Here is a 71,547-nt window from a genome sequence, read left to right as displayed (position 1 = left end):
AGACTGAGAAGGCTACTCAGTTGCAAACTCAATTTTCTTTTGGGAAAGTAAGGATGATTCAGAGGGTGGAACCAAGAGCCCAGACACTGGAGCCAAAAACCACAGGGAACAAGAATGACTCTCAAGCAATCGGGCAAAGCTCTAATCCAACAAGCATTTCAGAACTGGCTCTGTTGTGTACCTCCCGCTTTCCCTCTTTTTGAGGTTATCCTTTGCCTTTCCCACTATGGTATGTAAGATGTGTGTAGGGGAGAGATAACTTGCCCCTTTAGTTTACAGATCTGCTATATAGGGAAGGGGTGCGAGGGAGAGACCAATTAGGAGATAAATTCAGAAGCTCATAAGATAGCCCAGGCAAGAGATAGTGGTGGTTTTGAGTAGGCAACAGTGGAAAAAATGATAAGTGGTGAGATTCAGAATGCATTTTGAAATTAGAGCCAACAGGCTTTGTTGATATATTGGATTAGGACATGAGAAAAAAAGAAAAGTTGAACATGGCTTCATAATTTCTATTTGGAAGAACAGGGTGAATGAATGTCCCCCTTCAACCTCTTTTGTCTGCCTCTTTTCAGAGCAGAATTTTCCAGAATGGCCTACACTGTTGTCTCCATTTTCTCACCTCCCACTTGTCATCCCACTCCTAGCTAGGCTCTGCCTACTACCTCTGTAAAATTGCTATTGACAGTATCATCAATGACCACCGTGTTTCTAAATCCAATGGACACTTTCCCATCCTCTTTTTATTTGATCACTCTATTGCTTTTAGTACAGGTATCCACTGCCTTTCTGAAACATTTTCTTCTCTTGGCTTTCTTGAACCATGTATTTTTCTGATTTTCTGCTACCCCTCTGGTCGCCCCTTCTGATTCTCCTTTTCTGGCTTCTCTTCTAATTCATTATTAACGTAGATCAGTAGCTCTGAATGACCCTTTTCTGGTCTCACTCGATACTCCATCAATCCTAGGATTCCTAAACCAACACCTCCTGGCCAGACTTGTCTTCTGAGCTCCAGTTCTATATGTCTATTTGCATATTTGGGAAATCCCACAGGTACCTCGAACAGAACTTGTCAAAACAGAAGTCATCACTTTCCCCAACAAACTTACTCTTCCTCCAGGTCCCCAGTCTCTGTAAGGAAATACCATCTACCCAACCACTCAAGCCAGAAAGCTAATAGTCTTGGCTACTCACCTTCTCTTACATGTACCCCCACAGATAATCAATCAAGAGCTCCTGTAATTTCTACCTCTTCTATCACTCACTCTCAAATCTGTCCATTTCTTTTCATCTACTGCTGCCACTGTGGTCCAAGCCATTATCCCTTGCCTGGACTTTTGCATCAGCCCCATACCTCTATCCACTGGCCTCCTTGTATCCACTTTGGCCCTCCATGCTATGTTCTTGTTCAAACACAAATAGGACCGTGCACTCCCTTGGTTTAAAGTCTTTCAATGATCTCCTATATCCTTGGAATGCACTACAAATTACTTAATATAGTTCATAAGACTTTGCATGATCTGGACCTTGCTGTCTCTGCCACCTCAGTCTCACATCACTGCCCTTTTTTTCTGTGGCCAGTCACACCGATCTGATCTCAGTCTCTTGAACCTGCCAAGGTTTTCTCACCTTTGGGCCTTCACACTTTCCCTCTGCTTAAACAGCTCTTCTCCATTCTCTTTGTCTGGCTTTCACTCATCCTTCAAGTCTCAGATTAAATAACACTTCCTCAGGGCAGCTTACCCTAACACCCCAGATTAACTCAGCTCGCTCTGTTGTGTGTTTTCTTAACCTTCTGAACTTCTGCTGGGCAGCACTTTGCTTGTGATTCTTGTAATCATTGTAGAGTACCTGTTTCGTGTCCATTTTCCCCACCAGAGCATTAGCTCCATTATGACAGACCATGCTTATTTTACTCACCATTGTAGATGAGCATATAGTTAGATGCTCACTAAGTATTTCTGGGCTGGCTGACAATTGGGGAGGGCCCAAGTTGCACTGTCCTTTGGGCACAGGCTAGAATTGCCTAAGGCTATATCCCCTCCACCCTTTCCTCCCTTAAGGGCAGTTATAAGGGCCAGGGGAAATGGAAGTACTGCATGACTTCATGCACTGTCTAGTATAATATGAAAGAATATTCATCACAATTTTACTTATTAGAGTGAAAAATCGGAAAAAGCCAATAGCCCCTAAATATCCAACAATGTGGGAATGACTTCATATATTACACCAATGGTTTAAAATAATTGTCTAATAGATCTAATCCCTATTTTTCAAATAGAACCTGGAATAGGACCCCAATGTAAGGTGCACTAAAATGGGTCAGAGCTTCATCTCTTAGGCCTCCCTAGCTTTCCCTTTCTTTTCCCCTCTCTCACTTTTCATCCTTTCTCCCCCAGGTCTTGAAGACTTTCCAGTTCCTGGCTCTATTCGCTCTTCTAAAGCCAGGACATCATTTCTGTTTAGGTTTCCATGAGACACTCCCAAATGCTTTGTTCTGTTGTTGTTATGCTGGCTCAAGTTGGTTTTCTGTTACTTGTAGTTTTTAAAAAACAAAACCAAAAAACCTTAAATAATACTGTTACAGCTTGAGATTCATTTATGTAATGAAAAGAGAATTGGGTTTGGAGTCAGAAAACTGGCTTCAAATCTAGGTCCTGACTTCAGGCAAATTAATCATTTTCAACTCAGTTTTCTCATCTGCAAACGGGACTATACTTTTGCAAATATTAAAAACAAACAATACTAATATATTAAAAGGATTGGTATCGAGCAGGCTCTCAACAAATGTTAAATAAGTAAGATTAAAGTCTTATTAGAAGTCCCTCCTACCCCCTCCAACTGGAAGGAGTGCATACAGTGTGGCCAAAGTTAGCAAGGTTGCCATCTTGTGGAGATTTACTGACACACTGTCCAATGTCACTAAGCACATTTGAAGTAAAATGTTCAAGAATCTAGAGCTACTTAAAAGGATGGCAAACACACCAGAGAGACATTGGAATGAAGCTGATAATAAAAGACACGAGACAAGGGTAATTCACCGTCGGAAAGAGCAGGGAATGAAGAACCTAGGACTTAACTTTCAGGAACTGTCACATGCAGCAGAGAAGTCAGGGGAAGGGGCAGGAAGGAGTGACTGATGGAGGAGGACAAGTGCACAAGTATAGCCTGGTGTAACACTCAAGCCAGGGTTGACATACCTGTCTTCAATGTTAGCTAACCTGATCCTATCTTGTTTTTTCCAAGATCTCAGAAGGCATTAAGAAAAGCCAGCTGGGGCTTCCCTGGTGGCGCAGTGGTTAAGAATCCGCCTGCCAATGCAGGGGACACGGGTTCGAGCCCTGGTCCGGGAAGATCCCCCATGCCGCGGAGCAACTAAGCGCATGCGCCGCAACTACTGAGTCTGCGCTCTAGAGCCCGTGAGCCACAACTACTGAGCCCGCGTGCCACAACTACTGAAGCCCGCGCGCCTAGAGCCTGTGCTCCGCCATGAGAGAAGCCACCGTAATGAGAAGCCTGTGCACTGTAACCAAGAGTAGTGCCCGCTCGCCACAACTAGAGAAAGCCCACGCGCAGCAAAGAAGACCCAACGCAGACAAAAATAAATAAACAAAATTAAAAAAATAATAAAAAAAGAAAAGCCAGCTGACACCATAATCCTTATAATACCATTGCTCTGGGCCATTCAAATGCTACCTTTGTCTCTTAAATCAACGTTTCACCCCCCTGTTACACCTTATTACAAGATACCACTGGTAAGGATTTTAGTAATTATGAGGGTACTGCATGTCAAGGGTTATCACCACTGCACCAGGAATGGGGTACTCATTAGGGTCTGATCTTGTTCCAGAATCCCAGGCTGAGAATCTGCTTTCTAGGGTCACTTCTACCACCAAAACATTTAGACTTGATTTAAAGCAGAGCCTGAACAAGGGCTTGCAAACAGGTACATAGTTTATTCTCAGAAGTGATCCTAAGGGACAAGAGTCAGAGATTGACTAGGAAGAATAAAACGGGCAAACCAGGAAAGCCAATCCGAGGAGGAGTGCTCCAGAAGGTCGCTGCTTTGGGCATGTAGGGCTCGATTTCCCTGAAGAGGCAGTGTAGAACGTGACTCTCATTTGTCCAACCACGGGAAGGAAGAGGCGAGTATTTATTCACCAGCTCCTGTTCTTTACTGGTCAAGGGTTTCCTGACTACTGGTAAACTCCCTTGCACTCTCTCAAGTTGGCACTTTCAGGCTGACACATGAGTCAAAGTGATTGTGCAAGTTCTCCCAGGCAACCCCTGAGATGAGTTCCATGAGATAAGCCTGAGGGCAGAAAGCGAGATATCTGGAGAAAGCAGATGAAGATTTGGACTGTCAGGTCACACCTGCACCCACCTGGTTGCCATAGCAATAGCTGGAGTAGAAGTTGCGCCCAGAGGCAAAAAAGTGCCCAATACATGGCCATAAGTAAGAGACAACATCTTGCCAGATTGAAGTTCTAGCCTACATACGATGCACTATTTGTTCTGAACCAGTAACCAATGTATGGTAGCGCTTCACTCATAGCCAAAATAGATGGATCCCAGAAGAAAAGGGTATATGTGGAGTGACACTTCTATTATACCTAAATGATTACGTTTAAATGTTTATCTTCATGTCTTTGTGAGTCTGACTATGGCTATTGACAAGTTTTATTACCCAAGGGAAGAATGCCTCTACCAGAGGACATGAAAATAGTTCCACTGGATTGGAAGCTAAGGCTGCCATTTGCCAATTTTGGGCAAATTTGTCATGCCAGTAGGTGAACAGACCAAAAAAAAAAAAAAAAGATTAATTCAGTGGTCTGCTAGAGCCAGCTCATACAGACTTATATAAGTTGATTGTGTATATGTATTAGTTTCCTATTGTTGCTATAACAAATGACCACAAATTTACTGGACTAAAACAAAACAAATTTGAGAGGACAGAGAGCAAGAAGAACTACAATTCTGCAGCCTGTGGAATGAAAACCATATTCACAGAAAGATAGACAAAATGAAAAGGCAGAGGACTATGCACCAGATGAAGGAACAAGTTAAAAACCCAGAAAAACAACTAAATGCAGTGGAGGTAGGCAACCTTCCAGAAAAAGAATTCAGAATAATGATAGTGAAGATGATCCAGAACCTCGGAAAAAGAATGGAGGTAAAGATCAAGAAGATGCAAGAAATGTTTAACAAAGACCTAGAAGAATTAAAGAACAAACACCCAGGAGAATTAAAGAGCAAATAAACAGAGATGAACAATACAATAACTGAAATGAAAAATACACTAGAAGGAATCAACAGCAGAATAACTGAGGCAGAAGAACGGATAAGTGACCCGGAAGACAGAATGGTGGAATTCACTGCTGCGGAACAGAATAAAGAAAAAAGAATGAAAAGAAATGAAAACACCCCAAGAGACCTCTGGGACAACATTAAATGCACCAACATTCTCATTATAGGGGTCCCAGAAGGAGAAGTGAGAGAGAAAGGACCCGAGAAAATATTTGAAGCGATTATAGTTGAAAACTTCCTGAACATAGGAAAGGAAATAGCCACCCAAGTCCAGAAAGTGCAGAGAGTCCCAGGCAGGATAAACCCAAGGAGAAACATACTGAGACACATGGTAATCAAGTTGACAGAAATTAAAGACCAAGAAAAATTATTGAAAGCAACCAGGGAAAAATGACAAATAACATACAAGGGAACTCCCATAAGGTTAACAGCTGATTTCTCAGCAGCAACTCTGCAAGCCAGAAGGGAGTGGCACAATATATTTAAAGTGATGAAAGGGAAGAACCTCCAACCAAGATTACTCTACCCGGCAAGGATCTCATCCACATTTGACGGAGAAATCAAAAGCTTTACAGACAAACAAAAGCTAAGAGAATTCAGCACCACCGAACCAGCTCTACAACAAATGCTAAAGGAACTTCTCTAAGTGTGAAACACAAGAGAAGAAAAGGACCTACAAAAACAAACCCATAACAATTAAGAAAATGGTACTAGGAACATACATATCGATAATTACCTTAAACATGAATGGATTAAATGCTCCAACCAAAAGACACAGGCTCGCTGAATGGATACAAAAACAAGACCCATATATATGCTGTCTACAAGAGACCCACTTCAGACCTAGGGACACATACAGACTGAAAGTGAGGGGATGGAAAAAGATATTCCATGCAAATGGAAATCAAAAGTAAGCTAGAGTAGCAATATTCGTATCAGATAAAATACACTTTAAAATAAAGAATGTTACAAGAGACAAGGAAGGACACTACATAATGATCAAGGGATCAATCCAAGAAGAAGATATAACAATTATAAATATATATGGATCCAGCATAGGAGCACCTCAATACATAAGGCAACTGCTAACAGCTATAAAAGAGGAAATCGACAGTAACACAATAATAGTGGGGGACTTCAACACCCCACTTACACCGATGGACAGATCATCCAGACAGAAAATTAATAAAGAAACACGAGCTTTAAATGACACAATAGACCAGATAGATTTAATTGATAGTCATAGGACATTCCAGCCCAAAACAGCAGATTACACTTTCTTCTCAAGTGCACATGGAACATTCTCCAGGATAGATCACATCTTGGGTCACAAATCAAGCCGTGGTAAATTTAAGAAAATTGAAATCATGTCAAGCATCTTTTCCAACCACAATGCTATGACATTAGAAATCAATTACAGGGGGAAAAAACGTAAAAAACACAAACACATGGAGGCTAAACAATACGTTACTAAATAACCAAGAGATCACTGAAGAAATCAAAGAGGAAATCAAAAAATACCTAGAGACAAATTGCAACGAAAACACAACTATCCAAAGCCTATGGGATGCAGCAAAAGCATTTTCATGAGGGAAGTTTATAGCAATACAAGCCTACCTCAAGAAACAAGAAAAATGTCAAATAAACAATCTAACCTTATACCTAAAGGAACTAGAGAAAGAATAACAAACAAAACCCAAAGTTAGTAGAAGTAAAGAAATCATAAAAATCTGAGCAGAAATAAATGAAATAGAAACAAAGAAAACAACAGCAAAGATCAATAAAACTAAAAGTTGGTTCTTTGAGAACATAAACAAAATTGATAAACCTTTAGCCAGACTCATCAAGAAAGAAAGGTAGAGGACTCAAATCAGTAAAATTAGAAATAAAAAAGGAGAAGTTACAATGGAAACCGCAGAAATACAAAGCATCATAAGAGACTACTACAAGCAACGCTATGCCAATAAAATGGACAACCTGGAAGAAATGGACGAATTCTTTGAAAGGTTTAACCTTCAAAGACTGAACCAGGAAGAGATAGAAAATATGAACAGACCAATCACAAGCGCTGAAATTGAAACTATGATTAAAAATCTTCCAACAAACAAAAGTCCAGGACCAGATGGCTTCACAGGTGAATTCTATCAAACATTTAGAGAAGAGCTAACACCCATCCTTCTCAAACTCTTCCAAAAAATTGCAGAGGAAGGAACACCCCCAAACTCATTCTATGAGGCCACCATCACCCTGATACCAAAACCAGACAAAGATACTACAAAAAAAGGAAATTACAGACCAATATCACTGACGAATATAGATGCAAAAATCCTCAACAAAATACTAGCAAACAGAATCCAACAACACATTAAAAGGATCATACACCATGATCAAGTGGGATTTATCCCAGAGATGCAAGGACTCTTCAATATATGCAAATCAATCAATGTGAAACACCATATTAACAAACTGAAGAATAAAAACCATATGATCATCTCAATAGATTCAAAAAAAGCTTTTGACAAAATTCAACACCCATTTATGATAAAACTCTCCAGAAATTGGGCATAGAGGGAACCTACCTCAACATAATAAAGGTCATATACAGCAAACCCACAGCAAACATCATTCTCCATGGTGAAAAACTGAAAGCATTTCCTCTAAGATCAGGAACAAGACAAGGATGTCCACTCTCGCCACTATTATTCAACATAGTTTTGGAAGTCTTAGCCACAGCAATCAGAGAAGTAAAAGGAATACAAATTGGAAAAGAAGAAGTAAAACTGTCACTGTTTGCAGATGACATGATACTATATAGAGAGAATCCTAAAGATGCCACCAGGAAACTACTAGAGATAATCAATGAATTTGGTAAAGTTGCAGGATACAGAATTAATGCACAGAAATCTCTTGCATTCCTATATACTAACAATGAAAGATCAGAGAAATTAAGGAAACAATCCCTTTAACCATCGCAACAAAAAGAATAAAATACCTAGGAATAAACCTACCTAAAGAGGTAAAAGACCTGTACTCAGAAAACTATAAGACACTGATGAAAGAAATCAAAGATGACACAAACAGATGGAGAGATATACCATGTTCTTGGATTGGAAGAATCAATATTGTGAAAATGACTATACTACCCAAAGCAATCTACAGATTCAATGCAATCTCTATCAAATTACCAGTGACATTTTTTTTTTACAGAACTAGAACAAAAAATCTTAAAATTTGTATGGAGACACAAAAGACGCCGAATAGCCAAAGCAGTCTTGAGGGAAAAAAACGGAGCTGGAGGAATCAGGCTCCCTGACTTCAGACTATACTAGAAAGCTACAGTAATCAAGACAATATGGTACTGGCACAAAACCAGAAATATAGATCAATGGAACAGGACAGAAAGCCCAGAGATAAACCCACGCACCTATGGTCAACTAATCTATGACAAAGGAGGCAAGGATATACAATGGAGAAAAGACAGTCTCTTCAGTAAGCGGTGCTGGGAAAACTGGACAGCTGCATTTAAAAGAATGAAATTAGAACACTTCCTAACACCATACACAAAAATAAACTCAAAATGGATTAGAGACCTAAATGTAAGACTGGACACGATAAAACTCTTAGAGGAAAACACAGGAAGAACACTCTTTGACATAAATCACAGCAAGATTTTTTTTTGATCCACCTCCTAGAGTAATGGAAATAAAAACAAAAGTAAATAAATGGGACCTAATGAAACTTAAAAGCTTTTGCAAAGCAAAGGAAACTACAAACAAGATGAAAAGACAACCCTCAGAATGGGAGAAAATATTTGCAAAGGAATCAACACACAAAGAATTAATCTTCAAAATATATAAACAGCTCATGCATCTGAATATTAAAAAAACAAACAACCCAATCAAAAAATGGGCAGAAGACCTAAACAGACATTTCTCCAAAGAAGAGGTAGAGATGGCCAAGAAGCACATGAAAAGCTGTTCAACATCACTAATTACTAGAGAAATGCAAATCAAAACTACAGTGAAGGGCTTCCCTGGTGGCTCAGTGGTTAAGAATCTGTCTGCCAGGGCTTCCTTGGTGGCACAGTGGTTAAGAATCTGCCTGCCATTGCAGGGGACACGGGTTCAAGCTCTGGCCCGGGAATAATCCCACGTGCTGCGGAGCAACTAAGCCTGTGCGCCATAACTACTGAGCCTGTGCTCTAGAGCTCATGTGCCACAACTACTGAGACTGTGTGCCACAACTACTGAAGCCCACGTGCCTAGAGCCCATGCTCCACAACAAGAGAAGCCACTGCAATGAGAAGCCCATGCACCTCAACAAAGAGTAACCCCTGCTCGCCACAACCAGAGAAAAGTCGCACACAATAACAAAGACCCAACACAGCCAAAAATAAAAATTAATTAATTAATTAATTAAAAAAATTAACTACAATGAGGTATTGCCTCACGCCAGTTAGAATGGGCATCATCAGAAAATCTACAAACAAGAAATACTGGAGAGGGTGTGGAGAAAAGGGAACACTCTTGCACTGTTGGTGGGAATGTAAATTGATACAGCCACTATGGAGAACAGTATGGAGGTTCCTTAAAAAACTAAAAATAGAATTACCATATTACCCAGCAATTCCACTACTGGGCATATACCCAGATAAAACCATAATTCAAAAAGACACATGCACCCCAATGTTCATTGCAGCACTATTTACGATAGCCAGGTCATGGAAGCAACCTAAATGCCCATTGACAGACGAATGGATAAAGATGTGGTACATATATACAATGGAATATTACTCAGCCATAAAAAGGAATGAAACTGGGTCATTTGTAGAGATGTGGATGGATCTAGAGACTGTCATACAGAGTGAAATCAGTCAGAAAGAGAAAAACAAATATCATATATTAACGCATATACGTGGAACCTAGAAAAATGATACAGATGAACCGGTTTGCAGAGCAGAAATAGAGACCCAGATGTAGAGAGCAAACGTATGGACACCAAGGGGGGAAAGTGGTGGGTGGTGGTGGTGGTGGTATGAATTGGGAGATTGGGATTGACATATATACACTAATACATATAAAGCAGATAACTAATAAGATTCTGCTGTATAAAAAATAAAGTAAAATTCAAAAATTAAAAAAAAAACTCAAAAGAAACAAATTTATTATTTACATATCTGGAGATCAGAAATCCAAAATGCAGCTTACAGGGCTGAAATCAAGGTGTCAGCCCAGCTGTGTTCCTTCAAGAGGCTCTAGGAGAAAATCTGTTTCTTGCTTTTTCCAGCCCCTAGAGGCCACCTACATTCCTTGGTCATATCACTAGGACTTCTGCTTTCATTGTCACATCTCTTTTTCTGATTGATTATCCTGCTTCCTTCTTTCTCTTATAAGGTTCCATGTGATTGTATTTGGCCTACCTGGATAATCCAGGATAATCTCTCCATCTGAAGATCCTTAATTTAATCACATCTTCAAAATCCCTTCTGCCATGTAAGGTACCACATGCACAGGTTCCAAGGATTAGGACGTGGACATCTTTGGAGGGCCACTATTCCACATACCACAGTGCATTTTTCTTCAGTAATATAACATTGGTAGCTTAAAGTTGGCCATGGTGGGAGCATTTACAATACAGAAATCGGCAAATGCTACAAATCCGGTATTTTACCCACGGAGGGCATATGGTTAAAGTTTACCTGCACACCTCTGATTATGATGGTTGGTTAGGTGAATGAGCCATTATTAAGGCAAAAGAGAATTGTCACTATGCAATAGAGGGAGGTAGGATTATGATATAATCCAGAGGATACCTAGGGCACCTCCTAGTTCTGCCATGCTTAGTGCAACGGAAATATTATACAGGCAGGACCACCAAGGTCTTCAATCCCTCAAGAAAAAAGGTTTGGGTGACCTATAGAAAATCAGTTATAGCCCCAACTAAGTTATGTGATTCAGTTCTAGTTAATGAAGTATAAGTGGAAGTGATACATGCCACTTCTGGGTCAGGAACTTTAAGACAGTAGCATGCTTCCTTCATGCCCTCTTTCTTTTCCCATCACTATGGCCCTGATGAACCTAGGTGTTGGTTGAAGACAAAGAGAATATGGAATGGGTAGTGGATATGTGAAGTCACAACTATCAACTAAAGCCTTGTGATCAGTTACAGGAATGTTTCGTGTCATGTCAACTCAGCACCACAACGAGAAGCCTGGGCACTGCAACAAAGAGTAGCCCCCGCTTACCGCAACTAGACAAAGCCTGAGCGCAGCAATGAAGACCCAACGCAGTCAAAAAAAAAAACAAAAACAGTTAGTGATATAAAGGGAATTCCCTGGTCCAGTGGTTAGGACTAGGCGCTTTCATTGCCGAGGGCCTGGGTTCAATCTCTGGTTGGGGAACTAAGACCCCACAAGCTGAGTGGCCAAAAAAAAAAAAAAGTTAGAGATATAAAGAAGCAGATAAGGACTTCCCTGGTGGCACAGTGGTTACGAATCCACCTGCCAATGCAGGGGACACGGGTTCAAACCCTGGTCCGGGAAGATCCCACATGCTGCAGAGCAACTAAGCCCGTGTGCCACAACTACTGAGCCTGTGCTCTGGAGCCCACGAGCCACAACTACTGAGCCCATGTGCCACAACTACTGAAGCCCGCGCACCTACAGCCCATGCTCCACAACAAGAGAAGCCACTGCAATGAGAAGCCCGCGCACCGAAACAAAGAGTAGCCCCCACTCACTGCAATTAGAGAAAGTCTGTGTGCAGCAACGAAGACCCACACAGCCAAAAATAAATTAATTAATTAAAAAAAAGAAGTAGATATTTTTGGTGATAGGGCAGTAGTGGCAGTGCCTCTGGTGGCACCATCCAGTGTGTTGACCCTTCAGACCTTATTTTGCTTCCTGGTGGCCTTCACTAGGGACACAGACAATAGACTTTCTGTATTGAATAATAATTGTTACTACTCATTGCATATTTACTGTGAGCCAAATGTTTTATAAATTTTCTCTCCTAATTGTCATCTCAACCATTCAAGGTGGATTTTTAAAAAAATTATTTATTATTTATTTTTTGGCTGCATTGGGTCTTCGTTGCTGCGCGTGGGCTTTCTCTAGTTGTGGCGAGCAGGGGCTGCTCTTCATTGCAGTGCGTAGGCTGCTCATTGTGGTGGCTTCTCTTGCTGCGGAGCACGGGCTCTAGGTGCATGGGCTTCAGTAGTTGTGGCGCATGGGCTTGGTTGCTCTGCAGCATGTGGGATCTTCCCAGACCAGGGCTTGAACCCATGTCCCCTGCATTGGCAGGCGGATTCTTAACCACTGTGCCACCAGGGAAGTCCCTCAAGATGGATTTTAATATCTTTTTCTAAGGCTAACTGACTTGACCAAGATCATACATTAAGTGGAAGAGCTGGGGTTCAGGTTCAGGTCAGAGTGATGCCAAAGCCAGATCTTAACCACTACATTATTATATTGCCAATATCTCTTTTGCCTACTTGTAATTTTTGGACCTGAGACCTTAACTCAGGCTGGAGCCAGGGACTCTATCCTAGGAGGAGAAGAAAGATGGGCTCACATAGATCGTTGTCTGTCATCAGCCCCTTCTGGCAGGGGGATACAGGATCTGCCCAAATGCAGAGAGGCTCTGGGCCAGGCAGCACAGATGCAGGCGCTCCTCTGAGCCAGGCTGGGAAACACTCCAGATGAACCACCAGACTTCTGTGCCTGAAACTCTGAGCGATAAGGAAGAATCTTGGGTGGCACCCTCAGAGACAATGCGATTCTGCAGGTTTAGAATTTTGCTGAAATCCAGGCAAAATACATGAAGAGGGGGCATGTGTGAGAATCAATCAACTCTCTGCTGACAATTCTCGTTTGAAAAATGATTAACTGCACTCTTTTCTCCCTTTCTCTCCCCAAGGTCTGAGGCTGAAAACCCCAAAATCCAGTCTTCCGCCCATCTCCCATTCACCCATCTCCAAGTCTCAGAGCCACCCAGGCCCTTCCCACCCTTTTCACTTAGTCACAACTTTCCATAACCATCCATTGAGATAGATTTTTGTGCTAGAGAGGCAAGGACTCTAACTTCAAGGTACTTAGAGAGAAAGAAGATAAAAAATAATAGCACAAGGGCTTCCCTGGTGGTGCAGTTGTTGAGAGTCCGCCTGCCGATGCAGGGGACACAGGTTCGTGCCCCGGTCCGGGAAGATCCCACATGCTGCGGAGCGGCTAGGCACGTGAGCCATGGCCGCTGAGCCTGCGCGTCCGGAACCTGTGCTCCGCAACTGGAGAGGCCACAACAGTGAGAGGCCTGTGTACCGCAAAAAAAAAAATAATTGCACAAATAATTATTTAATTAAGATTGTGATATCTGCCAAGAAGGAAAAGTAATATTCAATGGGAGTGTATCCCTGGGGAGTTAGATCTAGTCTGAAGGTTCATATTCAAATCATCCCGTTTCCATCGGTCTTCCTCCTCCTCCCTAGCCCCTTTATAAGAATGCTATCTCCTGCATTGTCCCCTTTGCTGCATCCCCGATACCATAGCTTTGATTCAGACATCACTACATCTTTGCATCTGTTTTCTGACAGGTCTCCCTGCCTCTTTTTTTACTCACTCAAGCCCATGCTCTACACCACAGCTAGAATTGTATTTCTAAAATGCGATCTGACCAGCTCCCTCTCACTTTCACACTAGGGTTTCACCTCTCCTGCCTGGCACAGCTTGCTCAACCTCTTTTTTTTTCCAGCCTTATCTCCTATTCCTCTCCTACAGGAACCTCTCACCTCATCTAGACACAGATTCCCATCTCCACTACTGTTTACTCACATTTGCCCTGCAATGTTCCACCCATCCATCTCAGCCCAGGATATGACTGTTCTGAATTCAAGGGGCTCATGAACATGAGCCTGATGAGAGCCCACCATGGATGAGGCACTGAGTACTGACTGGGCACTGGGCAAGATCAGTGAGGAGGAAAAAACTGGAAGCCAGTAGTCAGCACATCTACTGATGACCTCCCCAGATGGTGATACTGGTTTCTACAATAGACTGTGGAAGGTCCACGAGGGCAGTGACACGGTCTGACTTGTCTACTGCTGTACTCCTATTTGTGCCTGGTACAAAGTAGCATCGTGCTTAGCACAGATGAACTCAGTACTTTTTTTTCCATGTATAAATAAATGAATAAATAAAAGTCATGGACTTCCCTGGTGGCGCAGTGGTTAAGAATCTGCCTGCCAATGCAGGGGACACGGGTTCAAGCCCTGGTCTGGGAAGATCCCACATGCCACGGAGCAACTAAGCCCATGCGCCACAACTACTGAGCCTGCACTCTAGAGCCCGTGAGCCACAACTACTGAGCCCGCGTGCTGCAACTGCTGAAGCCCGCGTGCCTAGAGCCCGTACTGCGCAAGAGAAGCCACCGCAATGAGAAGCCCGCGCATCGCAACAAAGAGTAGCACCTGCTTGCTGCAACTAGAGAAAGCCCGCGGGCAGCAATGAAGACCCAATACAGCCAAAAATAAAATAAATAAAATAAATTTATTTTAAAAAAAAGTCACAGATACTGTTCTTAAACTGCCTCCCATTGGAGTTACAAGTACCTGTGTTCAGACTTCTTAAAAGATTAGAAGTTCCTGAAGGGCAGGCATTGTGAACATTGCTTCTATTTCTCATTACAACCCCATGAATTACTATCCCCAATTTATGCATGGGGAAACTTTCTTCCTTATTTTCTTCCTTCTCCTTCCTCTTTCCCATTTTCTCTCCCCTTCCTCTAGGATGCATGTATGGTTTTGGTTATTTCCTGTCTCTAATCTGGAAAGAGATTTAGAAGGGCTAAGTGTAGAGCTGATTATGCTAAGGGCCAGGGAGGCTATTTGCCCTAGGTTACACACACATGAATCACTCAAATATAACCTTTCAATTTTATGTCTGAATCGAGTTGGTGTGCATGTGTGAGAGACAGTGTTTTTGTTAAATGTAAATATTTAAAAGGTACTGCAGTTTTTGTTCCATATTTTGTCATGTGGTCATTTTCTTGTAAATATTCTGGGAGTCATAAAATTGAGAAGAGGCCCACGTTCAGAGAAGTCAGGTAACCTGACCCAAGTCTGACCCCTGGTAAGCGCCTAAGCCATGACTGGAACCCAGGATGTCTCCCCACCAGGGGCATCGCTGCCTCCAAATTGCAGCAAATGATTCCAGTTCGGTCTATCATAGGGGTTAAGTTCTGGGATTTAGTTAGATAGATGTGTCCCCTTCAAAATTCCGACACTTTATGAACATGGCAAGTAATTCAGCGACCTCATTTTAGAACTGTAGGCCGTAATGGTACCTACCGCAGAGAGTTCGTTAGAATTAAAGTGAAAATGCGCTTGAAGCACTCAGCACAGGCCTGGCATGTACTCAGCGCGCAGTAAATGGTAGCTGTTATTGTAAGAATTGTATTTGTTGAATGAGTGACTCTGGCATATAACGCTTGCATTCAACTTGAAGCTTGCAGCCGTCACAGCCGTTCAACTGAAGGGGTGGGAACTTGCCACTTTTTTCTGTAAATAAAATCTTTGTAGGAGGATAATCACTGGTTGGAAAGTGTGAGCCTTGAGGGAACAAAGCTCTGATCCCCAGACCCAAGAAGCACCGAAGAGAAGTCTTCCCCGCGCGCCGCGGCCACCGTGCAGAACCTCCCCCGGTCTGAGTGGCAGGCAGCTGGCCACGCCCAGCCCGGGCAAGGTGCCTCATAAGCCGGGTTTTAGCCGAGTGGAGCTGGATACCTTCTAATTCCGCTCATCTTTTTCTTCCCCCCCCCCCCCCCGCTCATCTTATTCTCGGGGACAACACCCTGCGCGCGGAGAGGAAGGACTCCCACACCGCCAGACGGAGGCTTCCGCGCGGCCCCAGACCTGACCATCTATGGTCACAGAGCGCACCGAACAAACAGGAAGTGGGGCGAGCTTCCACCTTCCCAGCCCGGGGCAGAGCTAGCGGGGCGGCGACTGGCATGCCCAGAAACGCGGGGTTGGGCCCGAGCGCCCCCGCCGACCCCCCCGCCGACCCTTCCCCACACCCAGCCTCCGCAGGTCCTCCCGAAACACTGTCCAGAGCAGTAGCCTCCCCACGTCACAAACGGGGAAACTGAGGTTTGAACGCCCAGAGGGAGGCGGAGCTTAGCGTTGATCCCCCTCGAAGAGTAGACGGCCGCCCGTGACTCCCGCCCTCAGAGAATCCTCCGGCTTGACCCTATTAGGGACTGAAGGGTTGAACGCCTTCCCGACTACTGTGAAAAGGAACCGGCCTTTGCCAATGAGGCCAAACTGACAGGAGAATTAACCACTCATCTGTCCTCCTTCTCCGGGGGTGGAGCTTAGCCAGTAATTTCGGCCCTTCATTGGTCCGGGCGATTCCGGCAGCTGCGGTTGATAGAAGGGCGTGGCTAGCCTTAGGCACGCCCCCCGTCGCTCCCGCCTTGGGGGCGGGACTCTTTTCCCAGGCTAGTGGGGATTCTCTCTCCCCGGCGTGGCGAGTAGGGGGCGGAGTCAAGAGCGGAGCTGCCAGACTTCTTCCCCGGTCCCTCCTCTGGGCCGGCGTTTCGGCCGGCGGTTCATTTCCGGTGGGGGTGCCGCGCCCAGTGAGGGCACGGAAGTGGGTCGCGCGAAGATTGCTGGGCGGTTCTTGCCGGAAGTGGAGAGCGGCTGATCGCAGTCCCGAGGTGAGGCACATCTCTGAGGTGAGTGTGCGCGGCGGGGTAGGGACTATGGTCCCCTCCGCGGCCCACTGGCCCCTGGCGTTGTTAATGACCCTTCTGGCCTAGGTGCATGCGGTGAGCCCCCCTGAGGCGGCCGGCGCCGGGACCCTCAGGCCGACCCGGGATCCTGGGCGCGGTCTCTTGAGGTGGGGCCGCGGTGACCAACTGAGCCCGGCTCTCCTGGGGAGGCCCCTTCCGCTGGACTTCGCGGTTCTGGCCATCAGCTTCAGCGGAGGCCTGATTCCTAAGGTGCCCTGACTGAAGGGAACCTCCGAGACCTTAGAATCTTCTCTATCCCTGGTCTCGCCCCCATTGCTTGGATGGGTAAATTGATCCCCGGAGAGAGGAGGCTGGTCCAAGATCTTACAGCAAGCGACGGAAACAGTCGGAGTCTAGACCTCAGCTCCTTAGATTACCAGCCCCATATCCTTCCCCCGTTCATTTCCCAGGAACCTCTCTCTACCTTGGGGTGGTCTTCCAGTAGGTATCGTCTCGCGGGCAGTTGCAGGTTAAAGGCTACTCGCTGCGTGGAACTTTTTAAAAATGCAGCCTGTTTGGCACACCTGGGCAGTTTTTTTAAAAAGAGAGGATCGGGTTTTTGTGTTTGCAATCAGAGAGCCTCCCCTGTCTCCTAGTCTATAGCTCTGATCCTGAAAAGCCAAGTTAACTTTGTTGAAGGTGTTGCATACTTCTGGACGTGAAACCAGTTGGCTCAGTTTTGTTTGGGCTGGTCCCACTGCCAAGCATCGGTAGCCATAGGCGCTTTGTTTAACTTGTTTGAGCCTCATTTTTGTCATCTTTTAAGTGGAGATCTCTGCTCACCTCACAGGATTAAATTCAGTGTAACAAATTGTGTTTATTCTTTGTTAGGCACTCTGCCACATCCAGGGAAGGCAGAAACAAAACAAGGTAGACCCTGCCCTCACGGAGCTGACAGTGTTGGCAGGGAATTTAACAAATAATTATAAATGTGATGAGTGTTAGGAAAGAAGAACAAGGTGCTTTGGCAGTATGTAATGAGGGGCTCAGGAAAATCCATTCTGCAGAAGCAGGGTTTAAGATGAGTTTCGAAGCATGAAGAACTCAATGAAGAGAGCATGAGAAACTTAAGGCAGAAGTTAGCATCAGAACTGTCAGTTGAAGCTCTTTATAGGGTTCCCTGTTCAAGTGAAAACCGGGGCAGCCCAGCACATCAATCATTCACCAGCCATTTATTGAGCCCTTGATATGTGTGAGGCACATATTAAATGAGGCATCTAGCCCTGGTGACTAAGAATAAAGTAGTTCTTATGGAGTGGAGGAGGAGGCAGACAAGTAAATCAGGGGTGGCTTACAGTGTCATAGTGTGTGAGCACAGGGCTCTTGAGAGGAGGAATACCTGAGCCAGCTTTCCAGGCTTTAGGGAGGAAGTGGGAGGCTAAGTCCTGCAGGATTTGTTTAGCCGTATGGTGAATCTGGAAAAGGGATTTCCAGCCAAAGGGTCCAGTGCAAGGACATGGAATCTGGACATGTGAAAGACCATGACTGGAATTCCAGTAATGCTCAGAGAAGTGGAGGAAGTGGGTGGGGGTGGATCACATATGAAGGCCCTTGTAAACTATGCTAAGGAATTTGGAGCTTACCCTGAAAGCTGTGGGGAGGCTTTGCAGGCTCTTATGTAGGAAAATGATGTGGTCAGATTGATGTTTTAGTTCAGCCTGTCAAGGGGGAAGGAACATAATGAAGAAGTAGACCAGTGTTTGGAAGCTTGAACATGGCTTGAACCATGAAGACAATGAGAATGGGAAGGAGAGGAGGGATCGAATTTGAGCAATATTAAAAAGATGGAATCCGTAGAGTTGAAGGCTGATTGTTTATGGAAATGAAAAAATAGCAGTAGCCTAGGATGATTGTCTGGTTTTCTGGTTTAGGGAACTGGGTAGCACCATTCACCAATATAGGTACTGTGAGAGGAGGGTCAAGTTGGAGAGGTGACATGGAAAGGAAATGAATTTTGGACATATTTAGTTTGAGGTGTTTGCAGCACATCTAAGCAAAGATGTCTAATAAGGTATCTCAACTAGAAGAAAGAGCAAGAGAAAGGTGTGGAGGCAGGAGAGGGTTTATATTGTTCAGGGAAGTACTGGAGCCTGGGGTTTGTAGGAGGAGATAAGACCAGAAAAAAAGGTAGGTGCTGCCAGGTTGTGAAGGGCTTTTGATGCCTTGTATGAATGCATTTGGATTTATTCTGTGGTTGGCATTTTGCTAATTGTTTGACTTGCTGCTGTCCAGTATAAAGAAATTTCTGTTGGAATTTCCCCCCCTTTTTCTTCCCCAGAAATACTTCATCAATCAGATGGACATAATTTATGTTTCAGAGGAGTTTAAATAAAATGGTAACTGTGAAAGTACTTTGTCAAGTACAACCTGTCATGCAAACCAAAAGTGGTGGTATTGTTAAGATTCAGTGAGTGTATTTTTGCCTTGAGGAGGTTAGCTGTTTAGTTTGTAAAATGTTTTGTTTCCAACCTGAAGGATGAATTTTTTTTCACCCCTTTTCTTGCTTATATATACCTTTGTTTAGTTGCAGTTATTTTTTTAACTATGGACTGAGCCTTTAAAAAGTGACTTCCTCCTTTCAGTTTTCTGTGAAGTATGGTGAGTCAAAGATTCATTTTACTTAAACAAGCAAATGCAGTGTCATTGAAAGTTGAACCCTCTGGTTTGAAATTTAATCCTGAGATTTGAAATCTGAGGATCCTCAAGCTATATCTTAGCCAGTCCTAGTGATTATTCCTTTGACTTGTCCTCATCAGTTTCTTTCTTTACTTTCTACTAAACTGGCTTTCATATCTATACTTCAGCTTCTCTACCATAACCAGACTACTCTTTTTTTTTTTTTTGCGGTACGCGGGCCTCTCACTGTTGTGGCCTCTCCCGTTGTGGAGCACAGGCTCCGGACGCGCAGGCTCGGCGGCCATGGCCCACGGGCCCAGCCGCTCCGCGGCATGTGGGATCTTCCCGGACCGGGGCACGAACCCATGTCCCCTGCATCGGCAGGCACACTCTCAACCAGTGCGCCACCAGGGAAGCCCCAGACTACTCTTTTAAAAAGAACCATTTTCATCTTGTTAACCCTTCACTGGCTTCATTTTCCCAAAGAATCAAGTCTAAACTCTATTGCCCAATTTACAGAGTTCTCCACAGTCAGACCCTCATCTTAGTTTTCGTTGGGTGGTACAGAGTGACATTCTAATTTAGAAAGTCCTAAACTATTACATCAGCCATTTTATTTGTACCTCTTGCACTACCTTTTGCTCATTATTACATTAGAACAGGGTTTCTCAGCCTCAGCATAACTGACATTTTGGGCCAGGTGATTCTTCATTTCATGGGGTTGTCCTGTGCATTGTAGGATTTCAGCAGTATCCCTGGCCTCTACCCATTAGATGCCAGGGGCACTCCCTCAACTGTGACAACCAAAAATGTTTTCAGACACTGCCAAATGTCTCCTGGAGGACAAAATTGCCCCTGATTGAGAACAATGCATGAGAAAGTATCATAGCTCTGATTGTGCGGTGTCTTATCTCTCCAGCTCAGTTCTCTGAGGGCAGGCTCCATGGCCGTGGTTAGCCCAGTGTATGGCACATGATAAACGCTGGGTACCTTGCAAGGAATAAATCATGGGTTTCACTGAGGCATCAAGAACTATTGTTCATTCAAGGAATTTCTGGGTGGGCCTTGAAGAACTTGCCTTTTTGTGTTTTTTTCCCTCAGAGGATGTGATCTTAATAGAGAAAGGCCATTGTTTAGGCACTCACTAGAAATGAGGTTGGTGTTAGTTGACAGTGCAAGTCAGCAGATTTATATTTCCCCTATACTGGGGCTATATAAATTCCTGTTTTCTTTGCCTGCATTTAGACAGCTTGGTTTAGTGGATAGGGATTATCATTTATTTTACATTGGATGTAGTTTATGATGTTGTTACTCAAGATTTATTTTGACTGATAAAATTGTTATACAGTTGACCCTTGAACAACATGCATTTGAACTGCGCAGGTCCACTTGTACGGGCAGATATGGAGGGCTGGCTGTAAAGTTATTGGAGGATTTCCCACTGCACTGAGGGCCAGTGCCCGCCCGTATCCCCGTGTTGTTCAAGGGTCAACTGTAGTTTCATCAACCTTAAATTAATGCAGCTCTAGCATTCACCATGAAACTATTTGTTCTTGATATACCATCATGTAAACCTAATAAAAACCATCAACTCTAAAAATACTCCTCAGCTACAGTGCAGCTTTGTTTGCCTTGTATTACCAGACCTGTTGTATCAAATTTTTCTATTCTAGTGGAAAGTAGTTATAGTTGAAATGTTTAATGGAAGAAGTGAGCTTGCTTTTTTGTTTTGTTTTTTATTTTTTTTCCCTCCAGAGGTCATTAAAATTCCTACACGTAAGTTAATTATAGACTTGCAGTCACAGATCTTTTTGTATCTCTAGCTGTAGCTGAATCATGGTTAGGGACAAATGGCATCCTTGAATCTATCTTTATGCATGAGAATGGGAAATGCTGTTCTGTTTACAGCAACTACCAGTTGAAATCAACCAATGCAGTTTTTCCTTATACAATATAAAAGATGCCTGCTGAATGCTTTTATGGTGTTAGTCTTCGTAATATTCCTTGAATGTGAGAGAGAGGGGAGCCCTTGACCACACAAAGTTATCTATTTGCCCCAGAGCATTGAAACAGCTAGTTCTCAAGTCTGACTTCAGCTTGTACACTATTACTAGCTTTACTCACTCCTGGAATTTTAGATGGAGGACCATGTTTAATGGTCAGGAGACAAGTGCTGATATTGGGTAGAATTCTTTCCCTCTGCAGGAGACAGGCCTTTCTTTCTGTTTTAATCTAAACCTCAGGTGGCAGTGACTCAGGCACTAAATGTCATTGGTTTCATCAGAGAAACCAAATGCTTGGGGAAGAACAGTGGCTCCTGATTTGGGTTAGATTTAGATGGCATCTTACTGGGGCAAAGTGGTGTCTGTTCTTTGGTTTCTGGGTTAAATCAGCCAACTTGTAAGTATCCTATTAGCATGTGTAGGTTTTGCTCTGTAGCATGTTAGAGTCTAGTGATGAGAATTTCTATATTGTTAGGAGCAGAACTAACTAATGCCTTATAGTTTAGTGGTAGCTTAGGAGAGATATCCAAGTGGAGCTGTTTTGTTTTGTTGTCTTCTATTATAAAGAAATTATATTACTACGTTAAAAAAAATTTGGAAAATGGGGAAATTGTCTAAAACCCCATCACTCGAATGTGACAAATACTGTAAATTTTGTGTTCTTTTTCAGGTCTTTTTCCACAGTGCATTTAGCTCTTCCCCTGTAATTAGAAGTCTAAGCTAACACAGCATTGAACATCTTCATGCCTATCAGTTTTCCCGTTAGTATTATTTTCTTAGGATAACATCTAGGGAACAGAATTACAAAGCAAAGGCCAACAGAAGCATTTTGAAGCAGATCAGTTGGGCTACCATAGCATACAGGGTGACTTGTGTAGTTGCTTTCTTTTCGATTTTACTTAAGGGTATGACTTAGAGGAACAACTACCTGACAAAGTAGAAAACATTTTAAGCATAGCAACTTCTTATGAGTCGAAATTCATTCCACTGCCTTAATTGCCTGGTGAGAAGAGGCAAGAACTGCAGGAGTAACCTGGTTCCATTTACTTCTGAATGACAGGCAGAAGGAATTGGGTTGCTTGAATTGTTAGAATGATGAGAATATGAAGCAGCTTTGGCAGGAATCACTGACCATTTCTGATTTTGCTTGGTTTCAGACCACAAAAGAAATTGCTGGAGAATCAAGCTCCTGGTTTCTTTTCGCTCTGCATGATATTCCTCCAAAAGCCTATGCAGTCTCATGACTTTATGACGTTTCCTTGCTGATGACTTTGTAAACATTGATCTCTCGCCTTGATTCTTCCCCAAGCTCATTTCTAACTATTTACTGGACATTCCCACTTGGAAGCTTCATCTTCTGTTCAAACTGTGTATCCAAAACTGACCTCATCTTCTTGCCTTAGCTAGAACATGCCAGAAACCTGTTTTTTCCTATAGTGTCATCATTGTCTTACTCCCCTGGATTTGCAACTCTGGAGTCATCTTTGACTCCCTTCTCTGAATGCTACTGTAACTCAGTAGTCAGTACCACACAGTTAATACTTGTTCTGTGTTTAATGCTTAGTTGTTTTGTGTGACCTCCAAGGGCAGAACCAAGATCAGTGGGTGGAAGTTGCAGGGAGACTGGTTTTGCCTCCATATAAGGAAGAACTTTTAAATACTTTGAGCTATGTGAATGGAATGGGCTGCCTCCAGAAGTCTTGGGTTCTCCACACTGAAGGTGTTTGAATAGAGGCTACCTGACTAATTGCTGAGAATGTTGAAAGGTCTGTTCTGTCATCAGATGGTGCTTTCTAGACTCCCTCCTCATCCTGAGAGCCAGTGATTCAGTGGAAGGTAGCCTTGTTGCTCCTGCTAGACTCCCTCAGGGTAGAGAAACTATTTTACTGTTAATTCAGGTGCTGGTCACTTAGCGGCCTAAAAGTGATTATTATTTTCCTTTGCGATAGCAAAAATATTTTTTACAGTACCACTTTTTTTTTTTTTTTTTTTTTTTTGCGGTACGCGGACCTCTCACCGTTGCGGCCTCTCCCTCTGCGGAGCACAGGCTCCGGATGCGCAGGCTCAGCGGCCATGGCTCACGGGCCCAGCCGCTCCACGGCATGTGGGATCTTCCCGGACCAGGGCACGAACCCGCGTCCCCTGCATCGGCAGGCGGACTCTCAACCACTGCGCCACCAGGGAAGCCCTACAGTACCACTTTTTTGTTTTGCAGCTAGTTGAACAGCTTTCAACCTAACCTAGACCCTAATATCTTCCCTTTTTTTTCTCCAAAACCCATGCTATCAGACAGTACTTGTAAAAATTTTGCTTTCATCATATTATTCCTTCTCTCAAAACCCTTGAATGGCTTCACATTTATCACAACATCAAATTCAAATACTGCCCAGGTTTCAGTGCCCTCCATAACCTAGCCCAGCTTGCTTATTTCCCATGAGACTATGTGGGCTCACCTTCTCACACTTTCTGTACATAGCCTTCTTGTTCTCTCTTTGCTTTTGATTGCTGTGGAATGTCTTCCCTTTTTTCTTTTACTTTTTCTGTCAAAATGCCCCACTTCCCTCCTGAAACCTCCTGAGACTACCTTTAGTCCTCATTGATTTCTTCTCCAAGCATGTAGTCATTTATACTATATAATTCAGGACCATACAACATTCTGCAAAGAAAAAGCTCCACTGCATTAGCTGGTAACTTTAACTTTTCCCAATCCAAATGAAATTAGTTAATCTCTAACAGAACTTTAAAAAATATAGTCTTCAGTATTTAGTCCATTGGTATTTCATTTGCGTTGCCCTTCCCAATAAGAATGAAAGCTTCTAGAGGGCAGAGACCGCGGGTCTTCTGTTTCTTCAGTAGCTGTCACAGTGCTAAGGACTTTCATGTTATGAGTGTCTTCTGTGTGCCAGGTTGTTCTAGGTGCTGCAGATTTTGGGGGTGGGGGCAGCTGGGGGAGCAGGGGTGGGGAGAATGGATAAATTGCCATGTTTCTGGAGCCTGTATTCTATTACATGGTATGCAGCAATAACATTTTACATTTGAACTGCATTTTAAGGCTCCCAAAGTAACTACTCATCTATAAAACCAACTCCTTTGATCCTTACATCTCTGTGTGCTAGGTGAGGGTCCATTAAATGACTATCCTAAACTTACACAGTTAATACGTGGCAGAATTGGGACTTAAACCTTGGTCTCCTGAATCCAAGTTTTATTTAGACTTGGGTAATTAGGACTGCCTCTCCTTCTGAAGCTTTTATGATGAATGCTTAAATAGTTGGGAATCTGTACCTTCATTTACAGAGGCTTACATATAGTTCTTGGCTACTGTCAGTCAGAAATGGCAGGGAGCAAGATTAGGCAGAGCTATAGTTTTCTGCTCTGGCAATTCTGTATTCTTGGGAAAAACCTTATTTTAAATATTTGCTTTCCAAACATGTGTCGTCTACTGAATGTGAAAAAATATTGGCCTCCATAGAGGAAACTGAGAGCAGAGGAATTGAAAGCTGCTAATAATGTGCCTAAAGACACCATAAAGAGACCTTGAACCCACAGTGCTGTGCTTAGCAAACAGCTGGGGCTGCATGCTGTGATGAACCTGTTAGTCACTTAATTGCTTAAAAGAGCCTCAGAAAATTTGTGCTCAAGGCTAGGTTCTCTCCCACCGGTTGTTTGATACCTAGCAGGCTTTTTAACTTCTGTCAGTTTCTTCATTCTAAAGATGGGGATCAGTATCTTTATAATATATGTCACAGAATTATTTTAAGTCTCAAAAGAAGCAGCAGTTTGATGATATAAAGCACCTACAACTCTAAGGGAGTTCTGTTTTTAATTAATATTATATCATCTAATAAACAAGGTTATCTGCCTTATGGCACTTGGTTTGAAGATCTCTATATCAATTTAATTTCTGCCCAAGAAGGCAGCGTTTATTTGAAAGATGGGAATGTTTGCTAGAGCCTACAAACAGGCAAAAAAAAATGTGTTTTTTTTTTTAAAGAAAGGAACCCCCCCCTACACACACACTTCTCCCCAGATTTGACACAGAGAGGAGATAACCAGACTTGCGTTGAGGGGAGAGGGGGTAAAGGCACTTATGTATTTATTTTTCCCAAGGACCTTTATTAACCTATTGTATTTATAGTGCCTACCATGTTTATAGTACTGGAATTACAAAGGCAAGACATGGTCTCTTTTGTAGGGTGACTGATTGCCTGTTGACTATTAAATGATTTTAAACCAGTGTGTTAAAGTGTGGTAGAGATGAGTACACAATGATATGTGGGAGCACATATTGGAAATGCTTCTTGGGGAGGTCATACCTTGGCTGAGACTGAATGGACAGTAGGAATTCTGGAGAGGGGGCAGATTGAGAAGGGAAAACATACCAAACTGGAAAAGCTTCCTAGAGGAGGTGACACCTTAGCTGAATCTGAAAAAGGCAGTAGGAGTTATGAGAAAAGGAACAGGTTGGGAAGGGAAAGCAACCAAGCAGAGTGGATAGCACTGTAAAGGCTCAAAAGTGAGAGAAAGCATAACTTTTTCTGGAAAATGCAGGTAGTTCTGGGTTGCTGTAGAATGTTGAGGAAAGGTGTGGCAGGAGATAAAACTGGCAGAGTAGTAGGAAATAAAGCAGGGCCAGATTATGGAAACCTTTGCTTGGACTTTACTCTGAATCACTGTGATAATAATGAGAATGGATAAAGAGGGTTTGTAACTGGAATTAGAGGAGACTAGTGAAGAGGTTATTGCAGTAATCTAGGCAAAGTCATGATGACCAAATTTTTATCAATCAGGATGAAGACAGGGGCATCTATTTTTGATATGCAAGATAGAGCCTATGGATTTTGATGACTGATGAGATTAGTAAGGAGATCATTTAGTTAATGTTTATGGAATCCTAACCATTTTTCAGGACTGAGCGAGCCAGTCACTTCCACATGTATTTCCTCATTTATTCTCACTATAGCCCTTTGGATTTTATATTGTTGTTGTCCCTGTTTTACAAATAAGGAAGCTGAGGTTGAGAAAGTTTGGTAACACTGAGACACAGAGCCAGTGAGTACCACTATTCAAACTCCCAGTCTCTCTGACTTCTTTAAAGAACACTCTTTTTTTTTTTTTTTTTTTTGCGGTACGCGGGCCTCTCACTGTTGTGGCCTCTCCCGTTGCGGAGCACAGGCTCCGGACACGCAGGCCCAGCAGCTGTGGCTCACGGGCCCAGCCGCTCCGCGGCATGTGGGATTCCCCCAGTCCGGGGCACGAACCGTGTCCCCTGCATCGGCAGGCGGACTCTCAACCACTGCGCCACCAGGGAAGCCCCAAGAACAGCAATCTTAACCACTATACTGTACTGCTTAACAGTTTCCAGGTTACTATCTTGATTGCTGGTAGTGCTGGATTACTGAGACAGTGAGTCTGGGGGAGCAGTGCTAGGGAAAATGATGAGTTCTGTTTTGGACATTTCAGATGTCCTTTGGGACATCCAGGTAGAGATGTCTAGGTGGAATTCTGAATCCCAGAAGGATGGCCTGAGCTGGATACACTGCTCTGGGAGTTGTTAGTCTATAGGTGGTTGTGGTGGTATCACTCAGCAAGTGGACTGGATAGTAACGCGATAATGGTAGTTGACAGCTTTGGAGTGGACATGACCACCTAAAGAACGAATATGCATACATAAAGAATAAGACTTTTGGTCCTTCAATTCTAGACATTCTTTCCCATAACATCTCAAATTTCACTCCACCCCCACCAAAAACAAAAAACTAGGAACTGTTTTCCTATATTTGATTAGTGGTGGAATGAGATTAGCTATAATGATAGCTGTTTTGTCTTTTCTCATTCTGCTTAAGTTAAACAGCAGAACCATAGCTTGTTTAGCATTGAAAGCTTAAAGTACAAGTAAAAGATGGAAAAGAAGGAACCAAAATCCATGAAGCTGTATTATTAAGCTTTTCAGATTGGTAAGTATTCACGAACCCTGGCAGCCTTTAGAGATGCTTGTACTGTGTTATCATGTTCACACTGGCCGGAACTTATAGTATCCATTATGTCCGAAGGAACATGTTTTATAACAGAATGGGTGGTATTTATTAATGCAAGGTAGCTTGGGAGTTTATTGCAGTCACTGCCTTTTCCCCTGGGATTTACAGAGTGTGGTGGATTATATGTGTCTGTCCCTGGATAGTATCCAGAATGAACAGGGCAGCAGTTTGGATATTTGGGTGATTGTGCCATAACATAAGGGAGAGTATATTGGATACTTCTAGTCTGCTCCATAGTCTGTTCCATTTTGAGTAGAGTACAGATTTGGAGGCTTCTGGTACCTCTTCAGGCCGGCGAATGGAAAGGTTTATTTGGTTCGCATTCTTATTTTTTTCCTTGATTCTTTTTTAAACAACATTCTCTGGCAAATCACCGGGCTCTGAGAGATCAGAGCCTGTACACGGAAAAGAATGGACAGGGATGATATTGTCTTCCTTAGTTTATCTTTTGAGTTGCTTCTCTCTTCCACAGGGGAGACAATGTGTGTTAAATGAGATATTCTGTCATGTAGCTGTCTTTGAGGGAATTATAATTGCTATGGTCATTTTAGGTAGCTTCAAGGGAGTTGAGTTCATTCGGCTTCAGTTGCCTGAATAAATTAACGCTTTGAAATGGCATCTCTCCAAGTCAAGTCTTTGATTGTGATTACACTGACTGGTTTTTATGAGATCACCTATAATCTAAAGCACTTTATGTCGATGTATATTGATAACACTAACACTCATTTATGTATATTTGTGGGTAACTTTCAGAACCCTTGTCTCTGGAGTTCTGGGATACTATACTTCAGGTTCATTAACTTCTAAAATATTTATTGAACACCTTCTACCTGCCAGGTAGTGGTCTAGATGGTAGAGGATAAACTTGTTTAGGAAACAAACCAGAGAAAGTCCCTTCTCTTTTGGAGCTTACTTTCTTTAGGATATTAGACATTGAATGAGGCTAGTTCAGATAAGTTGGTACTTGTGAAAGATCTGTAACAAGCTCTCTGGGTGTGTCTGTTCTCCTTCCCTGCTGCATATCCAGATCCTACCCACCCTCATTTGAGGCCGGCTCAATTGGAAGCTTTGCCATAATAGCCTTATCTGATCCTTCCAGCTGATATATTCTTCCCCTCTCTGAAATCCTGTGTTATTCTCTCTGCAACTTATGTCACCTTAATTTTTTTTTTCTATTTGTTTTACAGTTGTTAGTGCACATGTAAAGTCTTCTCTATTAGACTGTAAGTTATTGGGGGCAGGATAAATACCCTATTCATCTTGGTTTTGGGCATTCCATATGTAGGCAGCAGGATGTTGTAGGAAAAAACACAAAACTTAGAGCCATAAGGCTTGAATTTGAGGACTGGCTTCCCTACCAGCTAACTGTGAGACTATAGGCAAGTCATTTAACTTCACTGAAATTGTTTCCTATCTCTGAGAATATAGTAATTATCTTTCCATTCTTAAATAGTTGTTGAGAGGCTTAAACTGAGATAATATATGAGACTGTACTTTGTAAATTCTAAATTCTTACACAAATATTTATTTGGTGATATAGTAAATATTCAGTAAGTATTTGAATGAGTAAGCATTTGCTTTCAGTTAACACTGTTTCCTGGGTAGTTCTTTTGCTTAATGAAGTCTCTATGATTTTGCAAATATGCTAGACTATCTTCCATCTTATTTTACTGTAAAATGATTCTGTTCCTCAGAATTGGCATCCTCTTCACTCCCAGGGTATTCTTTTTTTCTTTCCTCCCTAGGTTCTATGTAATATTAAAACAACAAATGACATTTGATCTGTTTCAGCAGGTGCTACATTATGGCTGACATGCAAAATCTGGTAGAAAGGTTGGAGAGAGCAGTGGGCCGCCTGGAGGCAGTCTCCCAGGCCTCTGACATGCACTGTGGGTATGCAGACAGTGCTGCAAAAGGTAAGCAGCATACAAGCCAGCAGAATACCTTGAGTGGTGAATACTTGGTGTCCTGGCTGGAAATTCTTCTGTCACAGTATATTCCTTCCTTTGGAGCTAACTCCCTAAAACGTTTAATCTAGAAAGTTCATTGCCTATAATTCGTTATTGCTGTGAACAGATAAGGGAGGAAGTGACTTGTGCAGGGAGGCCTGTGGTTAAGTTATTTTAACACGAGAACTTCCTGCTTGTGTGATATTTCCTGTTCTTTCTTTAGCAAAATGACTCCAGTATAAGTCAAATGACAAGTGATACTAAATTTCCTCTCTCCAGACAATTGGCAAATTGGCCATTTTGCACATGCCCAATTGAATCAGAATGTTAGAGCTAAAAGGAACCTTGAGGGGGATCATTTTGTTTATTTTCATTCTATTGGTAAAGAAAATTAAGCTCAGCAAGAAAAGGGGACTTAGCCAGGGTCGCACAAGAAGTTAATGGTGGTTCTGGAGCTAGAACACAGGCTCCTGACTCATGCTCCAGCCTTCTGTTTAGTGTGTTACCTTGCCTCTCTGCTTTCATATGGAAGTGCCTTTAACAAATCCTCTTTCTGATGTATGACCAGTTCTTCGTGGTGTGTCTGTCTTCAGCAGGAACGACTCCATATGTGCAAGCATTTGACTCACTCTTGGCCGGTCCTGTGGCAGAGTACCTCAAGATCAGTAAAGAGATTGGGGGAGATGTGCAGAAGCATGTAAGGAGGTTTGGCCCCTTTTTCCCTCTTTTAAGGACTGGTGGCTTTCTTCAGATCCTACTCATTCTTGGTTGAAGAGCCCCTTGAGAGGCTCCTGGCTCCTTCTCTTCTACCTGCACTGAGGAACTCAGTCCACGCACTGGAACATTTCCTCAGGTTTTTCCAGGCTCCCTGCTTTTATCACGTATTCCGCATGGGCTTCTTTTATACAGATAGTTTGCTTCGTGCATAAAATGTGGCTTGGTTCATCTTTGTAGTGAGAACATGCTACCAGTCTGATCCCAGTGTGTTATATAACCAAGCCTGGGGTGGCTTATTCAAAGGAGTCATCATCATGACTTAGCATTTATAAAACTAAGCATGGTACTTATGCTAAAGCTATGCTAATGTGAGTTATTTTCATACTTAGCCCACAGTACGAATGTGAAGTAGGCAATGACAGGTGCCTCTCCACCAACCTCCCTTCATGTGCTGCTACCCACGTTGTCACCCCCGCCCCTACTCTGTCTCTCTCTCTGAGACCCAGAATCCTCCTGCTAGTCTTCTAAGTGATCCTTTGTCAGCAAGAACCATGTTTAGGATCTTCCTGACCCGTCAGCAAAACTGGTTGCTTGATCTTTGGAAGAGCTATTTGGAGCCTCTTATATACCATCTGTTAGCAATGGTGTTAACTCTAGAGAGTGGGACTGGGACTTAGATAGGAGTGTGGGACTTGCATTTTTACTTTATACAGTAGGTCACATTTGAAAAGGTTTTAAAACGTATCACTTATATATATATTTTTTTACTTTTATATTTTAAAAATACAAATCCCGAAAAAATATATGACTTCAATTTGAATTTTTGTATTTGTAGTGCTTATAGCCTCATGTTTCTTAAACTCTTGGTCATGACCTTCAGTAAGAAATACATATTTGTGGGACTTCCCTGGTGGTCCAGTGGTTAAGACACTGCACTTCCACTGCAGGGGGCATGAGTTCGATACCTGGTTGGGGAACTAAGATCCCGCATGCCGCACAGCACAGCCAAAAAAAGAAAGAAAAAGAAAGAAAGAAATGCATATTTGTAGCTAAGATATAAGTTTCACGTTATGCTACTTGTGTTGCACTTTTTTTTTTTTGGAAATAATTTCCAGTTGATGTATTGCACTCATTGTTCTATTCTCCTTCACTTAATAAAGTGCAGGTTATGGGGTCACAAAGTTGATTTAATTACCTGTGATAGGTCATGGTCCAACATTTGAAAAATAGCTTTAACACAAAGGAGTAAATACCTTGAGAATTTGAGGCATAAATTTAGGTTTTTGCTTTAACTCTTACCTCTAGTTCTTGAGAACAGATTTGGGAGGGCGGGGGAGGTGATGAGAGGTAAGAGGGATTTTCACTGCACTGCATATCGCACTGCATGTTCAGTTGCTGACTTGACTTCATCGAAAGCTAGCCCCAATTATCTTCATTTCCAACTCTGGATTATATCCCTGATTAGTTCCAGCAGGAATAATGATATATTAGTCTGCCATCAGTCCCAAGAATCAGGAGTACTTGAAGAAATCAACATGAAGTGCCTGGGTTGCTACCAGAGTACATGCAAGTGGAGGTTTCAGGTTATTCTTACCAGGACCTCTCCAGTTGTAAAGTGTCATTGATAGCTGATTCTTCTCCTTTCCTCTCCTTTTCAGGCGGAGATGGTCCACACGGGTCTGAAGTTGGAGCGAGCGCTCTTGGTTACAGCCTCTCAATGCCAGCAGCCAGCAGGCGTAAGTTCATTACTAGTTGGTTTGATGCACAGGACAGGTTGAGAGCTTTCTGCTAAGCTATCACAACATGCTAAGATAGACCTACTAGGCTCGTTATGTTCACACCAAGTCCCAGAGGGAGAGTCAGATTTTAAGCGCCACTGTGGGAATGTGCCATTGAGTATATATTTATTGGGCTCTAATGGCTTTTTTTCTATCATTTTACTTAGGACTGTAGTTATCCCTGGGACTTTGCTGCTTCTCTCAATAGACATTCTTAGCCCAAATTCATCATATTGTCCCTTATGCCCTTTGGGACCTAGAGAGTGGTTCTCTTGCTCCACTATGGGTGGGCTTAGTAAGGCTGCTGGGGAGATCCTAAAACTCCTAAAGTACTGCTTCTCCCCTCACGCTTCAGTGGTTAGGCATCTCTCTTTAACTTTATTCCTACCTCAAGATTTTATGCTGCCACAAGTATGAAAATAAATTAGAGAAAATTTAGATTTTTCTCAGAGCCAAACATTTTAGTTTTGTTTCATTTCTTCTTTTTGCATTTGGCTTTCCTAGGCAGAAGGCTAATAAAATAAGTCTTCCTACTAATGCTGTATTAAAACCTGTGAACCCTTGGCATGCCTAAATAAAGTAAAAATAGCATAAGATAATGTTAAATATGTTAGACTCTAATTTTTAATCTGTCTTGAATAGTTAAAGCATTTTGTCTAAACCTTTTTTCCAAGCCCACACTTTCCACAACAAATCAGGCAGCTGAGACATTATTATCTTTCCCTTGCTTTAGATCGAGGATTGGCAGACTGTAGTCTGCAGGCCAAATCTGGCCTGACACCTATTTTAAATGAAGTTTTTTTTGGAACACAGCCATGTCCATTCTTTTAAGTATTGTCTGTTGCTGCTTTGTGCACTACAGCGGCAGAGTTGAAAAATAGCAACAGAGACCGTATGGCCTGCAAAGCCAGAAATGTTTACAGTCTGGCTCTTTACAGAAAGTTTGCCGACTCCTGCTTTAGACTGTTCTCATGCTAAGATCTGAGAAATGAGATGTTCAGGAAACCAGGCTTCGGATGAAGGATGAAAACACAGAAGCACAAGATTCATCCATTTTGCTAAGCTGTCTGCTCAAGTGCCAAGCCCTCTAATTGCATTTGATTCAACAGATCTCTTCTCAGCAGCTGCTCTATGGCTAGCAGCGTGTTGAGGGCTATACGGATTATAAAAGAGGGCTAAGACAAAGCCCTTGTCTTTGAAGAATCAATGACAAAGAAAAGCATGTTTACATGGGTCCGTTAATAAATTGTGCTGGTGTGTGATAAGGTGCCAGAATTGGTTATGCTGACGATAGATGCTGTAGGAGGCCGGTGTGGTTGGTGGAGTGCTGTCCCTCATGACGCAGAGGAGCACACGGATAGATGGAAAGAGAGGAGCCCAGAAATGAACTAGTGTCTGCTGTTAGTGGGACAGAAAAGAGGCAAGTGGCAGAAATGGTAGAATTTTGTGGTACAGCTGGAGTATGGGTCCTGATCATGAAGAACCACAAAATCCAGCCTGGGTAGTTAGAGCTGTCTAAGGAGAGTGAGATGATGAGCAGTATTGTAGCCGTGTGAATCTTTGCAAGATAAGTACAGAGTTTATTTGCATGCTTGGTTTAGTTCGTGAAGGATTCTTACCTTGAGGATCAGAGTTGAGCAACATAAAGGCTTCTATAAAAATACACTAACCTCAGTCTTTTCTTGCATCTTTTTCTAGAATAAGCTTTCCGATTTGTTGGCACCCATCTCCGAGCAGATCCAAGAAGTGATAACCTTTCGGGAGAAGAACAGAGGCAGCAAGTTGTTCAATCACCTGTCAGGTGTCAGCGAAAGTATCCAGGCCCTGGGCTGGGTGGCTATGGTGAGCGGCACAGCTTCCATGGGAGGGAAGTGACAGATTGAAAGAGGCAAGGTGATGTGGCTGGAGAGGCCCCAAGTCACTGACAGCTTCTCTTTTTCTAGGCTCCCAAGCCTGGTCCCTATGTGAAGGAAATGAATGATGCTGCCATGTTTTATACAAACCGAGTTCTCAAGGAGTACAAAGATGTGTAAGTCCAGCCTGTCTTCAAGGGGTAAAGCACAAACCCAGCTGGTTACCTGCTGGAGTAGTGCTTTGTGTTAAGTTAAGACTGCCTTTGGCTGCTGTGTTGGTTCTCTTATCTCAGGGCTGCTTTTTGGAAAGTTTGATAGATATTGGCTCATAGAAGCTGTATTTGCAAGCAGGAAGTGTTTCTGTTTCCTCTTCTGCTTTTTCTCCAGGGTTTGTAGAGGGCTTTTTTTTTTTTTTTTTTTTTCGGTTTGGGGGCCTCTCGCTGTTGTGGCCTCTCCCGTTGCGGAGCATAGGCTCCGGACGCGCAGGCCCAGCGGCCATGGCTCACGGGCCCAGCCACTCCGCAGCATGTGGGATCTTCCCGGACCGGGGCACGAACCCATGTCCCCTGCGTCGGCAGGCGGACTCTCAACCACTGCGCCACCAGGGAAGCCCTGTAGAGGACTTTTGAGTCTTCTCATCCTTACCCTTCCAGGTTTAGGAGGTAAAATGGTCTAATGCCCTTTTATTTGCCTGTGTGGTCAAGATTTTGTTCCTTTGTTGAAAACTTCTAACTGGCCCAGTTGCAAAAGATTCAGTAAGATTTACTAGAAAATTACCCTGACTATTCACGTGGTCAGGTAAAGTGAGATGAAGGCTGCCTGACCACTGCAGGTATTGCACAAGGGGAGTCATTGTACGTCCAACCACACGTGGCCACCAGTGTCTACTTCTCCATTGCTGGTTTTGAGCTGGAGTGACTGCAGGCAGCTATTACTTAGCTGCATAACTCTCCAAACCCTTCCTTTCTTCCGTACATCATCAGTTATCCAACATCTGTGAAGGAATAAGCCTTCATGTGGGTGAAAAATGTCCCAGAACACCAGGCCGCTCCTTGGTCCTTCCAGTAACCTGGGATTAAGCATCACAATGTTTTCATTATACTCCACCGTATACTCTGCAATTTACAGTTGAGGAAATTAGGCTTTAAGCTAAACAATCATAAACTCTTCCAGCTAATAATGTATAAGAAGAGAGGAGGACTTCCCTGGTGGCGCAGTGGTTAAGAATCCACCTGCCAATGCAGGGGACACAGGTTTGATCCCTGGTTGGGGAAGATCCCACATGCCGCAGAGCAGCTAAGCCCGTGCGCCACAACTACTGAGCCTGTGCTCTAGAGCCCGCGAGCCACAACTACTGAGCCCGCGTGCCACAACTACTGAAGCCCACGGGCCTAGAGCTGGCAGTCTGCAACAAGAGAAGCCACCGCAATGAGAAGCCCACGCACCGCAACGAAGAGTAGCCTCCCACTCGCCACTACTAGAGATAGCCCACGCACAGCAATGAAGACCCAAACGCAGCCAAAAAAATTTTTTTAACTTTTTTTTTAAATTAGAGAGAGAGAGGAGACTTGAACTATAGTGCAGTGCTGTTTCTGTAATTTAATACTGATTATTTCCTCCTAACAGAAGTTTTTATTTTTAATTTCTTAGGAGGAGGGCATACTTTTGACATAAGGCATTATGCTATAAGGCACTTGAGTTTCTTGGAGTCCTAGAGATCCACAGTGATGCACGGAATGTTTGCTTTTATCAGTTTTGTATATTAGGTTCTGCCTAAGGTCTACTTTGAAATAGTGGTTTTGCTACTTTTAAAAAATGTTTGAGGAATACTGCTGTAAGAGATAGAAAGATATAATCTGGAGTCCCTATCCATATGGACTTTGGTCTAATTAGGGTAAGAGAATAGGTTCAAAAAAAGAAGGAAAGCTCAGTTACGCCGTTGAGCAGAGCCTAAAAAACGCCACAGGCAAGAGGATGTGAGTTCACAGATAGGAGGGGACCTGGAATCACTATTGTAATGTACCCTGACTGCCTGTGATGAGTTCTTCTTTAATTCTCCCAGGGATAAGAAGCATGTGGACTGGGTCAAAGCTTACTTGAGTATATGGACAGAGCTGCAGGCTTACATTAAGGAGTTCCATGCCACTGGCCTGGCCTGGAGCAAAACGGTGAGTGCTCCTCCCCTCCCTTCATCGCTCCAGGAAACCTCCAGAATCTGCAGGTTTCTTAGACTTTAGCACTACCAAGGTCTAAGAAGGAATGTTAGTCTTCACAGTGGAGGGTAGAAAGAAAAAGGAGAGAAGGAAAGGGGAAAAAGAGTAAAGAAAGCAAGGGTCAGAGAAGGAATAGTCAGTTCTATTCAGCGTCAGTAAACATGGGTCAGGGACAATGATTGGGCTGGAAGGAGAGATAGATGAATGAGTTACACTGTGCCAACCCTCAAGAAGCTTAAAAATACAGATATGAAACCCCACTTCAAATCACCAAGCTAAGTGCTATAATAAAGGTACACGCTACAGAGTATGAAGAAGAGAAGAATGATTCTCACTGGGAGAGACTGTACTTTGAAGAGGTATACTCAGACTTTTCAGGTATAGGACAGAAGTGGGAGAAATGGGAATACTAGTAAACAGCAAAGCTTAAACAGAGTAAATGCAGAGTAAGTGTAGAGATTGGTCATCTGGCTTCAATAAGGAGAGAGAGTCACATATTTAGGAGGAAAGGCTGGAAAGGAAGGTAGTTGAGACTTTTAGACTTTATAATAGGTGATAAGTAACTATCAGAGGTATTTGAGCAAGAGAGTGATAATGATCCTATTTGTCCTTAAAAGAGTCTTAGTATATAGGTTAGGGGTAAGGGCTTATGCTCAGACTATGGAAGTGCTCATGGTGCTAGGGGCTGGTACAAAAAAGAATGAGATATAACCAAGGTAATAAACTGATTTAATGAGATTGAGGGGGTTGGAAGACTCAAAGAAGATTGAATGGTCAAGCTTGGATGATAATATCTCTCACTGAAATAGAGACATGGGTGTGATGGTGAAATCAGTCTTGGACTTTGTGAGTCTGAGGTACCAGTGACACACTAAGTATTTAGAACTATAGGTTCAGAGCTGGAATTAGGTAGAGGCCAATGGAAAAATGTGAAGGTTGAAAAACGGAGTTGAGTTGGATCCTTGGGAAAGGGTGAGAAGGAATAAAGCCAAGTTGGGTGTGGGTAGGGAGCATTAATCATTGCATCAAGGGCCACAGTGGGTACCCTATGTATCTTGGACACATGCAGGGCCCTATTGGGGATGGTACAGAGGGGAAGAGACGCTGACTGTGTTACCTGCACTTACTGTTCCAGGGGCCTGTGGCAAAAGAACTGAGTGGATTGCCATCGGGACCCTCTGCTGGATCGGGTCCTCCTCCCCCCCCACCAGGCCCACCTCCCCCTCCAGCCCCCACCAGTTCAGGCTCAGATGAGTCTGCTTCACGCTCAGCACTGTTTGCACAGATTAATCAGGGGGAGAGCATCACACATGGTAAGTGAATGCTTTGGCAAGAAGAGTTGGTGAATAAGTTGTTTTGGCAAGAACTTACCAACTAGAGACCTGACAGTCTGTAAACCAGAACCGTGGTTTGTATATGGGAGATTCATTTGGGGTGTCACATTCCTTCAGGTTGCCTAAAGGGATAGCAGAGCTGGCTCAAATGGAAATTGACAATGGCTCATTATAGTTGGGGGAATCTCTCTCCCCAGAGGAAAGTGATTTAATATTAAGGGGCATATACAGAGTACCTACCCTGTGGTGCCAAGACCTGGTGCTGGCCGTTTTCCCCAGAGCTTTTTCCCATTTACCATGCGGTCTCTTCAGGAGGTCATCTTGGAGGGGGTGGTTCACGTCCTCAGAGGGTGTATGTTAGTCATATGGAAAATTTGCGTAAGAATGACCTGATGTTGGTGTAGAGAAAGTAGACACCCTTATACACAGTAGGTGGAAGTCTAAATTATACAGCAGTCTCCTAGGAATCTACCTATAAAAACACTGGAAGAACAACTTTTATACATTGTTGTTCACAGTAGCTAAAAATGGTGTAACAACCTGTATATCCCACTGTAAGAGAAATGGTTAACTGTGGTATGTTCCTCTTGACGCAATACTATGCAGCCATTAAATCTTTTTCTGCAGTGAACCATGCAGTGTTTAGGAGTGGTGGAGCTGAAACGCCAGTATTGGTTATATAGATTGGGCCGTGTCCACAAGCAAGGCACGTGTCAGCCTGTTGAGGGTGATTATCGAATGTTTTTCCTTAAAAAAAAGATTTTTATTTATTTATTAAATATATTTATTTACTTATTTTTGGCTGTGTTGAGTCTTCGTCGCTGCACTCAGGCTTTCTCTAGTTGGGGCGAGTGGGGGCTACTCTTCGTTGCGGTGCACAGGCTTCTCATTGCGGTGGCTTCTCTTGTTGCGGAGCACGGGCTCTAGACGCGTGGGCTTCAGTAGTTGTGGCATGTGGGCTCAGTAGTTGTGGCTCACGGGCTCTAGAGTGCAGACTCAGTAGTTGTGGCTCATGGGCTTAGTTGCTTCGCGGCATGTGGGATCTTCCTGGACCAGGGCTCGAAACCATGTCCCCTGCATTGGCAGGCGGATTCTTAACCACTGCGCCACCAGGGAAGCCCCCAAAAAAGATATTGTTAGAAACTATAGGTTAACTTGAGAAAATTTTTATTGTGTTAATTGGTTAAACCAAATTTCTTAACAGTGTGCATGCTTATATCTAAATAAAAAACAACTGAATAGAAAAATTATTGGAAGGGGAGTTTCAAATGCTAACACTGATTGGAGGTCGTAGGTTAGCTGTGAGGGTTTTTTTCCTTTTACCAAATTTTCTTTATTATCACATACTACTTTTTCTTCCTCTGTTGCTTTAAAAGCTACGTACGTATTTTGTGAGTATATACTGATACTTAGTATGTCTTTCTAGATCTTTTTACATACCCATCCCATCCCCCCAAACACACACATTCCACTTTTTTTTTTTTTTTTAATGGAACTTTATAATTTAATCTTGGGGTAGAAGAAAAATTATAAAAGTGCTTCTCCAAAGCTGTGTGTGAGAGAACATCTCAAAGGCTCTGGTTTGGGGCTTTGAATTTTTTCTTAAGGATCAGTTTAACTTCTGATAGCAGAAGTTGGTTATTGCCTCAGCCCAAAGCCCTGGTATGAAGGACAGGAACAAGGCAGCTGTTGTTCTTACAGCCCTGAAACATGTATCTGATGACTTGAAGACTCACAAGAACCCTGCCTTGAAGGCTCAGAGTGCTCCAGTACGAAGTGGCCCCAAACCATTCTCTGCATCTAAACCAGGAGTCAGTCCTTCCCCCAAACCAGTCACAAAGAAGGAGCCAGCTCTACTTGAACTGGAGGGCAAGAAGTGGAGAGTGGTGAGTTAAAAATGCCAGGACTGGGGGAACAAGGAGTGGGGACAAAGCGATTAAACGGAGCACAGCCAAATGAGTACAGGGTTCTGGCTTAGATTGCAAGAATGAAAGTTTGGCATAGTCTGTGTTTTGGGGTGGCACGTGCTTAATGATGAGATTCCTAAAAGGGGTATCTCTTTAACAGGAAAATCAGGAGAATGTTTCCAACCTGGTGGTAGATGACACAGAGCTGAAACAGGTGGCTTACATATTCAAGTGTGTCAACTCAACATTGCAAATCAAGGGCAAAATTAACTCCATTACAGTAGGTGAGTTCTTGTTGTTGACCTAGGCAGGCTCTGTCCTAGAGCTTGAGAGGGCTGGAACCATACCTACCCTATTTCTAGAGATTCTTAAATTCTTAATTCTTAAATCGAGTACTTTCCTTTAAAGTTATACTGTTGACCCGCTCCCTTTCTTCTCCTAGATAACTGTAAGAAACTCGGTCTGGTGTTCGATGACGTGGTGGGCATTGTGGAGATAATCAATAGTAGGGATGTCAAAGTTCAGGTAACTTGATACTTGGCTCCTTCCTTTAGTCCCTGAGGAATTAATTGAAAGAGACACAGCCGACCCACAGATGTTGCTGTGGTGGGAATCTGACTCTACAGAGTCTGTAAGCTGAGCTGCTTTGGATGTGGCAGGAAGAGTTGGCCCTTATCATGAGCTCTTTCCAGTACCCATTCTCACCCGCCCCTAGTATCCAGTATCTTGTACACCTGTGAGTTTTTCATGTAATCCCGTGAAACAGTGAAAGCTTTTCCCACAGCTAACTTGTTCTGCTGGCTGCTGGGACTCAATGCTCTTGGTTTCCCCTGCAGGTAATGGGTAAAGTGCCAACCATTTCCATCAACAAAACAGATGGCTGCCACGTTTACCTGAGCAAGAATTCACTGGATTGTGAGATAGTCAGTGCCAAATCTTCTGAGATGAATGTCCTCATTCCTACAGAAGGCGATGACTTTGTAAGTTCCTTATCTCTTTAGTAGTATGGTCTGAAATCAGAAGGGACTGAAGACTTGCGTTGGAGAAGTCTTCCAGCGCAGCTGATGGACACTCTGCACCAAGTGGGTGCAGCCCAGCAGTGCACACCTCAGGCACAGACACATGAGGTAGTCCCACGAAGTAGACCCCCAAAGGAGGGTGGTTTCTGCCTTTCTTAGGCAGAGGAGATGCTCAGGGTAGTCAAAAAGGAATGGGATTGAATCACAGCACCCTATTGAGCTGGTGCCATGAAGCCATACACATTCCCATCTACGCCTCGTAGGTTTAACAGTCTGCAAGGTCACTGATCAGTGAACAGTAAGAAACAGGCTCAAACCTACATCTGTCTAGCTTTGGAGCCTTTGTTCTCGTTCCTACACTGCGCTGCTGCTTCACTGTCAGCGGTGGGGGAGGTGGTCTAGAAGATGTGGCGCTGCTAGTGCGCTGCCAGTTCCATGGCCTTGCTTTCTCAGGTGGATTCAGCTTCTCTCTCATTACATCCTACTTGCTCTCAGAGTTTAGTGCGAGCAAGCATTGGGAGAAAGTTAAGATTTAATTAACCCCAGGGTATTGCCTAGCTTGGGTTTAAACCTGTTGTTTCTTTATTTGCAGAATGAGTTCCCAGTCCCCGAGCAGTTCAAGACCATATGGAATGGGCGGAAGTTGGTCACCACAGTGACAGAAATTGCTGGATAAGCGAAGTGCCACTGGGTTCTTTGCCCTCTCCCTCACACCGTGGGATAAATCTGTATCAAGACGGTTCTTTTTTAGATTTCCTCTACCTTTCTGCTCTTAAACTGCTTCTCTGCTTTGAGAAGCACAGCTACCTGCCTTCACTGAAATATACCTCAGGCTGAGATTTGGGGTGGGATAGCAGGTCTTTGATCTTCTGCAGGAAGGTGCAGCTTTTCCGTATCAGCTCAACCATACAGCCAGTCCATTCTTCAGGAACTGCACATCAGGACAGGTGTGTTTTAGCTTTCAGCCTTTGGGGTTATTTGGGGAAGGATAAAGCAGTCCCCAGGAATTAACAGATCACAATGTTCACACAAGTTAATCTTTTTCTAACAATGAGCGTGAAGGTAGCAGAAGCTGGTGTGATCCTAGTTGGTTCTTCTAACTTAAACTAATTTTCACTATTGACAAGTGAGGCAAGGGTTTGTACGGGACCAAAGGCTGAAGCTTGGCCATCTAGCATTCCAAGCAAAATGATTTCCTGTAAGCATTCCTTTTCTTCTGCATTCCATCCTGCATCTGCCTGAACCTGAGATAGTAGGTTGTCCTGTGTTAGCTGCTGTGGTGGTGCCCTGCACCCAGGCCAGCTAAAGGAGTCTTGGACCCTTCCTCTCTCTCGGGCCCCTGCCCAGCACCTTCCTACAGAGATGACTTAAAAAGAGAGAAAAAAAAAGGAAAACCACACCATTCCCAGGAATCTGGCTTCCCTTCCTCCTTCCATGCTGGGTGCCCATCATCCGTCTTCATTGCTTCCTTGCCCTGTCATGCTCAACAGCTTTTGGCTTCTGTCAGGGCACCTGAACAGAGGACTAAAATCTCCATTGCAGGCTGGTTTTAGGTCTTGTGTAAAAATCTTGCACAGCATTGCTAATGTAAATTTCAGTTTTTCCTCTAGGACAAACACTTTACCAAAATATGCAACTTTTTTTGGTGGGAAGAGAGATTGTCCTGTGATTTCTACCCATTTCCTGAGGCCTGCGGAAATGAACCTTTATGTACTTAAAGTTATACAGAAAATAGAATAAAATTAATACCAAACTTGCTTAGTATTTATGTATGATATTTGCTGTACAGAGATGTAAGGACTTCGAAAAGAAAAATGACACCAAGGATAAGAAACTACTCTTTATTTTAAACAACTTCATAAAATTATTTTCACACGTCCCCACTTCTTGCCTTTCATCCTCTTAGTTGAAAAGTCTTGAGAGAGGTGAAAGAAAAATCACAGAGGGTAAACTTTGCAGCACTAACAAAGTGCTTCCCTCAAGTATAGCTACCCACTTCCGTAAACTGGCATTCCGCAGAACAATCTTCCAAAAAGTGTTGCTAGGTTTTCATGGGATAAGGGGTTGGGGGTTAAGATGTCCATGCTCAAATAGCGTGGGAAACGGTAGATTAAGGTTAGTTTTCTTTACTGTAACAGGAATTTTCAGAGTCCTTAATATTCTAAGGTGGGTTGATCTTCAAGAGGAGAAAAGGGATATGGAATACTCTCTAAGCTTTTTGAGCACTCTTTTTTTCACAGAACACATCAGAAGCAGTTTGAAGTGTGCGGTAATCTCAAATTTTTGAGATGGAAGTTAGAAAGCCTGATCTCTTCGCATTTTTCCTCCCATTCTTTGCTAATGCCAGCAATAAAGTGACTCTAGAATCCACACCACTAGTCATATTTAGAAAGGGCAGGTTCATCAAGGATGGAATGGAAAGAACTAACTACCTCCTCCTATTTTTCTTTAAACCTCCCCCACCCCATCTAAGTTAAGCAATATGTACACTTCCTCCCTTAAGCAATCCAATTGGGTGCTAGTTCCCTCCTTTTGTGACAGAGCAACAAATTCATCACTACCTGAGGAGACAAAAAAAAGTGCTACCAAGGGAAGATGGTGGACTGCCCGAATTTGTCTAATAATAGCTAAGATACCACAGAAAGCAACACAAAGAGGAGGACAGCCTCAAGAAATTATGTGGACACATCATCCAAGCAATACTTCTTCTCCAAACACTGGTCAAATCTCCACCAGCACAACTGAGAAAGCATTTATGTGAATACCTTAGGTCTGGGTACTGGCCTCTTGGCTTGAGATGTGGCTACATTTTCCTGAGGAAGGCATCTGCCTTAGACTCTATCTCATTGGTTTAGTTTGTTTAGTCTCTTCCGGGCCTGGGCACAGTTCTGCCACTGACCTGCAGCAAACTCCTGATTCCTAAAACACTGACCACATCAAAGGGTTGTAAAACAATCTCCGTGGTTATTAGCTAATTAAACTTGCATTCAACACCATATGCTGATAGGATGAGGCAAAGGATAAGATTCCTATCTTGGATCTTTCCAAGCAGGGCATGTTAGACGGTGACAAGAGAAGGATTAGTTTCTAGCTGGATCTGAGCTCAGGCTTGGGCATGGAGGGAACTGGTTTGGAAGTGTGAGGGGTTCCCTGAGCTCTGGTGCAAACTACAAGGGTTTCACTCAAGGAAGGGTATGATGTGGGCATAAAACCATGCTTCAGACAGTTGAAGATGGTCCCCTTCGAGAGCCAGGAACACCAGCTGTCCTGCATTGTCCATTGCCTTTAGCCCCAGGCGGTCCTGCGGAGAGAAAGGCCATAATTAATCAAGAGGCTTAATGAAAAGCTTCACAGTGAAATCGTAAAGAAAGTTAACTTGAGATATATTCTCAAAATGCAGTCTTTTTTCTTTTGAGTATTAAAATTTAGGTGCATTGTTGAAAATGCCAAAAAGGATACTTGCCTCCAGTTCTTTTCCTAAGCATTAAAAATGTATGTGCAATTGAGGTTATTCTTCTATACAGTTTTATATTCTGCTTTCTGAAAAGTTTCCCAAAGCTTCTGGAGGACCAACTATGAGTGGGCAGGCCATGGACAAAACTGCCTCAAAATGTCAAGTTAAGTGGGACTGAGCTAAAGACAAGAGAACATTAGCTAGATAACTTACAACAGATCCAACCCTTAGATAACAAAACTCAGACACTTTCATATCCTGTAGCTGAACATGTCATGACCCACAGCTGGGGTGCTGAAGAACAAGTATGGGTGGGAAGATGAGCAGTTATGATGGTGCCAGAATGTTGCTTCTGCTGTAGCTACCATCAGTTTGAGTTTCATGACAAGTTCTTAGTTGTAATATCCAAAACTCTTAACAGATCCTAGCTTCCTTTTACCTCACCCAAGATGGGGCACCAGATGCAGGAGAAAAGCCAAGAGATGACAATTGGTCTCTGAAATTACTTGGAGGAATCTGAATAGAAAGAAGGCAAGTGGTTCAGATGTAACACTTCTGCATTTTTGGGAGAGTATCTCCCAAGATAAAAGCCTTAAGAGTACGGAAGGCCTCAGAACTGGAGGTGGTGAAATGCTGCCACCTGTGCTTGAGAAACAGGACCTACTGCTGAACAAAATTCACAGCTCTGTTCCTCAGTCTCCTGCAGGAGGAGCTCCCCATGTCAGTGCCTGATTTAAAACAGGACTTGCGCATCTGTTGTTTTAAAGTAACAGCCCTCTATGTTTCTGTCACGCGTGGGGGCTTCTTGGATTTGTAGTGGACTACACCTCAGCAAAGGAAGCTGGTTCTAAACCTTGTTATCAGAAGGAAGGAGTCAGAGATGATGTGTCCCTTGTACATGCCTGAAAACATGACGTACAGGTCCTTCAACCTTCAGGATGTAGGCTTCGGTAAACCAATGCCTCGTAAGCTAGTGCAACAGTCAACAGCCTAACAAGCCTCGTCCACATCAGACACGAGTCAGACGCTTCTTGAGCACCTGCTGTGCTGGGGTGTACAAGACAAGGTCTGTCACCAAAGCACCTAGCAGCTTCCGGAAGCAGGAGCTGAAAAGGACTGCGCCTCTCTTCCCCAGTTACCTGTGTGTACAGGGTGCTCTCCTGTAAGGGAATGGTTTCCTTGGCTTGGCCACTTCTGTAAAATCCAAACCACTGCAGGAGAGAAGGAAGAAATGAGGTCAGATCAGACACATGGTGCATACTGCCAAACTGGTTTAAGACTGGCTAGTAGCTAAGACTACCAACAAACTGAACACCCTAACACTGCGGCAAGGAGGGAAAACAGCGTGTCTTGAGTCATCTCTTCTTAAGGGTGGGTCCTGAGGTATGAGTTAATCATTCCAAAGAGCTTTCCAACTCCCCAGAATTGCTGCTTCCTACAATTATTGAGCACCTACTCTGTGAAAATCCTTGTGCTGAAGTCTAAATATTCAAAGATGAATATGTATACAGTCCCTGTTTGCAAGAAGCTCTAGTCCAATGCACAGAAACAACTGTTCAGCATGGGGGTCAGCAAACTTCCATAAAGACCAAATACAAAATATTTTAGGCTTCAAGGGCCACGTGGCTGCAGCTACTAAATGCTGCCATTGTAATGCAAAAGCTGCCACGGGCAATATTTCTGGAATGAATACAGCTGCATTCTAATGAAACCTTATTTATAGACACGGACATTTGAATTTCATGTAATTTTCACATCATCAAATATTCTTTTGACTTTTTTCTACCATTTACAAATATAAAAACCATTTTTAGTTTGTGGGCCATACCAATGCATGTGGCAGGCTGGATCTGGCCCACAGGCGTAGTTTGCGAGTCCCTGGTGCTCTGACACAGTGTGATGAATGCTGATAGAACAGAGGCTGATGATTCTTTAAAAGAGGGAGCAAAGGCAATTCCCTGGCGGTGCAGTGGTTAGCACGCTGCGCTTCCACTGCAGGGGGCGTGGGTTCGATCCCTAGTCTGAGAACTAAGATCACGCGTGCTGTGCGGCGCGACCAAAAAAAAAAAAGCAGGTGGGCGGTAGCAAATTCTGCTTGGAAGAGGGGTGGCATCCTGGATGGAGGAAGTGACATTTGAGATTGGCTTTGACAGCTGAATAGAAGCTTGTCAGGCGGAGAAGCCCACAGAAGGGCGTTTTAGAGACTGAAAAGCATGAACAAAGGAACACAGACACACAAAAGAAAAAGCACATGCCAGGCCCGGGGCATTTCAAGTAATACAGTATGGCTTGATGAGAGAGGATATGAAGTGGTCATGCGGTTAAGATTAAGTTGGAAAGACAGGTCAAAGACAGGTCAAGGCACCTTGAATGTGAACCTCAGGAATTTATAGACTTTGGACTCGTAGTTCTGAACCTTTTTTGGATCACGGATCTCTGAAAATCTGATAAAAATTATAGACCCTTCCTCAGAGGGTGCAACTACAGTTGACCCTTGAACAACATGGGTTTGAACTGCTCCGGTCCACTTATACGTGGATTTTTTTCCAATACTGTGGATGCTGAGGGCCGACTATAAGTTATATGTAGATTTTTGCCTGTGCAAAGGGTCAGCGTCCCTAACCCCCACGTTTTTCAAGGGTCAACTAAGTTTGCACACAATTTGGGGCGGTTGGGGGGCTACAACCCTCAGTGTCCCATTTATAGACCTCAGAACCCCTGCTCTACACAAAGGTGGGTGAAAGGGACTGACAGTTTTTCCCAGCAGGCAGCTGTGGGCTTTTATTCGTTTGTTTGTTTCTTGTCTTTTTTTAGTTTCGCCGCACTCGGTCTTTGTTGCGGCGCGTGGGCTCTTCATTGCGGGCTTCTCTCTAGTTGCAGTGTGCAGGTTTCTCTAGTTGTGGCATGTGGGCTCCAGGGCACATGGGCTCAGTAGTTGCGGTGTGCAGGCTTCTCTCTAGTTGCGGTGCGCGGGTTTAGTTGCCCTGCGGAGTGTGGGATCTTAGTTCCCCGACCAGGGATCAAACCTGTGTCCCTTGCATCGGAAGGCGGATTCTTAACCACTGGACCACCAGGGAAGTCATGCAGCTGTGTTTTAATGCCATTTACTCTGATGGTCTCCTGGCATGTTGTAGCCTAAGCAGCATCTCACCTCAGAATCCACGGGGTCCACAATGGAATCGTTGAGGAATTTCACCATCACAAACTTCTTCAGGGCCATCAGGTTTTTCTTGTAGGACTCATTGACACCCTGGAGAAAAGGCGAACAGTAAGTACCTCAGGGACACCACCATCGGGTTATAGCTGGGGAATTAAAACCTTTCAGTGCTCTGGTCTCCCTGACCCTGGGCCACCATGTTTCTTCTCCATGGTATGGGCTGCTTTTCTAGCTTCCTTCCCAGAATATACCAGGTACAGCCTTTTCTTACCATCCTATCTGACTGACAATGCTCCCACCAACCATGGCATACTGGTGCCACCATGAATCCGTCACTGCACTCCAAAGGCCCCCATCACATAGGTTCAAGGCTTCTAGCCAAAGAAAGCCAAGGCAAAATAAGAAACTACAAACTCTGAGTGGTTCTGCTATACTATTCTATTCCCACCGACCCCCTTCAAATTCTGTTTTTGTTTGTTTTAAACCTCCGGATAAGCCCAATATAAATTGAGCCATCTAGTTTACCAGAATCTCCCAAAGCATGCTCATCTTTGGGACACACTCAGTCCCCTCTGCAGTCTCTCTTCTAAGTAAATTACTCTTCTGAGAAAATATGACCCAAAAAGGATCCACTAGAAAGGCTTCCCTCAGTAAGGCAGCAGCTGAAGTTCCATGTAAGCCAGCCAACACCTACTGAGCTCACCCTGCTGCTTCAACACTGGGAAAGAGGAAGAACCTACAGGAAGAAAGCCACATGAATTTCAGCCTCCCTAAAAGGAACTGAATCTCATAAGCACCGCCTCCCAAAAAACAGAACTTCTTGTTTCCTGGGATATTCTGCCTGGGATATTCTGAGTAAACGGTCACTGCTAATCTGTTTATAATGCCCCAAACAGGAAAATGAATGCACATCTATGGTAGCCTGGGTTGGGTGCTTACTCTCTCCTGATTAATATCTGCCAAGAAGATGCTGTGGTTGCGGTATATGTCCTCCTTTATGGGGTCGTGCCAGTATTCTGCTTGCACCAGGCTGTGGGAGGAAAAGAAAGAAAGGTGACCAAGCTGCACTTCGGTCAGCACTCCCGGGGCATGCCCCTGTGCACAGGCCACCAAGAGACTTCAAAGGGACAAAGGACCAGAGCCTTCTGCTCCCCCTGCCTGATCCATTTTTTCTTAGCATCTCCTATGCTCCTTCTCGTCGTTGAGATCCCAGCTTAAATATCTTTTCTTCAAAGACCGTTCTGTCCAAAGTAGGCACCTCCTCCATTACTGTCCATTGCTGCCCCGTTTCTTTCTGCCACGGGCTTAGCGCTGTTATCTAGTGCATCTGTTTACTTGGAGACCCCTTTTCCCCAAGTAAACAGAGTATGTTACCCTAATTGTCTTATTCTCCACTGTATCTGCAAGACTTACAATGGGGCCTGGCGAACAGTAATAGTTCAGTACTTGATTAAATTATGAACAAAGTATTTTAAGTGCGACTAAAACTTAGAGACAACACAACCACTGCAATACTTATAAATAAAGGAAAGAGAAAGCTAAAGTTGAATAAATATTTTCAACACAGCACCACTAGTGGTACCAGCCCAACCCTGCCTACTAACTAGGAGCTGAGCACTGCACTGAGAGCTTCACACTCCATTGGTCTAATCCTCACAGCAACCCTTCCGGAAAGCACTATTAGCCTCGTGCTGGAGGTGAGAAGTAGGCTCAAGGACATCCAAGGCCACACAGCTGGACAGTGTAGCACTGAGCCTCTCCAACAACCCCCTAGAGAGAGAATATGGAAGGCCATGTCTTTTATTTTCCCTTCACATTTGATTGCTACTTCCAGGTTCAGTAGAGAATTCTACGTTGGAAATCATTTTTTCTCAGAAGCCAAAGGTACTGCACCACTGCCTTCTAGCTAGTAGTTTTGCTGTCAGGGAGTCAGTGTGCGGCCTCACGGGGCTCTGCCCTTTACCCCCAGTGTTCTGACACTTCACGGGAATATACCTGGATGTGGGTCTTTTTTCACCCCTGACTATTTGGTGAGCCCTTTCGATGTGGAAACTCATGTCCCATAGTTCTGAGAAGTGTTCTCATATTACTTCTTTGATAATTCCAATCCACTCTTTCCTCTGTTCTCTTTTTGAAACTCCGATCAGGCAGGTATTAAACTTCTTGAACGGCTTCTCTAATTTTACCCGTTCCCCTCTTTTTTCTACCTCATTGAGATTTTGTTCTAATTTCCAAGAAATGTCCTCAACTTTATATTCCCATACCGCTAACAGATTTTTGTTCTGGTTATCTTATTTTTAACTTCCAGGATCTCTTTCTCTCGGATGACTGGTTTTACTTGCATTCTCTTCTAGCATCATGGATGATCTCTTATCTCTGAAGATAATAATACAGGCTTTTTTTTTTTTTCTTAAGGTTTTCTTCAGCTCCTTGAATTGCCATCTGTTTCTTCCAAGTTCCTTTTTACTTTTTGCTTGTTTTGGTCTTTCATTTTGGAAGCTTTCCCCAGATGTCTGACTGGGGGTCCTTGGGTCACTGTTCATATTTAAAGAAGCTGACTGAAAGTTCTTCATGCAAGAACAGAGCTTATCTACTGGTGGCTTGACTACGTGGTAGTCAGGAGGAGTCCTAACTTCTTGAAGGATTCCAAAACATGAACCTATAGGTCTTTTCTCTGGGACCAATCAGTTTTTTCAAAGAGGGATCCGTCAAACTTCTGCCTAGCAGGTAATAAGCCTGGCTGCTATCATTCTAGGAGCAGAATGGGACGGGGTGGGTTTTCAATATGGTGTCTTACCACTGTCAGGTGCTTGTTATCTCGACGTCTGGTACTACTTTTTTTTTTTTAATTAATTTTTTTTGTTTTGTGGCCATGTGACACGGCATGCGGGGTCTTAGTTCTCTGACCAGGGATCAAACCCATGCCCCCTGCAGTGGAAGCATGGAGTCCTAACCACTGGACGGCCAGGGAATTCCCCTGGTACTTCTTTTTTTATTTTTTTTTTTGTGGTACGCGGGCCTCTCCCGTTGCGGAGCACAGGCTCCGGACGCGCAGGCTCAGTGTCCATGGCTCACGGGCCCAGCCGCTCCGCGGCATGTGGGATCTTCCTGGACCGGGACACGAACCCGTGTCCCCTGCATCGGCAGGCGGACTCTCAACCACTGCGCCACCAGGGAAGCTCCCCTGGTACTTCTTTAGTCAAACTGCTCCAGAAAATAAATTTGGCTTCTCTTGTCAGGGTGGAGGAAGAGCAGTCACTTGGACGTGCATTTCAGGGAACTAAGGAGTTTGATCATTGTTTATATAGATTTTCAACAAAAAGCCCCATGCACTTACTCTACCTTCCAAGGTATCTTAGGCATCTAATTCCTGAGTCTTTCTGGGACTGTAAAAAGTGAAGCTGGTTCCTTCTTGTCAGTGTATCCCTCCACAGACATAAAGGTTTCAGAATTTTCTGCTCTACTAAAACAGTTATCACTCATTAATTTGCTTTCTGTCTTTAAAAAAAAATGTTGACGTCTTTTATTATCTCTTCTCTCCTCTCCTGTTCTCTTTGCCCTTGTGGGTTTATCACTTTTTATTCTTTTGCTACCAGTTTATTAAAGGTTAAGAAGGAAGTGAAGATAAACACATCCATGTACCACTTTTAATCAGTACTTAGGTGTCACTGTCCCCCCACCCCCCAGCTGACTGCTCCTCTACAGTCAATAATAATCCCAATTGTGTTTGGTTCACCAAAGAAGGAAACACAAAGAAAGAAAAGGGTGGATTCTTTCTGAGGCATCTGGGCAATAGTTAGAAGAATAAAGAGTAAAGAATAAAGAACAATGTAGCTTAAACAGATCATACATACCCATGAGAACAGAGAATATTGGGACATAAATAACCAAGCTGTGACTAGACAAACCAGGGAAGGGGTAAAACTTAGCAGTGGTTTGAGTTGCCTGAGTGGGTAGGAGGTCGAGATATAAAGTCTCTTAGTTTCCTTCACTGACCATCAGGTGGCACTGTTGACCCAAGACAGCCTTGTGGCTACACGTGTAGCCAGCCAATGGGTAGGAAAGGAAAAGAGAGCTAGCTGCAGGTCTTTTCTACAGGCCAGTCATTCACAAGGCTGTACCTTGGACAGGCCTTCAAGGAAGTGTTGTATTGAAAAGCTGCTATCAAACAAGAATCATACACTTGGAAGACCCATAGGATAGATACCAAAACCATACTAGTTGATCCCAAATCTCAGTTATCACCCAGAATACTCCAGACCTACTGAATTCAAATTTCTAGGGATGGAGCCCTGGAATTCATTTTTAATGAATTTCCCAGGGGGTCTGATGTATAATTTAAGTTTGGAAACAACTGAAGGAGAACACACTCTGAAAGTGATTTTGTATATTTTTAAGTACCCAAACACAGGTAGCTAAGGACATTGACGTAGGAAGCTAACCCCTCATTGCTGACAACAGAAAGAATCTGTCCTCCAAATATTAACAGCAATTCCTTGGGCTTACTACTTTCTAAAGGCTTTTTTGGTTTTATTTTTACAGATGAAAATGTACTGTTGTGGGGACTTCCCTAGTGGTCCAGCGGTTAAGACTCTGCACTTCCACTGCTGGGGACCAGGGTTCAATCCCTGGTTGGGGAACTAAGATCCCACACGCCTCGTGGCATGGCCGAAAAGTAAAAAAAAAAAAAAAAAAAAAAAAAGTTTTTGTAATTACAGTCTTCTTTTATAGAAAAAATGTCTTCCTCTCCTTTAAATTAATAGAGCAGTTTTAGGTTTACAATAAAATGAAGCAGGTAGTATAGACATATTTACAATAAATATCTCATTTGAAAATCACTAGCAACTACTCCTAGAATCACGGTTAGCATGAAAGTCAGCATGATATTTTCATTAGTGACTGTTCTGTATCCTTTTCAGCTAACCATACATACCGTTCTTGTATAGCTTTGTTGTAAGCTCCAGCATTCAGTGTTTTTCTGATCAAGTCACAGATGTGAGAGCTCTCTCCTGGGCACCGAGGGAGTCCAAAAACACCTATAGTAGTAGAAGACAAACATCCATGCCTTCAGTAGTCATGTACTGAATACCTACTATGTGCAGGGCATTGCAAGAAACAAAACCAGAACTAGACCCTGATCTTGTTCATTTATTCCTCAAGAAAATAGTGTTTTGAGAATTAATACTATAACCAGCTTCCTCCTGGTGTTCCCACACTCTTTTCTGCCTCAGGACCTTTGCATCTGCTTCTCTCTGGAGTATGTACTTCTCTTACTGCTTCAATGGCTGGCCTCATTCTCATCTCTTGGGTCTTGGTTTAGAGAAGTCATACCTGAGTGCCCTAACTCAAGCAGTGCCCAACCCCAGTTCCTTCCCCTCCCCCAATTATACTTGCATCCTCATCATCCTCATTAATAACATTTTGGGGGATACCAGACATACCAGTTCTAAGCATATATTGGCAATAATTAATTTAATCCTCATAACCACCCTGCAGAGTAGAATCATTTGCACCATATTACAGATAGGAAACTTTTTTTTCTTTTTTTAAGGAAACTTTCAAACAGAGAGGTTAGATACCTTGTCCAAGGTTAGACAGTAAGTGATGGAGGCAGGATATGAACACAGGCAGTTTGGCTCCAGAGCCCACACCTTTCACCAATACAGCCACCATTCTTCCTATTGTCCTATTTTTCTTTCTTTATCATAGTTACCATTATCTGTATTTATTTTGTTTACCTATTTCATGTCTATTCTCCCCCCCCCACTAGAATGGAAGTTCCATGAAGGCAGAAACCTTGTCTGTCTTTTTTCTAGGTTTTTAATAAATATTTGTAGAATCAATGAATGAACGATAAAGCTGTTCCTACCAACTTGCATTTAAATAATACGTGTTCTTTAAAAAAGTATTTTCCTACCTATTATTTCATTTCATCCTCTGAAAAATTCCCACAAGATGGGCAGGGTCTTATTTTAGTTTCCCTCATCTGTGAAACAGACCTACGATACCAAATTACTTGCCCATCAGTAACCGTTAATTGGGTGAAGCCAGTTTCCTGATTATAAGGAGAATCCGTCTGTTCCTACACCCTACCAGCTAACAGCTATATCCATCAGAACAGAGATAACGTTCTATCCCAAAGACACATCTTCCCCCAAAAGTAAATAATTCTGTCTAAATAGCAAGCCTGTTGTTCTTTGAAAGATTTAATCTCTACTGTTAATTATAAAATTAACAAAAAGCCTAGACACTATTCTTTGCCTAAGTCTAAATTCAGTAGGACATCACCCATGTCAGAAAACAGGAAAGGCTATTGGGGGACTTCCCTGCAGGCACGGTGGTTAAGAATCCTCCTGCCAGCGCAGGGGACACGGGTTCGAGTCCTGGTCCGGGAGGACCCCACATGCCGTGGAGCAACTAAGCCTGTGCGCCACAACTACGGAGCCTGCGCTCTACAGCCTGCGAGCCACAACTACTGAGCCCACGTGCCACAACTACTGAGACAGCATGCCGCAACTACTGAAGCCCACGCGCCTAGAGCCCGTGTTCCGCAACAAGAGAAGCCACCACAATGAGGAGCCTTCGCACTGCAACAAAGAGTAGCCCTGCTCGCCGCAACTAGAGAAAAGCCCACACACAGCAACGAAGACCCAATGCAGCCAAAAACAAACAAACAAATATATAAATTTTTTAAAGAAAAGAAAAAGGAAAGGTTGTTGGACTTTCCTAACTCCTAAACCACCACCTGTTACATGGCTGCAACCACCTCACCTCCATGAAATCATGTCTATTAAATTAGAGAGAAGTAGGTGGTAACCTAATGATTCACCTGTGTTCCAGGCCTCTGGAATCCGATTTCATCATCTCTCCTGGCTAATTTACTATAAATTAGAAAAGCAGGATTTTTGCAAGGATGGCTGACTTCTTGTACAAATAGAGCTGCTAGAATTTTTTAGGCAAAGGGGACAAAGTTACCTTGATGTTGTCCCCCAACTGATATGAGATTGATCATAGGAGGTGATGGGCATCTCTGAGCCACTGCCCTCCTGGAGAAAAAAAAGGATTATCAGTTCCAACTGTCAGATGGAAATGTATCATCAACAATTAACTTCCCAGGGCTTCCCTGGTGGCGCAATGGTTGAGAATCTGCCTGCTAATGCAGGGGACACGGGTTCGAGCCCTGGTCTGGGAGGATCCCACATGCCGCGGAGCAACTAGGCCCGTGAGCCACAACTACTGAGCCTGCGTGTCTGGAGCCTGTGCTCCGCAACAAGAGAGGCCGCGATAGTGAGAGGCCCGCACACCGCGATGAAGAGTGGCCCCCGCTTGCCACAACTAGAGAAAGCCCTCGCACAGAAACGAAGACCCAACATGGCAAAAATAAAGTAATTAATTAATAAACTCCTACCTGCAACATCTTCAAAAAAAAAAAAGAAAACCACAGCTTTTCCCCTTTAAAAAAAAAAACAAAAAACAATTAACTTCCCAGATTAAGCTACTTAATCCTCTGTGGCTCCCCAAAGCCACAAAGTTTCAGGACTTTCCTCTGATACCGCCAAACAAATCTTTATTCCTTCACAGAAAATAAGTTAAGCTCCATAGAACTTCTTCCATGGGGATATTTTAGAAGAGTTTCCCTTCCAAAATAGGTGAAGATTCCAAAAGAAATGAATGGGTAGATCTATCTGAATCAAAGGGAAAAATAATCAGTTCCATGTAAGTGATATAACAAAAAGGGACTTACAGAAATTGGCCTCCCTGGGAGAATCCCATAGCATTGTAGCCTTGCTGCAATTCAGGATCCTTAGCAAGAATCTGACACACCGTTGTTACTTGGGAGTTGACGTTCAAAAAGAAGCTGTTCTCCACATCCTAAAAGAAGAGCCACGAGAAGTGAAAGGATGCGGCTGAAAACTCTCACTGGCACCTTCTCTAAGAGCAAACTTGTTTAGGTTGGTACCCTCACAGAAGCCACTCAAGAACTAAAGTATCACTGTATGATCTGCTGCTAAAAATACAAGGTTAAGCATCTTAATCGTGTATTCTATGAAATCAGTCAGCAAACCTTCAAAGGAACAGAGCCGTGAGGGGCCTCACCTCTACCAGGGTCTTCCCAATCTCTAAAGACAAGACGTAAATTCCAGGTATTTTCTTCTCGACCATTTTCTTAACAGCGCCCATGCTTAAGGGATTACAACAGCTGTCTCCTAGAAAACAAAGGCAATCGTGGAAACTCATGAGTAAAAAAAAAAGTATTTTTTTAAAAAAACTTCTGTGCTTTAAAGGCATTAATGAAAATGTGAAAAGACAACATACAGAATGGGAGAAAATACTTGCAAAACATATACTTGATAAGGGTTTAATACATGGAATATACAAAGAACTCTACAACTCCACAACAAGAAGACAATCTAATTAAAATGGGAAAAGGACATGAACAGACATCTCTCCAAAGAAGATACACAAATGGCCAACAAGCACATGAAAATATGTTCAACATCAGTGGTCATTAAGGAAATGCAAATCAAAATCACAATGAGATACCACTGCACAACTACTAGGATGGCTTTAATTTTTTTTTAATTAATTCATTTAAAAATGGAAAATAACAAGTGTTGGCAAAGATAGGGAGAAATAGGAACCCTTTACATTGCTGGTGGAAATGTAATATGGTGCAGCCACCATGAAAACAATTTGATGGTTCCTCAAAAATTTAAACATACAATGACCATATGACACACCAATTTCACTTCTGGATACATACCCAAGAGATGTGAAAACGTATGTCCCTACAGAGGTTTGTAGAAGACTAAAGCAGCATTATTTGTAATAGCTAAAAGGTGGAAAACACCCAAATGCCCATCAGTGGATGACTGGATAAACAATTGTGGTACATATATACAATAAAATATTATTCCACCATAAAAAGGAACAAAATATTGACACATGCTACAATGTGGATGAACCTCGAAAACATTATTATAAGTGAAATAAGCCAGAGACAGAAGGTAACATATTGTATAATTCCTTTTATATGATACATCCAGAATAGGCAAATCCATTGAAACAGAAAGCAGACTGAACATTTCCTGGGGATGATGGGAAGTGGGGGATGAAGAGTGATTCCTTAATGGGTACAGGTATTTTCTGGGGTGATGAAAAAGTTTTGAAACTAGAGAGAAGTGGTGATTGCACAACGTGAATACACTAAATGTCACTGAATTGTATACTTTAACATGGTTAATTGCATGTTATATGAATTTCACCTCAGCAACAACAAAAAGAGAGAACAACATGTTTTGCTCAGCTCATGTTCATCAGGTAATAACAAACTTCAAAAGCCCACACAATATAATGGGGACACCAAATTCACAACTGAAAATAAGCAGGGGTGCAGATTCCCTTATCATCTAGAACATTTGGGGTTAATAGACTCAAAAACACTTTGGAATCTGATTTCTCTTTAGGGCCAGGACTACAGTAAGACAAGTAAAGCGCCTAGGACACAAAATTTAAGGAGGTGCTAACTCTTGCGTTCATGTAAGTGCTGGCCTTGAACTTACATTTTGCTTTTTTTTTTCCTGTTTCAAGGAACCAGAACTAAGAATAGGAAGCAAAGTGGCCGCTGAGTGGGAGAACTGGGCTGAGATCATTTTCCATTTTGAATTTAATCATCCCATTTTCAACCTGAGAATAAGCTTAAGAATTTGTTTTTAAAGAAGGAAAAGGCCTCAAGCATCTTTGATTTCTTGCACTAAACTATAATTGTGGGTTACTTAACTGCCTCCCATACAGAGTGACTGTGCTCTGGGAGGGCACGGAGCTCCCCTGTTCTCCTTTAACTCCACTGTAGTAGCCCCAGGCCCTGGCACAGAGCCTTGAAAGAACTGTCTCTATTTACTGACTCTAATTCCACTCTGAACATTTTTCTTTAAGCCATTTCAAAAAGGCTCTCACTCTCACCACTCCGCTAAAAGTGCTTTTGTCAAGGTCATTAGTGATCTTCCTATTCCTAAATCCAATAACCAATTCTCAGCCCTCATCTTATTTGACCTGTCATCAACATCTCACAGTTTTTTACTCCCTTCCTCTTGAAACATTTTCATGTGGCTTCCAGGACTTTGCCCTCTCCTGACTCTACCACCTCCCTAGTCGTTCCATCACTGTCTCCTTTGCTAATTCCTCCCCATCTCCTCAACCTCCAGACCTGACTTTAGACCTCTTCCCTCCTCTGTGTACACTCACTCCCTAGGTGATCTCGCCCAGTTCCATGGCTTTAAATACCAGCCATATGCCAAAGGCTCCCAACTTTAATCTCCAGCCTGTATCTGTCTTGGACTCCACACTCCAAATGCCTCTACATCTCCTGGATGTGTAACAAACAACTCAAATTTAGTAAGTCCAAAAGCAGACTCTTGGTTTTCATCCCAAATTTGCTCACCCTACAGGCTTCCCCATTTTGGTAAAATGACAACGTCATCCTTCTCACTGTCCAGGCCAAAACCCGTGGAATCATCCTTGACTCCTTTCTCATCCCACATCTAACCTGTTATCAAATCCCGTTGGTTCCATCTTCAAACTATATCCAAACTTTGACCACTTCTCAACATCTCCTCTATTACTAAACTGTTTCAAGTCACCATCACCTCTTGTTTAGATTACTGCAAAAGCTTCCTAACTTTTCTCCTTGCAAAGGTCCATGACCCCCTACAATCTATTCTCAATATAGCAACTAGAGTGCTTTTAAAGTGCAAATCAGATCATGTCACTCATCTGCTCAAAACCCACGAGAACTTCCCATCTCATTCTAGCCAAAGTTCCTACAGTAGCCTTAGTAGGCCCAACGACATCAGCAGGCCACCCCCATCCCCCTCCCATCCCTGAACTAAACACCTATTTTCTTCCAGCTACAATGACCTGAATGCTGTTCCTTGAACATACCACCATACCTGACATACTTCTGCCTCATGGCCTTTGCATCTGCTGTTCCTTCCACCAGATATTCACACAGCATCTTCCCTCATCGACTTCAGGTCTTTGCTCAGGTGTCACTTTCTCAGTGAATCCTTTCCTGACCTTGCTCTATAAAACTGCAAGCCCCCACTTGCAGTCCCTATCCCCCCCTCTGCTTTATTTTTCTCCATTGCACATATCACCATTTGACATATTATATTACATTATATTATTATATTATATTATAGTCTGTCTCTCCCACTGGAAAGTTCTAAAAGAGCAAAGAACTTAGTCTATTTCGTTCACTACTGTATCCTCAGCATCCAGTAGGTATTCAATAACTATGTGTCAAATGAACTACTGGTGCCTAACGAATCTCTTCAATGTGTGAATGAACGAAAGGACGGATGCCCCGGTCATGAGCCACAGCCCAGCCTTCCCCGAGCAAGTGTCTGATGCTGCACCCGGACGCCACTGCCATGGGGATTAAACCAGGACACCACGTAAAACCCTACCGCAGTGCACAGCACTCTGTGAGCGCTCACCAAAAGACAGCTCCTTCCGCATCTCCCTTTCCAATGCAGAGTAACCCCCAAATCCTAAACCGTGGGGACTGCCGGGCGCTGTGTGACCACGGTCCTCGCCCTCCACACTTGCACTTTGCAGAAGCGAACACAGGTTTGGAGAGGTAAAGAGTCGCCAAAACCTTTTGACTCTCTTCTCACTCCCTCCTTCACTTACCCATCCCATGCCAGATCACCAGAGGCAGCGGGGCCGGCGGGTCAAGATGCCCCAGCGCCAGGGAAGCGCAGGACCCCGGCAGGAAAGCGAGAGCCAAGAGCCACAAGGAGCTGGACGACGCCATCTTGACTCAATCACATGACCGCGCTCCCCTCTCCTGGGCCTGGCGCGGGAGGGGCTGGGCCGCAGCCTCCGCATCTCCGCCGGGGAAGCTGCGCGGACTGGTGTCTGTCCTGGAGTGTTACCCTAGCGAACAGACCGCCAGCAGGAATCAAATGCAAGCCAACATTTATTCAGCGCTTCCTACGCATCAAACACTATTCTAAGCGCTTTACATCTGGTATCTGATTTAATCCTCGTAACAACGCCGAATACACTTCTCCCCATTTTATGGGTCAGGACACTGAGGCGCTGAGCATTTGGGTTTGGAACCAAGTTCACAGAGAGTAAATTGGCGGATCCAAAGTCTTTGCTCTTAACCTCTGCATTGCACTGCCTTTGGAAGGAAAGTACTTTGTGGAAGGAAGAAAAGAAGGAAGGACTCAGCTCTCTATCAGAAATTGAAGGGGAGGGATAATTTCCAGGGTTAATCATGGCAGTGTAGTATTCTCTATCATGAAGGAAAGATAGGACTTCAACAGGCAAAGATGAAATGTGGGAGAAGGACTGTTATGAGTTAAGGTAGACAGGAAAGCTACCTGTTTTTTAGAAATGGCAGAGCTTGCAGATTGACAAGAGCATCTGATGGATGCAAGAGTGATGGAAAAAGCCACTGCCACTTCCTGGTCTAATCTTAGAGCTGGGTTATTGCAGGAAACTCTCTTCCACCATTTTACCCTTTTTCATTTGCCTCCAGATTCATTATCTCAATCCACTTTCACCATTTTAGTTCCCTGCTCAAAAATTTTTTTTCGGAAAAACATTGAAATTGTTTAAATGGAGAATATGTTAAGTGAATTAAAGTGTATCCACTATACAAGGAATATTGTGAATCAGATTTTATAAAGGATAAGGTAAATTTGTATATAGTGACAAAAAAAATGTTTTCTATATATTGTAAAGGAAGAGCTAGTAACTGTATCTTTGCAAGAAGTACATGTGGTGATGGTTGCACCACTCTATAGTTACCAAAAATCATTGGGTTGTACACATGAAATTGGTGAATTTTATGGTATGTAAAACCTACATTAAAACAGCTGTTTTTTAATCTATATATTCACGTGTTTTTAGTGATTTTGACTGAAAGGCCCAAGAACTGACAAGCAAAAAGAAAGAAAATAAATATACAGAAAGATCAGGGAACTATTAAGAGTGATATTCTTGGGGCTGTATTATGTTGACTGAAGAAAAATGCACAACATGAGAGTTGTGAGTTAAGTTTTATTTGGGGCAAAGTGAGCCCTATAGTGAGCCCTGCATCCGGATGCAGCCTCTCAGTTAGCTCTGAGGAACTGCTCCGAAGAGATAAGGGAGAGGTCAGTATATATGTAATTTAGGTGAAGGGGGATGCATGCAGTCAAACACACACATTTTGGCAGAGGGTTGCTGCTAGTGACAAGAAGGTAGCTGCTAGTCAGGAGGAGCAGATGTTTCTGTTAATGATTTCAGTGCTTTCCTGGATATGAGAAGTTGCAAGAAATTGGGCTCCTAAAATCTTCTCCCGAAAATATCTAACTATCTGGAGGCCTGTTCTGCCAGTTTTTTCAAGTGCAGAGTGCCTCATTCCTGATCTCCACCCTGAACTCCTTTCAGGGGATGTTGAAGGTCAAAGACTGCAGTGGCTAGTGACTTCATTCTTGTAGGGTGACATGATGAGCAACAATTTTTAGCTGACAATTATAAGGAACTTTCATTTTTTACTTTATATGCTTCTGTATGGTTTGAATTTTTATAGGAAGGATACATAACTTTTATTTTTCCCAGGTTTTCCCCCCAGTTTTATTGAAATATAATTAAAACATTGCATTAGTTTAAGGTGGGCAACATGATGAATGATATATGTACAGATACATAAATTTTATAATCAGAAAAAAGGATATATATACATATATACATTAAAAATTATTGTATTTCTCAGTTAAGATAATGGAATTCTCATAGACTCTGTTTCCACCAATACCCAAGAAAGTTTTAAAAGTTAAAATTTCATCCACGGCAAGCAAAGCGTTACAGCTCAGTATCTTAAATGTCAATAAGCGGCAATCAAGGAAAGAAATAGAAGATCTGGTCTGGAACAAGCATGTCACGGCTTCCAATCCTGCCTCCATTCCATCAAAACTCATACTGTTAGGTCCACAAAATCCTGGAAAATAACACATACATATGAGCATGTATTCCAAGAGAGAAGAAGATTAAGTGGTTTCCTTATCTTTTATCTCTTCTCTCTGGAAAAGTGAAAATAGCTACTGGGGAGATGAAGGTGGAGTGAGAAGTGAAGAATAGACTAAGTCTTTAGGTAGCAGTGAAGACTCCAGGAAAGCATACTGAATCGGAGGAGGCTCTTTCCCATAGGAGAGTGAATTCTGGAATAGACACTTAAAACCTCAGAAGTGATTGCAGAAGTTTGTATTCTAACAAAGACTGCACCTCACCTTCCCTGAGTTCTTCCCCCTCCCCTCCTTCAGACAAGCTTATAAGTCATAGAAAAAGTGCATACAGCATAAAATAACAGCCTCAAGTTGCTGTTCATTAGGAAAACCAAACCAGTTTCAGATCAAGTGGGAAGGAATTCAGGAGGCAAGTAGAGAAACAGAAAAAATTCACCCCAAGTGCTTTGAGCACTAGAATAACCTAAAAAGAAAATGAGCTCAGTAGATGAAATTCAAAAATGAGATAATAAAACAACTGAAAGAGACGAATAGGGAAATTGCACATTTGATGAAGCGAAGACCAAAACAATGTCATTAAAGAACTAATAAATGCATCAAAACAGCAAGGAACAGAATAGACATGGCTGGAGGTTGAATTATTGATGTGGAAAAAGGCTTGAAATAATCACAATAAAGGGAAGTGAAAAACACTAAGAGATTAAAACAGAGAGAAGCTACTAGATATGGAAGACAGAGGTTGTTTGTGTGCCTGGAGTTGAGAACTCTTAAATGGAACAGAAAAAGTATTCAAAAATTTAAGTACAGGGCTTCCCTGGTGGCACAGTGGTTAAGAATTCCCCTGCCAATGCAGGGGACACGGGTTCAAGCCTTGGTCCAGGAATATCCCACATGCCACGGAGCAACTAAGCCCGCGAGCCACAGCTACTGAGCCCACATGCCACAACTATTGAAGCCCATGTGCCTAGAGCCCGTGCTCTGCAACAAGAGAAGCCACCGCAATGAGAAGCCTGTGCACCACAACAAAGAGTGGCCCCCGCTGGCCACAACTAGAGAAAGCCTGTGTGCAGCAACAAACACCCAACACAACCAAAAATAAATAAATAAAATAAATACATTTATTAAAAAATATATATATATGTACAGAAGTTCCTCTAAAATGATGAGTTAATCTGTAGCTTGAAAGGTCAAATATTTGATACAAAATATTTAACCCTGAGACATATTTTAGCTAATTAATTGAAATTCAGACATCCAGGCAGAAAAAAAGCAAATCGCCTACAAGAAAAAAAGTCAGGCTGTCCTCAGATATCTCAAAAGCAACACTCAGAGACAGAAGAAGTGGAGCATTGTCTACAGAGTTCTGAAAGGACAAAAGTGTGATCCAAGAATAGTATAACCAGCCAAGATGTCATTCAGAAATAAAGGTACTGGACAGTTCCCACAAATATAAAAGAACTCATAGAAAAGGGAAATACTTGAAAGTGAAATTCAGCCAATCAAGAAATAGGGCAAAATTAAGATTTTAAGAATTGAGAAGTCTTGGTAAAAGGATGTGTGATGATCATTGAATCCATTTAAATACAGAATTAATAATGAACACTTGAATGAGTTATTGTTTTGGAGCATATATGTGTTATACAGATTAACAATGTAAAATACTATGACTAAGAAATATTGGCCCAATGGGAATGGGTTATGAAAGATAGGATGAGTGTGCCAATGTCCTGATCTTCCACAGCAAGGTCAATTGATTTTAACTTAAAACATGTTTTTTGAAAACATTAGTAAGAATACCATAATATCGAAACCATTTTTTCTAACCCTAAATCGATATTTTAAAAAATGATAACTCTTGTAGTAAATAAACCCTTATTTGATGTCCAGCTTTTCTTTTAGTTTTTAAAAATTCTGTTAAATTTAACTAAGCTTAAATGCAATACTTTTTAACTTTTAAATAACACATATATTATGATACTATTTTTTAAAATTAGGTATATCTATTAACACACCTATTTATCTACCATTCTATCTGTGTAAAAGCATGGAAAGATTTAGAATGATGCTAACCAACTGTTAATAATTGTTATTTTAGATGGTGGGTTTTAAGGGGTTTAAAATGTTTTCCCTGTGTGTGTGTTGCATTGCTTAAATTCTTTACAATGAAAATGTTATTTTTTATAAGAACAACAACTGAATTTTTCTTAAAGCAAAGCAAATTGAGAAACAAAATTTCAACACTTCTCCCTAGTCTTCAGGATATGATTGATGCTTTTGTCTTCAAAAAAAAACAAACTATCTTTCCAAACCTATCTCCCTTTAGTCTCAAATTAACAGGGCTGATCTATAAGAGATATTCCCTGAAAATCTCTGCTCTGCTCCTTTCCCCAAATAATTTATACCATCTTGAATGGGGTCACCATCCTTATTCCTGGCAAATACAGTCCATCGCACAAAGCTCAACCTCTGGTCTGTCTCTTCCATTGACCTCTTCAGAATTCACCCCCTGCCCAAGCATTTTTTTTTTTTTTTTTTGGTACGCGGGCCTCTCACCGCTGCGGCCTCTCCCGTTGCGGAGCACAGGCTCCGAACGCGCAGGCCCAGCGGCCATGGCTCACGGGCCCAGCCGCTCCGCGGCATGTGGGATCCTCCCAGACCGGGGCACGAAGCCGTGTCCCCCACATCGGCAGGCGGACCCCCAACCACTGCGCCACCAGGGAAGCCCCCCAAGCATTTTTTAATCAAATGGTTAAAGGTATCCATGTAGAGAAGTAGCAGTAGAGTTCTTACTTCCTCTGGGTTTGGTTTTAAGAGGAACCATTTAGAATGAGACAAAGTTCTTTCAATTTAAGTCAATTCCAGGTTGTTATTTTAATAAGTAGCTTCTGACGCTTATTAATATTAAAACAGGAAGTGAGAGCTTGCAAAGTCCAAATTTCAATGTAACTTCAAAGAGTACTGAAAGTTAATAAGATATGTATACATTCCCTGAGTAGGCAGGGAACAATGAGAACATAGAGGAGTATCCGAACACTCATAGGTTTCAGTTTCCTTTTTCGCAGACAAGAAATGAAAATGCTTTTTTTGTTGTTGTTGTTAAAATACCCAATTTTTAAAATATAAATTTATTATTTATTTTATTTTTGGCTGCATTGGGTCTTCGTTGCTGTACGTGGGCTTCTCATTGCAGTGGCTTCTCGTTGCGGAGCATGGGCTCTAGGCACACGGGCTTCAGTACTTGTGGCGTGCGAGCTCAGTAGTTGTGGCTAGTGGGCTCTAGAGCACAGGTTCAGTAGTTGTGGTTCACAGGCTTAGTTGCTCCACAGCATGTGGGATCTTCCCGGACCAGGGCTCGAACACATATCCTCTGCATTGGCAGGTGGATGCTTAACCACTGTGCCACCAGGGAAGCCCAAAAATGCTTTCTATAGATTAAAAAAATGTAATAAAGTTGCTTGCTATTAAAAAACATGATTATTGATAACCAAGATCTAGACACCCACTGACTTTTCAATGAAGTAAACAGAGATTTCACCAAGTGACAGCATAATATAATTCTATAAATATTAACTGTAGAACCAAGTAACATGATTAGATCCTTAGTGATGGAAATATACTCCTATGTCATTAAAACTTTGTAACTCGAAAGGGAGCCTTCTTCCATGTATCAGGATCTTATGGGTCTTTAATTTTTTCCCAAGGTTTTTTCAGTTTGTTTAGTCTTATACCTCTATTATTTATATCCCATATGGTCCTCTTTGTTAGATTCCATTTTCATTTTGCTGAAGTATATCTATGAGTAATTTTTCCACATAGAATATATGGTGTTAAACATTTTGAATTCTACATGCTTCTTATTTCGTCCTCACATTCAGTTGACAGTTTGGCTATGTATAGAATTCTGAAAAAGACTCTCTTCTTGACCAAAGTTTAGACAGGCTACTCTGAGCCCTCCTTTTGACTATTCTTCACCCTTGGGCTCTGTACTCAACTTGCCTAGCCCAGTTTTAGCAAGAAACCTGCTAAATTAGTTTAGCAAGAATTCCCCCATTCTTAATATCTGATCACCATTGATATCTGATGAAGTTATTCATTCCCCACCCTTGATGTCTAAGTCCTTGTCCTGCCCTTAGCAAGAATCCTGTTAGGCAAGTTTAACAAGAATCCCCCTACCCTTCAGGTCTCTCCTCTTAGTAGTTTCCATCCACTGACTCCCTCACTCTGCTCTTTGCCAGCTGTCTTTGCTGTATTTGGAGTTGAGCTCAGTTTTACTGAAGCCTCTCTCCCTTGTTGCAATGGTACTAAATAAAATCTGTCTTTACAGCCTTTGACTAGTGTCTGGCTCTATTTCTTTTTAACAATTCTAGGTTCAAATAATTCTTTCCTCACACCTTTGAAGACATTCATTGCTAATGATGACAAGTCTCATTCCTTTATAAGAGAACCTGTTTTGTTTGTTTGCTTTTCTTCCTCTTTGGATGCTTGGTTGCCCACTCATATTCCTACATAGGGAGTTAGCTTGAATTTCCTCTGTGTCTGTGTTTTTCCAATAGGCCTATCCCTTAACTTTGGGCTCTATGTGAGCAGGAGGTGAATATCATATCATTAGGCAGTCTTCATTGTAGCGTAGTCTGGTGACCTCTATAACTGACTCCTTCATGATGATGCAGTGCACTACGTGAATCATTCCTGAGTGAAGCTGCTGTCCCACCCACCCGCCTCTTCCTTTTATACAAGATCTACCTTTTGTCAGATTAAATATTCTCTCTAGGAGCCTGCTCCAGTCAAGTCCCCACTGTCTTCAAAGAGCAGGTATGATGTGATTAGCAGACAACCCCTTAAAAGAAAATAGTTAGGTTCTTCATTTGATGAATGGCTGTGCCAGATTGTCTGTTGGAAATTCACCAGTGGAGTTCAGGTTACTGCCAGTCAATGAAAGGCATTCAGATGAGATTTGGAAAGCAAACAAGAAGCGGAAGCTATATGTTATTGCTTCTTGGCCAGCTGCAGGAAGACAAGAGGTTTTACAGTGGCCTCCAAGTAGGTCCCCACAGATTGCCCGCCTTGGTGCTGCATGCAGGAGTAATCATTGCAGCTCCTAAAACTTCTGACTCTTTGAAAGCTAGTGACAAGTCTGAGAGCAAAGGATGACTTACTCTGACCTTCAATCCTCCAGCTCTTCTAATGGTTTGATTAAAAGACTATTTCCCTGAAATAAATTCCTTCCTGCTTGAAATATCTAAAATAATTTCTGTTTCCCTGACTGATCTCCAACTGACACAGTGACAAAGACAAGGAGAGCTGGGAAGATAAACATGCTTTAAGACAAAATTAGGGGAATTCCCTCGTGGTCCAGTGGTTAGGACTCAGTGCTCTCACTGCCGAGGGCCCAGGTTCAATCCCTGGTTGGGGAACTAAGATCCCACAAGTGACATGGTGCAGCCAAAAAAACAAAAATAAATTTTTAAAGAGACAAAATTGGCTAGAGAAGATCCCATGTGATAAAGGCAGGAGGTGACAGCTCTGAGAAGAGAGAAGATTGAATCCCTGGGGCTCACACAAAGAGTAAATAACTCAAAAGCCCTTCAAGAAGAAAGTGCCTGGGGGGTTGCTTTTAGATTGTGAGGACACATCCTTGTTTACTACTATATCCCTGGAGCATAGCACATACTTGACACAGAATTGGTGTATGATAAGCATGTTTAACAAATGCATACCCCAGTAGAGAACTGTGCCTTTCTTTGTGTTTCAGTTCGGATGCTTTTGGTTGCAATTAATAGAAAATCCAACTCAAACTGGCTTAAGCAATAAAGGGGATTTATTATTCCACGTAACTGAAAAATTTTCAGAACTATGCTGAAACTTACTATCAGAACTTCAGGCAATACTTAGCCCAACAGCTCAACAAGGATGTAATTTATTTTCATCCCTTAACTCTGCCTTCTAAAATGTTGGCTTCATCATAAGACTGACTTCTTTTGTTGATTGATTGATGCCCAGAGCTCCAGAATTACACACTTCCTCTTTATTTTTAAAGTAAAATCACTCATTTTATTCATTCATTCCATCAGCTGAGAATTCCTCTATTGTACAAATACAGTATGGTACAAAAAAATCACAAAACATTACAAAATTAAAAAGTACAAGTTGCCTTACTTAATAAATACGACTAAAAGTAGTTAAAGTGGAAATGAGATAGACTTTAGGTTGGAACCATTGTTTGACCCAGCAAACCACACAAGCTCTGTATAGACATTTTTATTTGTACATAATACAGGGCAATCCTATTTTGCCTTGTGAAAGAATTTAAAAGGAATAGACTATGAAGACAGTATTCTCCTGCTAGAAAATAACCACCAAGGTTGCTTGGGGGCATTTATGCCATTAGTTTTTAAATATCTCAGTTGAATCCAAGAAACTATATATAAAGCAGGAGGTTTATCTTGTCACAAAGTCTTCTAACTTGTTAAAAAGTTTTTTCCAGAAAACAACAGATATAAATAAAAACAATTGAGGACCCCAGGCAATCTACTCTAAACATCAACCAGAGTACAGAATAATCACTCTGCCATCACCAAATATCAGACTTTCATGCAAGTAAGAGCTGGTACTATTCTCGCATTTTCTCTTTTATATTTTATAGAAAACAGGGAATCTTTAGCCTAGCATTCCTAAAAAAGATACGATTGGATTGGATTAGATCACATGTCCACCCCTGGATCTATGACTGTGGTCAAGTGTGCACTGATCTGCTCCACCCCTGAATTAGAGTCAGCTTCCCTGGACAAAATGAATACTATGAGGAGAGACAAAAAAAAGTTTTCTATTCTTAATATCTGACCTACTCAACTTTATTGCTAATTCTTGGGGGGACCCCCATCTCTGTATGGCTGGGACTGGGCTTGCTGTGGGAGTCACTAGATAGATGCAGATTCGACAATGGGTAAGACACATCCAAATGACTCCACTTAGTGAGAGAGGATCCCATCTATCTCAGTGACCAGCCCCAACCATGCACTGGGCAAAGATACTCATTCCCTGGAACCAGTGCTGATAAAGAAGGGGGTCTGCCACTACCCTAGGACTTGACCCACAAGAGGCAAAACCTGCGTCTTCAGAATTTCCTGTAGCTACTGAAATGAGTGATCTACAACCCTAGATCCCACTTCCTCTTAACTACTCCAGGAATTAGCTCACTAATTTATTTCCTCTCACTTCTACAGCATCAGAATTTCCCTCTCTATTTGATTGTTTCCATGAGCATACAAACATGCTGTAATTTCTCCTAACTTAAAAAGGGTACCTCGGGCTTCCCTGGTGGCGCAGTGGTTGAGAGTCCGCCTGCCGATGCAGGGCACACGGGTTCGTGCCCCGGTCCGGGAAGATCCCACATGCCGTGGAGCGGCTGGGCCCGTGAGCCATGGCCGCTGAGCCTGCGCGTCCGGAGCCTGTGCTCCACAACGGGAGAGGCCACAACAGTGAGAGGCCCGCGTACCGCAGAAAAAAAAAAAAAAAAAAAGGGTACCTCCCTTGAACCTCACACCTTCCTCTGGCAATTACCACATTTCCCAGCTTCTCTTAACAGAAAAAAAGGTCCCTTTTAAAGTTGTAGGTACTAGAAGTCTCTATTGCCTGTCCTCTCATTTTCTCTCTTTTTAAAAAATATTCCAATTTTTATCTTGATTTTTAAAAATTTATTTATTATTTATTTTTGGCTGTGTTGGGTCTTTGTAGCTGCACGCGGGCTTTCTCTCGTTGCGGCGAGCGGGGGCTACGCTTCATTGCGGTGCACGGGCTTCTCATTGAGATGGCTTCTCTTGTTGCGAAGCATGGGCTCTAGGCGCGCGGGCTTCAGTAGTTGTGCCGCGTGGGCTCAGTAGTTGCGGTGCACGGGCTTAGTTGCTCCGCAGCACGTGGGATCTTCTTGGACCAGCGCTTGAACCCATGTCCCCTGCACTGGCAGGCAGATTCTTAACCACTGCGCCACCAGGGAAGCCCTCATTTTCTCTTAAACCCATTTTAATTAAGCTCTTATGCTTATAACTCCACCAAACTGCTCTCAGCAAGGTCACCAGTGATTACCACTTTGCTAAATCCAAGGGTTATTTTTCAGCCCTCACCTTTCTCCAGCTTCTCAACAGCATTTGGCACAAGTGATCATTCCCTCCTTCCTGAAACCCATTTTTCGTTTGGCTTCCGAGACCGCCCACTCCCGACACTTTCCCTCCTATGTCACTTGCTGCTCTTTCTTAGCCCCCTTAGTTGGTTCCTTCTCCTAGTCCTAACCTCTAAAGGCAGAGTCACAAGTCAGTTCTCTGACCTCTTCTCTATTTATACACACTCCCTGGGTAATGTCATTTGCTTAAAAGCAATCTATTACATACTGAAGTATTTATGCGGAAAGCAATAAATATCCAGTTTGCTTTAAAATACTCCAACCCAGGGAGGAGCAGGGGAGGATGGGACAAGACTAACAAAATATTAATAACTGATGAAGCTAGGTGATGGGTACATAGGTGATGGGTATATTATTCTCTCTACTTTTGTATGTGCTTAAAATGTTTTTCCATAATCCAAGCAAATAAATACAATCCATATACTGAACTCTTCTATATTTATGCTTCAAGCCCTGACTTTTTTTTTTCCTAAACTTCAGACAAGAACTTTCAACTGCCTATTCAACATTTCTACTTGATTGTTTAACAGTCATCTCAAACTCAACATGTCTAAAATGAACGCTGGACCATCCCCTCTCTCTACCACCACCCTCCCCACCCCTGCAAAACCCTCTTCCTCTCCCAGGGTTTCCTGTCTCTGTAAATGACATTACATTCATCCAGCTGCTCATACCAAAACTTTTTTTTTTTAATTTGGCTTTTTGAATTTTATTTTATTTTTTATACAGCATGTTCTTATTAGTTATCCATTTAATACATATTAGTGTATATGTGTCAATCCCAATCTCCCAGTTCATCCCACCAACACCATCCCCCCGCCGCTTTCCCCCTTTGGTGTCCATACGTTTGTTCTCTACATCTCTGTCTCTATTTCTGCCCTGCAAACCAGTTCATCTGTACCATTTTTCTAGGTTCCACATATATGCGTTAATATACGATATTTGTTCTTTTTCTGACTTCATTCTGTATGACAGTCTCTAGGTCCATCCATGTCTCTACACATGACCCAATTTCGTTCCTTTTTATGGCTGAGTGATATTCCATTGTATATATGTACCACATCTTCTTTATCCATTCGTCTGTCGATGGGCATTTAGATTGCTTCCATGTCCTGGCTGTTGTAAATAGTGCTCCAATGAACATTGAGATGCATGTGTTTTTTCGAATTATGGTTTTCTCTGGGTATATGCCCAGTAGTGGGATTGCTGGGTCATATGATAATTCTATTTTTAGTTTTTTAAGGAACCTCCACACTGTTCTCCATAGTGGCTGTATCAATTTACATTCCCACGAACAGTGCAAGAAGGTTCCCTTTTCTCCACAGCCTCTCCAGCATTTGTTGTTTGTAGATTTTCTGATGATGCCCATTCTAACTGGTGTGAGGTGATACCTCACTGTAGTTTTGATCTGCATTTCTCTAATAATTAGTGATGTTGAGCAGCTTTTCACGTGCTTCTTGGCCATCTGTATGTATTCTTTGGAGAAATGTCTATTTAGGTTTTCTGCCCATTTTTGGATTGGGTTGTTTGTTTTTTTTAATATTGAGCTGCTCATACCAAAACCTTTGGAGTCATCCTTCACTCTTCCCTTTCTCTTATAATCCACATCCAATCCCATCAGCAAAATACATTCAAAACCTGACAACTTCTCACCACCTACACTGCTACCATCCTTGTCTGTCATTTCTCCCCGGAGCTACTGCAAAGGCCTTGTAATGAGTCCCCTTGCTTCCACTTTGGCCCCTACAGCTTGTTCTCCACAAGCAGCCAGAGTGATTCTTTGAAAATGTGAATCAGATCATGTTAATCCTTCCTCTCAACTTTCCAGTAAGGTCCCATCGCACTTAGAATAAAGCCCAACATCCTTACGATGGCCTGCAAGGCCCTACATTATCTGTACCCAGCCTCCAGCCTCACGTCCCTGGCTGCATCTCTCACGGCTCTCCCTTTATCTCCTGAGCTCCAGCACACTGGCCTTCTGCTACTCCATGAGCCCACCAAATATACTCCCACCTCAAGATACCTGCTATTGGGAGTTCCCTGGTGGCTTAGTGGTTCGGATTCCACGCTTTCACTGCCATGGCCCAGGTTCAGTCCCTGGTCATAGAACTAATACCCCACAAGCTGCCCAGTGCAGCCAAAAAAAAAAAAAAGAGAGAGAGCGATACTTGCTATTCCTTCTGCCTGAAATGCTCTTTCCTCCAAGTATTTGCATGGCTGACAAG

The 71,547-nt window shown here is 42.8% G+C and overlaps 2 protein-coding genes across 7 annotated transcripts; one reads left to right on the top strand and one right to left on the bottom strand.

The window, feature by feature from the left end:
- The first annotated feature begins 16,922 nt into the window (after nt 1-16,922).
- On the top strand, nt 16,923-42,274 carry CAP1 (cyclase associated actin cytoskeleton regulatory protein 1). 6 transcript variants are annotated; one of them, XM_029227882.1, is made up of 13 exons: nt 16,923-17,030; nt 29,539-29,660; nt 30,287-30,390; nt 32,069-32,146; nt 33,887-34,030; nt 34,132-34,217; nt 36,104-36,209; nt 37,390-37,567; nt 39,290-39,474; nt 39,656-39,779; nt 39,938-40,020; nt 40,332-40,475; nt 41,107-42,272. In XM_029227882.1, the coding sequence occupies exons 2-13, from the start codon at nt 29,549-29,551 to the stop codon at nt 41,188-41,190; spliced, it is 1,428 nt and encodes a 475-aa protein (XP_029083715.1). In that variant the 5' UTR covers nt 16,923-17,030; nt 29,539-29,548; the 3' UTR covers nt 41,191-42,272. The 6 variants fall into 6 exon arrangements, with proteins under 6 accessions (XP_029083715.1, XP_029083716.1, XP_029083718.1 ...); XM_029227883.1 differs by having other exon boundaries at nt 16,951-17,030; nt 29,536-29,660; nt 41,107-42,274; XM_029227885.1 differs by having other exon boundaries at nt 16,979-17,030; nt 30,290-30,390.
- On the bottom strand, nt 41,729-58,946 carry PPT1 (palmitoyl-protein thioesterase 1). The gene is made up of 9 exons (XM_029227889.1): nt 58,820-58,946; nt 55,223-55,332; nt 54,870-54,997; nt 54,101-54,171; nt 52,059-52,161; nt 48,065-48,155; nt 47,120-47,218; nt 45,108-45,179; nt 41,729-43,815 (listed from the first exon to the last, which is right to left on the bottom strand). The coding sequence occupies exons 1-9, from the start codon at nt 58,941-58,943 to the stop codon at nt 43,693-43,695; spliced, it is 921 nt and encodes a 306-aa protein (XP_029083722.1). The 5' UTR covers nt 58,944-58,946; the 3' UTR covers nt 41,729-43,692.
- Nucleotides 58,947-71,547: the final 12,601 nt, after the last annotated feature.

This window comes from Monodon monoceros, unplaced genomic scaffold, assembly GCF_005190385.1.
Source record: "Monodon monoceros isolate NGI ecotype Baffin Bay Population unplaced genomic scaffold, NGI_Narwhal_1 Super_Scaffold_18, whole genome shotgun sequence".
In the NCBI taxonomy this organism is placed as follows: Eukaryota; Metazoa; Chordata; class Mammalia; order Artiodactyla; family Monodontidae; genus Monodon; species Monodon monoceros.
The sequence above is the reverse complement of the archived record's forward strand: the minus strand, read 5'-3'. Positions and strand labels throughout refer to the sequence as shown.

Coding starts and splice junctions, on each gene's coding strand:
- CAP1 (XM_029227883.1), top strand. CDS start 29,549: ATGGCTGACATGCAAAATCTGGTAGAAAGGTTGGAGAGAGCAGTGGGC. Junction 40,021..40,331: donor GTAGGGATGTCAAAGTTCAG/GTAACTTGATAC, acceptor TTTCCCCTGCAG/GTAATGGGTAAAGTGCCAAC. Junction 40,476..41,106: donor CTACAGAAGGCGATGACTTT/GTAAGTTCCTTA, acceptor CTTTATTTGCAG/AATGAGTTCCCAGTCCCCGA.
- PPT1 (XM_029227889.1), bottom strand. CDS start 58,943: ATGGCGTCGTCCAGCTCCTTGTGGCTCTTGGCTCTCGCTTTCCTGCCG. Junction 54,998..55,222: donor TTGGGAAGACCCTGGTAGAG/GTGAGGCCCCTC, acceptor CTCTTCTTTTAG/GATGTGGAGAACAGCTTCTT. Junction 45,180..47,119: donor TGGACCCCGTGGATTCTGAG/GTGAGATGCTGC, acceptor TCTCTCCTGCAG/TGGTTTGGATTTTACAGAAG.